The 72,089-nt window shown below is 43.3% G+C and overlaps 1 protein-coding gene and 1 pseudogene across 1 annotated transcript; one reads left to right on the plus strand and one right to left on the minus strand.

Annotated features, from left to right (window-relative positions):
• Window positions 1–1,812, plus strand: part of LOC102952964 — an 18,543-nt pseudogene extending 16,731 nt beyond the window's left edge.
• A 29,142-nt stretch (window positions 1,813–30,954) lies between these two features.
• OPRK1 (opioid receptor kappa 1) lies at window positions 30,955–58,058 on the minus strand. The gene is made up of 3 exons (XM_042973543.1): window positions 57,802–58,058; window positions 42,385–42,737; window positions 30,955–31,975 (listed from the first exon to the last, which is right to left on the minus strand). Exons 1-3 carry the CDS (start codon window positions 58,056–58,058, stop codon window positions 31,443–31,445), a joined length of 1,143 nt encoding a protein of 380 aa, XP_042829477.1. The 3' UTR covers window positions 30,955–31,442.
• Between the last annotated feature and the right edge of the window lie 14,031 nt (window positions 58,059–72,089).

A 72,089-nucleotide genomic window follows, 5' to 3' on the forward strand; every position in this document is an offset into this window, starting at 1 on the left:
AATGGAAGTTAGCGAAGTCACAGACTTTATTTGTATTTGTTGAGTTAATTAGTAATTAATGAGAAAAAGCAATACCTATATTTGTATTTATATCCAAGAAATTAAAAGCTTTGGATTGCCTAATTCTACTTAGGAATACCAAAAAGATATAGTATATTTATAGTATAGTTATAAATCTTGTGTGTGTGTACTCAAACAGTGGCCATTCAGATCTTTTGCTTTTATTTATTTTTTAAGTTTATTTATTTATTTTGAGAGAGGAGAGAGAGAGAGAGCGAGGGAGGGGCAGAGAGAGAGTGAGGGAGGGCCAGAGAGAGGGAGAAAGAGAATCTCAAGCAGGTTCCATGTTGCCGACACAGAGCTCGACATGGGGCATGAATCATGAACTGTGAGATCATGACCTGAGCCGAGATCATGACCTGAACCAAGATCAAGTGTCGGGCGCTCAACCAATTGAGTCACACAGATGCCCTATCAGGTATCTATTGAGTAGCCAAATGGAGATATTGAGTAGGCAGTTACCTGTGTATTCTCTTAGGAGAGAGGTGTGGTTGAGGATATCGTTGGGGATGATCAGTGTATATGATGCTAATGTAGTGTGCAGTACTTGGTGTGATCAGTAGGAGAACAAGTATAGATAGAAAAGGGAGGAAGTCCAATGACCAAACCCAGGACACTCCACCATTAGACGGGGGGTGTGACCCTGGGAACATGGTGTCAGGAGAAGGCACCAAGTGGAGAGAAAGTGAGCAGCCTGCAGTGGGTGAGGGTCCAGGCTGGGGTCCTGCCAACAGGGCTCCAATGTTGTTCATGATGAGAGGTTGAGGGACTCTTCTCTCTTTTCTGTGTAGTTGATGGTGTTGGTGTGAAAAGATGGCCAACAGCATCAAAACCTTTCTCCAGGACCTTGCCAAGGGAACTGAAGTGTCCGTCTGGGCTATTTGTGCCATCTCGAAGCTAGATGCTCAAATCCAGGACAAAAGAGAGGAGCAGTATTGAAGAAAGGCAAGTAGTACCTTGGCGCAGTAGAGGGAGCAGGTATAGCGCACGAGCAGGAGAGGGAACCAGGTATTGTTACTGGAATTTTCCAGTGCTCTGTTTGGAATGGCAGAGTATTCTCGTGTGTTCTCCACTTGTTTCATCAAGTGTTTATTCCTGGGCTTCAGCCAGTGACAGCACGGGTTATCGGTGATCCACGGCTACGTGGAGATGCTTGGTCGTGGCTGGAGTTCTTTCTTGCATCAATTTCCAGTGTTCTTTGGGTTCTCCCCATCCGTGCTTAGCAGAGTTTCCAGTGTCATCTGGCTTCAGGATAGAATTGATCTGGCTTTTGAGGTATCAGGGAGAAAGTGTTCCCCATTCCCTGGTTTCAGCAAAACAGGCGCTCACGTGTTCCTCAACAGTTTTCTGTTGACTCTCTTCTTCATGCAAGGGATGTTGTGAGTCTCTTTCCCAACCATATTTTTGGTCCCCTGGTTAGTCTTCTGCATATGTCTGTCTCTACTCACTAAACTGCTTTGGGTATCCTAGTTCAATAAAGGAATCAAAATCCACCAGTGGCTATCGGTCAGAAAGTCATTGCCTTACTAGCTTGGATGTGGCTTGCCCTTGGCTTTCCTCCTAGGAACACAGTCCCTGTACATTACCTCTCTATCCTCCTTCATTTACTCTTGTCAACTTAATGCATGGCAAAGAGCCAGCCATACATCTTGTTGGTGGTCTCCTTGGAAAGTCCACAGGACCTTCTACCTTCAGTCTGCCCGAGCCCTGCTCCTCCTCCGAAGGGTCCCTTTCATTAAGTGGATCTGCTGACTCCTGAGCCCCCTGCATCCAGAGGGGAGGGGTTGTATTGGAAGGACCCTGTGGCAGCTCGTCTCCCTGTTTACCTCACCCCACTCTGCCCAGGGCCCTCTGCATATTCCCTTCTTCCGGAGGAACTGGGATTTTTGTCTCTGGTGACCACAAGGCACAATCTTCCTGACACCCGTATGTGGATTTTTAACACCACCCTGAACCTGAAAAGGTCCCAGGTTTCCCCCAGCACTTTTCTAACATTTGCTGGCCTCTGTGTCTAGACCGATATGACACCTTGTTTCTCTCCCTATGCCATTTGCTGCCCCACCTCCCCTTCCTACCCCCCACCACCCTTGGATGAATGGACTTTGTAGTTCAAGCCATTTCATTCCACACATTTTTTATTTCTGTTGGTTTTCTGTTATAAGGGCTGAGGGCAGACTGCCCCAAGACAGGCCACTTTGGGATGAAGATGATTTTAAGTTAAAAAGCAAGACAGCGTGGTACTGGCACAAAAACAGACACTCAGATCAATGGAACAAAATAGAGAACCCAGAAATGGACCCACAAACGTATGGCCAACTCATCTTTGACAAAGGAGGAAAGAATATCCAGTGGAATGAAGTCAGTCTCTTCAGCAAGTGGTGCTGAGATAACTGGACAGTGGCTTGTAGAAGAATGAACCTGGGCCACTTTCTTACACCATACCCAAAAACAAACTCAAAATGGATGAAAGACCTCAATGTAAGACAGGAAGCCATCAGAATCCTCAAGGAGAAAGCAGGCAAAAACCTCTTTGATCTTGGTCGCAGCAACTTCTTACTCAACACGTCTCCAGAGGCAAAGGAAACAAAAGCAAAAATGAACTATTGGAACCTCATCAAAATAAAAAGCTTCTGCACAGCGAAGGAAACAATTGGCAAAACTAAAAGGCAACCGACGGGAGAAGATATTTGCAAATGGCATATCAGATAAACGGTTAGTGTCCAAAATCTATAAAGAACTTGTCAAACTCAACACCCAAAAAAACAAATAATCCAGCGAAGAAATGGCCAAAAGACACGAATAGACACTTCTCCAAAGAAGACATCCAGATGGCCAACTGACACATGATAAAATGTTCCACGCCACTCATCATCAGGGAAATACAAATCAAAACCACAAGGAGACACCACCTGATACTGATCAGAATGGCTAACATTAACAACTCAGACAACAACAGATGTTGGCGAGGATGTGGAGAAAGAGGATCTCTTTTGCATTGTTGGTGGGAATGCAAACTGGTGCAGCCACTCTGGAAACAGTATGAAGGTTCCTCAAAAGATTAAAACTAGAACTACACTACGACCCAGCAATTGCACTACTCGGTATTTACTGAGGGATACAGGTGTGCTGTTTCAAAGGGACACATGCACCCCAAAGTTTATAGCAGCACCATCAACAATAGCCAAAGTATGGAAAGAGCCCCAATGTCCATCGATGGATGAATGGAGAAAGAAGATATGGTATATATATACAATGGAGTATTACTCCGCAATCAAAAAGAATGAAATCTTGCCATTTGCAGCTACGTGGATGGAACTAGAGGGTATTATGCTAAGTGAAATTAGTCAGTCAGACTTCACTCATAGGAGGACTTCACTCATAGGAGGACAAATATCACACGACTTCACTCACAGGAGAACTTTAAGATACAAAATAGGTGAACATAAGGGAAGGGAAGTGAAAATAATATAAAGACAGGGAGGGGGACAAAACAGAAAAGACTCTTAAATATGGGGAACAAACAGAGGGTTACTGGAGGGGTTGTGGGAGGGGGGAGGGGCTAAATGGGGAAGGGGCACTAAGGCATCTACTCCTGAAATCATTGTTGCACTATATGCTAGCTATGTGTAAATTAAAAAATAAATAAATTAAAAAAAAAAAACAATCAAAATGCAGCAGATTCATGAAAAGATTTTTATTTCCTTCTCAACTGCCTCCAGAGAATTTAGGCCAAGGGTTTGCTCCAGGAAGAGAGCGAGGGATACAAGCAGACAAATGTTCACCTTTAGCCCAGAAGGCTGACCTACAGCCTGAATAGCTTCCAAAAGGATCATATACGTGCTGGTTGCTACCTTCTTAAAGGGCCTCACAACTGCCTGTACATCTCACTGATCATTAACAACAAACTCAATGAGAAATCTTGCAAAAGTATTTTTATGAGTCGAAATTTGCAGGAGACATTTATGGTTTAATACTCCTTGCACATCCCCTCTCCCACCCACCTTGAGCACTAGGCATATAACCACCAGCCTCGCACAGCAAAAGTGCAGTTGTTTCTGCTCGTGCTACTAAAGTAAACTTACGAAGCGGCACCGTGAAACATCTCAAGAACTCTTTCTTAGCGTTGCAGGCCACAATCCCGCAACTCTGTCACCATAGATAACTGCATTTCGGTCTGAACCAGGTAGGCAGCCTGGAGGAACCCAGCAAGGCCTGTTTGGTCAACGCCCTCTGTGTCGTATTGTTGCCAACCGGCCCAGCAAACTTTTGTTTACCACACATTTCCTCTCTCGCACGTTCCACTGAAGCGCTCTCCTTTCCTTTCCTTGAAGTTCCAGACCCCTGCCCCCTTTGTCTTCAGCTCAGAATGACACATATACTTCATTCTGCCTATCTTTCCACCCAAAATTTCATATGTACTAGGAATCCACACACACATGAAATTCTGGGTGGATTCCTGGTACCTATGAAATTAAGTTCGGTCTTCTGTGCATCTGTCTCATGTCAATTTGATGCTTAGTTCACCTAGAAGGACCTTCAGGGGCAGAGGAAATTCTTCTTCTCTGACACTGTGAAGTCCATACACTGGATGTGGGGAGCGAGGAGTATCTCAGTTGTTGCTAGACGCGTGTAACTCGGGTTAGCGTCTGGTCTCCCTTGGTCCACTGGGGCAGGGGTGGGGAGCAGCCCGAGGAGGTGGAACACCAAGAAAAGCCTCCTCACAGAGAGATCTGCTAGATTTTGAGGAATGGTTTTCTTGCTTCTCCTGGAAGGAGAAAAGGTGTTCTCACTCATGCATTTAGAATTCTCCAATGTCCATCAACTGATGAATGGATAAAGAATGGAATACTACTCGGCCGTGAAAAACAATGAACTCTTGCCATTTGCAGCAACGTGGATGGAACTGGAAGGTATTATGCTAAGTGAAATAAGTCAGTCAGAGAAAGACAGATATCATATGTTTCCACTCATATGCGGAAGTTGAGAAACTTAACAGAAGACCATGGGGGAAGGGAAAGAAACAAATATATATAGTTACAAACAAAGAGGGAGGCAAACCATAAGAGATTTTTAAATACAGAGAACAGGGGCACCTGGGTGGCTCAGTGAGTTAAGCGTCTGACTTCAGCTCAGGTCATGATCTCGGGGTTCAGTCCATGGGTTCGAGCCCCGTGTCGGGCTCTGGGCTGACAGCTCAGAGCCTGGAGCCTGTTTCAGATTCTGTGCCTCCTTCTCTCTCTGCCCCTCCTTGGCTCATCCTCTGTCTCTCTCCCAAAAATAAATAAACATTAAGACATTTTTTTTTACTAATAAAAAATAAAAATGAATACAGAGAACAAACAGGGTGGAAGGGGGTGGGACGGTGGGTGGGTAAATTGGGTGACGGCCATTGAGGAGGGCACTTGTTGGGATGAGCACTGGGTGTTGTATGAAAGGGATGAATCATGGGAATCTACCCCCGAAACCAAGAACGCACCATATACACTGTATGTCAGCTAACTTGACAATAAATTATATTTAAAAAATTAAAATAAATTAAAATAAATTAAAATCCCCCAGCTTGGGGAAGCACCAATTCTGTACCAGCGTCACTGCACACAGAATGCTCAGAAAACCTGAACTTTTCCAATGCTGGAAACTGGAAATTAACTGCCAGCCACTGCCGGGTCTATCTGGTATTTCGAAGGAATACTGGGGGCTATAAATAGAAATTCAAGGAGTAAACTTTTCAAATCCCAAACCTCTGATTGCTTGGTGTTTTTCTCGTCACTTTAAGCAATGAAATATAGGGGTGAAGGCGGGCAGATATCCAAACAAGTGCATAATTTTAAAACGTCACAATTAAGAGACGTCCAGGTGGCTCAGTCGGTTAAGCCAACTGTCCAATTTGGGCTCAGGTCGTGATCTCACGGTTCGTCCACTTCTGAGTTCAAGCCCCACGTGAAACTCTCTGATCGGTTTCCCTGTGTCTCTGCCCCTCTTCTGCTCACATGTACTTTCATGCTCTCTGTCAGAAATACACTTAAAAAATAAACTTAAAAACATAAAATGTCACAATTAAACACGAGCGAGTATCCCCTCTACCAAATCCTGCAAAAAGCAAGTCTGTTACTAGGTATTAATGTAACCTTTGGTAGCTCACTTTATCTAGGGATCTCTGTTGCTCTCTGTGTAAAATGAAGCAAGTAAGCTGATAAAATCCAAGATCTCTTTTAGCTTTGAAATTCTCATCTACCTTTTCTACCTCTACAGGCTGTTCCAGACAGAAAACTCAAATCTAAAGAAGTTCTAAGGTCTTCCAATAATGTTCAACAAATGTAATTTAAAGACATTAAACCCTTGTAAAAGCACAGCAAACCAATGGCTCTGAGATTTCAAGGTCTAGTTCACTGCTTACTGGAAGAAAATTAGAGCAAAAAATAAAGAAGCGAGGATTATGGCTAAAAACAGAAAAAGAGTGGGTGGCAGAATATATAATTGTATAGAAGTTTGAGAAATATAAAGGCTGGCAAATGAGTTTAATATTAAAATGTCAAAGAAAGAGTCTGGAAGGGATAATTGAAGGTCAAGAGTAAGCCAGAGAACCTTTGGCTGAAGACACCATAAATATACAGAACAGGAAGAAATACAGGAAATAAAAATCTATTTAAAATGTTTATTTAAACAAATGAAGGCTATAAAGCATGTGCTGACTAAAATAAGGAAGAGGGAAATTAATTCACATTCACCGAATACCTGTTATGTGTCAGGCATTGGGCCAGGTGGTTTACACAGCCTAGTAATTTAAGAGTTCATTGGAGACTTGAAAAAGGAAACCAGGGGAGTCATGAATAATTATTGTTCATTATGCACAAGCCTGGGGGACTCAAAGGAGTCTTGCTTGGTGGTCCTACATTTCGGTAGGACGTCAGCGTAGGCTTGTCATCCGTAGTTTGAGGTTTCTCGGGTGAGCGTGATACATAGCCAGGCTTGAAAATCACATCCTTTACCCTGGCAGGTTCACATTCAGTCGGTGAAAATAATACATCACTGTCACTGTGCACAAGAGAGTGGAAGATTGCGGGGCTGTGAGGAGACCGTCCCGAGAGCTGGAAAATGGAAGGGAGAGGGGAGATCAAAGCAGCCCCAGGGGCTGGACCAGACCTGACCTACTGAGGAAGTCTCGCTAAGATGGTGAGGATTTCAACCAGGATGAGACTAGAGAGGAAGATATTGTCATAATTGACTAATCTTCACTGCTGCTCAGGGTAATATCAGTTCCTGGGAAAGCAGGGTGGAGAGTGACGAGGTCCTTAGGAGAGTCATTGCCAAGTACAAATCACCATAGACCACAGTTCCATCCAGGTTTGTATCCAGGATGCTGTGAGGTGTGCGAACAGGTGCCCCAGGCAGGTGACAGTGTTGAGGTCCCACAGCAACTGGGCAGGGCAAGGGCAATTCTTAGATGTGTCACAGGGAGAGGGGATGGAAGTAACACGAATTAAGCAGCTCAACGGGAAGGACCTAAAGTGAGCAAACAGGAAATGAGAGTTTGAACTACAGGGTTTAAAAAGAAGAGAGGATTGAAGTCACACAACAAAGGACAGGTCAAGAGGTCTTGGTGACAGGCTGTGGAGAAGCAAAGGCCCTGTGGAAGCTTCCACAGAGCATTGAAGCCTTGCTGACTGGGGTGTTATGGTAACTGAGCCAGAAATAGGAAGTATTTCTGGAGAGAGGGTTTGGCAAGAAGAAAAGAGTGAGTCAGAAATACTGGGATTTGAAACTACAGAGACGAGTCAAAGCCCCAGGTGGTGTTTGGGGATCCATCCATAAGAGCCGAGAGAGACGCTCAGGTAGGGGGGCAGGGGGACGGAGACGCAGAGAAGCAGCCTTGAGGGGAAGGCCTGCAGGTGGGGAGAGCACACACGGCAAGGAAGAGCAGAATCGGGACTGAGAGGGGGCAGCTCCATGCGGGGAGGGCAGCCGGAACAAGGAAGGGACAAAAAGCCGTCAGATCAAGCAGCAAGTAGCTAAGTAGGTGAGCCCGGGTGGGTCCTGAGGATGCCCAGGAGCTCATCACCCACATTGACTGCTGGTGGAAGAAACAGCCTCCGTCGGGCCTTAACCTTCCTCTTCAGTGAAAGGGGAGCTACAAAGTGATCTCTTAGGGCCTTTTGTCCTGTGGCATATGCTGTGTGGGACCAGAGTGGTGGGGCAGAAACCAGGCTGTGCAGAATAATAGAGCTCTTTAAATGGAAGGCAGCGGGGGGAACACGGTCTTTTGCAGAATTTTTTTTTATTAAAATTTTTTTTAAGTTTATTTATTTTTGAGACAGAGAGAGACAGAGCATGAACGGGGGAGGGGCAGAGAGAGAGGGAGACACAGAATCGGAAGCAGGCTCCAGGCTCTGAGCCATCAGCCCAGAGCCCGAGGCGGGGCTCGAACTCACGGACCGCGAGATGGTGACCTGAGCCGAAGTCGGACGCTCAACCGACTGAGCCACCCAGGAGCCCCCAGAATTTTTAAGGTGAAAGGAACTTGTACAAGTAGGGTCAAAGGAGGCGGGGGGGGGGGGGGGGGGCAGGGACCACAGGCGCAGAGTACTGACCTGCGTTCCAGGGGGAAAATAGAGCATGTGAAAACGGTGGGCACGCTAGAATAAAATCAGCAAAAGAACCCAGCGAGGGGTAGCCTTTCTCCCGGGTAGTCTCTGCGAAGCCTTCTGGTTCTTGCAAATCGAATCGAACCCACTAGAGCCTGGAGAGGCAGGAGAGCCAGGGCCACGGGGGGTCTTGGAAACCGAGAAAGTCCTTTTTGGAGAGGATAAATATGCATTTAAAGATTTCAAGGTTTTGGTTAACTGCTTATGATTTACCACGGACTAGCAAAAACCTACGTGCTCACATCCACATGCTGCATGGACCTCGTACTTTACATAACACTGTTTGCTCCTCACCTCTAATGAAGTCGGCAGGCAACAGTCTCTCGATATATAAAGTGTGCGTGAGATTTCACGTTCGCAGACCTTAAGGTGAAACGAAGTTTAACTGAGCAATAAAAGCCTAGAATTTCGACGGTGTGCTGGCAGCGACGAAGCTCACAATTTCTTTATTATCGTGCTCTGTTTCACTATAAAATTGTTCCGGGCCAAACGAACCTTAAGTCTATGGGCCCTACAATGCAGCACACATTTAAGGGCAAACAGTGCAGAAAAATCTCAGCAGGTGATCATCCAGATCATTTAATGGGCTGGGGCCTTTAACAACGAACAGAAGATTTCTGCCCCCCCACCCCAAAAAAAGATTTTCTCAGAAAAAGAAGATTGCTTTTTCACAGATGATGATGTCATTAAGAAAATGTTTTGTGTTCAAGAAGGAAAACCTTGGGCTTGACAAAAACTTGTTGAATTGTATAGCCCAGAAAATCTGCCTGGATTTGGGTTTAACATTTACTGAGTGTATCTGACATACAGATCAGGACAGATATTGGTAACAGAGCTCAATGCTGTGAGATTAGAGTTTCTGAATTTACTTCTTCCCTTAGGTCACACAGACTTTAGCTGAAGCACAGTTTCCTTCCAAAAGGCAGTAATTGGCCCTTGGCAGGCTCCTTAATTCACTATAAAACAAAGACAATAGGGAGTCTTAATTTTGGAATTCAGGAAAGTTTCTTGGTTGCTAACCCGTGGACAATTCACAACAACTGGTTTCTGCTTTTTGGATTCTTTTTTTGTTTGTATAGAGCTTGATTGTTTATAAATCATCTCAATATAAAACATCTCATTATCTCTTTATAATCATCCTGAGATGGAGTCACTATCCTCATTTTCCAGCGCATTTTCTCCGTCACACAACCCCTTGGCTTGTTCGTTCATTTCTTTAACAAACATTTGTCTGTTACAAACAAAGTACAAAGAAAGTACAAAGAAAGGAAATACAAAAAGCATGCCTTGGGCACAACCTAATGAGCTCCTGTACAAATAGTTTGAAAAAAAGAAAAAAAAAATGGTTTGAATCTTCTTAGTCATAATCCTCCAAAAATGACTCCTAATATCTCTAGCAAACTAAATGGGAGCTTATTGATATGGCATTATAGTTCTGGCCTGGTTTTACTAAGAAACAGAATGAAAATAAATACAAAGTGTCAGGGCGATATTTTCTGGAATACTGAGGTGATTTGGGTGGGAGATGCGATGGAAAGATTCCTAGGGACGGAGAAATTTGGGGAGGAGACAACACGAAGGGAAGGGCAGGAGGTGGGCCGATAGAGCCGGTCTGAACGTATGAGATTTCACAATGATTATTCCACCAGGATCCATGTCATGTCAGGAAAAGAGCGACCGCCTCCTCTGAATCTACAAGCATAAGATCTAACCTGAAATTTAAGATGGAGACCCTCTTGGAAATATTCAGAACATGTGGTTGACATGGACATGTAATCAACCCTCCAGAGCTGAATTCAATGTTGAACCCATGGACTTTTAGTTGGTTGGATCTTTAAGATTTCTCCCTGGTCTTTAGACTCACAGGAATTAATATAATGAAGCTTGGACCTTTTTTCTGGCTTGTGACTTTAATCTGTTTAAAATTAAAACCATACTAATGTTCTAGAAGAACTGTACATTCTCAAAATTTAAGTGTGCATTCTCTATACTAAAATGATTATAAGAACCACTCCATTTTATTTGTTTATTCATTAGAGAAGTCTTTTGTTTGTTTGTTCGTTTGTTTGTCTGTTTGTTTTTAGCACCTGCTAAGTACAAGGTGTTTTTCCAGGTTCTAGGGAGAAAATAAAGAGTTTAATTGTTGCTTGTTAACCCTGAAAATATAAATATAAAGTACTTGTGCCACATAAGACTCTTCATTGAACTTATTTGGGCACTTCGATTTTCCATACCTAATATTTGATGTATCCTTTAAGGCAGAGTAAGCATATTTAATATTCAAGCCACAATGTTTAACATGTTAGTTCAACAAATACTTGTCACACATATTCCATGGATTCTACACCATGCTAGTCTTTGAGATACACAGATGCGTAAACCTCCTCTCATCATTAAACTCATTGAGACCCAGAGCCCTTAACACCAACCACACCGCAAAATTTCCTGTGGTGCTTTAGAAATACAAGGACCTCTCACTGTATTCCTCCATGTTGATTTTGGAACAGGGCTTGGTATCTATTATTTTTTATGTCTCGTGGAAGATTCCAATACCCAGCCAGTGAAAAGGATCGCTAGCCTCACGGAAATTATTTTGCTTACGATCTATTCTTTATTTTTCAAAGAATCATCTACATGAAGCTTCTCATAAAACTGAACCTACACCAGCCCTATCACTCAGCCCTTTTACTCCTTGGGTTACTCAAAACAAATAAATCCACATGTCCACAAAAGGACATGCACAAGAATGTTTACAACAATTAATAATAGCTCACGTGCCCAAGAAAAGGAAAATGGAAAAAAAAAAAAAACCAACAACCTGATATACTCAAACAATGGAATACCCGCTCACCAATACCACTACGGATACACATAACAACATGAATAAAACTCAAAAAACACTACGCTAAATGAAAGAGGGATTACACAAAAACCTGCTACCGAATCATCCTATTTCTCTGAAGTTCTAGAACACGCAAAAGTAATTTATGGTGGAAAATAAAACAGTGATTGCCTTGAAGGGATTGGAAGTTGAGAAAGGCCAAGAAGGACTCTCTAGCATGATAGCAATATTCTATTTATTAACAGAGGTTTGGTTACACTGGGACATGTATTTACCAAAACTCAAAGCATGCTGCCCTTAAGAAAAGGAAAATAAAAACCTCAAAAGAAAAAAATCGTAAACAGATCTTGAGCTCTTAATGGATGTCATGTATGTTGAAGTACCTAGGGGAGGCATGTACTGAAGCAGCTTATAGTGGTGGACGTAAAAATGAGATAGATTGATGGACGGAGATCAGGATGGATAGATTTAATAAAACAAATAGAATAAATTATTAATGTAGAGCCTACATGATGGATATAAAACTGGTTCAACTTTTTGTACATTTGAAAATTTTTATAATTATCAGGAAAAATTGTACGTGCACGTCCACAGTGTTTAAGGTGTCTAACATAACTTCAGGCACCTTGTACGTGTTAACCCATGCAATTTGCATAAGTCATGTGACAGAGGCCAGTTGCGCACCGAATCCACTTTGTCATCTCCCTGTTGGTGCAGATCGCTTCCAACCAAGCGTGTGCTTGCCTGTGGTTACATGACTGAGCCTGGCCAATGGACTCGGAGTGGAAGCGATGGCTACCATTAGGAGGCCTGGCCCGTAGGCACCTTTCCCACATGAGACTGGATGGAAACCTCAGAACCCTGGTGCCTTCTGTTGCAGGTGATGCCCCGACTCACTGAAGGAGCAATGCTGGCCTAACAGAAATATTTGTCTTGGACTTCTTTGTGAGCTCAAAATATACTTCTTATTATATGATAGAGATTGGGGTATTAGTACTGCCTTAGTTCGTGCCAATCTAACTTGCGTATCGTTCTACCGCGTGGGTACTGATAGTGTCCTTATTTAACACATAAGGACACAGCCCACAGGTAAGACAGCTCAGCGGTCACCCTGGGATTCAAACTCAGGCATTTTGGCTCCAGGGTCTAGACTCCTGAGTATTGCACTAATTCTGCCTCTTCCTTCCTTGGAGTGGAGGTACTGATAAATAAATGTTTCTCCTTCAAGCAAGTGACGTAACTCAGCGACAGAGGATCACCTTTCAAAACACAAATTGGTATTCCCAGAAGCAGACTTGTAATCCTGCTCCTTGTCAGCCGGGCCGGGTGTCCAGCGTCTGGGAGGAAGGTCGAAGAGGGCTCAAACATCAGCAGCGCTGACCTTTGCACATACGCTATTGCCACTGTTGCTCTAAATAATTAGGAAGGGGGAGGGGTCCCCTATCTGTTGTATATAGCTCACAGACATCTTTTTTGACCCGAGCTTCCTCTGGCCCCTAAAAACGCATATCAAAATCGGGAAGATTGAGCTTCCTCCTTGACCTCCACTTGGTCGTAGCTCATCTGTAGCGATAATAACAGAAAAGAGAGTTGTTCCCCCCAGATTGGTACTTGATATATACCATGTGTATTGATTTACTGAACTCCTGGTAAGGAAGCAGGTGCCCACAGGGCCCAAAATGCAAAATGGAGATGCCAGAAGACAGCCTCTGGTATTTTTCTGGACGGAATTTTGATAGGTTCACCATATTGCACAGAAATAACGATGAAAATACAACACGGATCCTCTCCTATGCACAAAGAGGCAGGACGCGGAAAAATTTACATATAAACCTATTACATGACTGTGGTGTCTCTGGAACTTGTACTAACCAGCAGCCTCCTAATTACCAGATGCCATGCAGCTTGGAGTTACATTTAGGAAATTGTTGAGGTTGCCAGATTCACATTAAAAAAAAATAACAAGGTATCCAGTCATATCAAATAGCCTTGGGAACCAACACAGAAGCACATGAAATTCAGCCATGCCCTTCCTGTTTTCCTGTTTGTTATGCTTTATCAGGTCACTGAATATGAAAATAAATCAATGCAGACCTTTACTTTTTTTATGTATAGTCGCAGGCTGCAAGCCAGCAAGCAGTCTGGTGACAGAACTATTGGCGATTGTTTCTGAATATTAGTGGCTAAAAAATCAACAATTTGAAATTTCAAAGTACAATCTTCAAAGATCTCTAGATCTTTCTCAAACTTTACTCCTTCAACTTAACCTTTAAAAAATTTTCACCGCTGGAGCCTGAGTAAGCCAGTGGCATTTTGTGATGGTGTTGACACAGCTCTCAGTGTCTTCCATTTGTGTTAGATGTCGGGGTTTGCTTTGCAAGCTTTGGTCAGCTGAGTCCTCAGAGATGACCATAATCGCTGACCACAGTCATGGCTCTCAAGGTCTGCTCTCTTGGTCACTGTGACAAAATAGAATTGGATCCTAGACTTTTTGCTCTGCTCTACCACAGAATTCCTGAGGGGTAAATATTTATTTAACCCTCCAACTTCCACATAGTGTCCCCCCAAAACTTCATGTCTACCCACAACACCAGAATATGACCTTATTTGAAAATGGGGCTTTTGCGTCTTCTTCAATTTCTTTCATAAGCTTTCGATAGTTTTCAGCGTATAGATTTTTTTCACTTCTTTGGTTAGATTTATTCCTAGTTATTTTATGGGTTTTGGTGTAATTGTAAATGGGATCGATTCCTTGATTTCTCTTTCTGTTGCTTCATTGTTGGTGTATAGGAAGGCAACCGATTTCTGTGCATTGACTTTATATCCTGCACCTTTGCTGAATTCATGAATCAGTTCTAGCGGTTTTGTGGCAGAATCTTTTGGGTTTTCCATATAGAGTGTCATGTCATCTGAGAAGAGTGCAAGTTTGACCCCCTCCTGGCCGATTTGGATGCCTTTTATTTCCTTGTGTTGTCTGATTGCTGAGGCTAAGACTTCCAATACTATGTTGAATAACAGTGGTGAGAGTGGACATCCCTGTCTTGTTCCTGACCTTAGGGGGAAAGCTCTCCATTTTTCCCCATTGAGGATGATATTAGTGTTGGATCTTTCATATATGCAGCAACTTCTTACTCAACACACCTCCAGAGGCAAGGGAAACAAAAGCAAAAATGAACTATTGGGACCTCATCAAAATAAAAAGCTTCTGCACAGCGAAGGAAACAATCAGCAAAACTGAAAGGCAACCGATGGAATGGGAGAAGATGTTTGGAAAAGACATGTCAGATAAAGGGTTAGTATCCAAAATCTATAAAGAACTTATCAAACTCAACACCTAAAAAACCAAATAATCCAATGAAGAAATGGCCAAAAGACACGAATAGACACTTCTCCAAAGAAGACATCCAGATGGCCAACGGACACATGAAAAGATGCTCAACATCACTCATCCTCAGGGAAATACAAATCAAACCCACAATGAGATACCACCTCACACCTGTCAGAATGGCCAACATTAACAACTCAGGCAACAACAGATGTTGGCAAAGATGTGGAGAAAGAGGATCTCTCTTGCACTGCCAGTGAGAATGCAAGCTGGTGCAGCCACTCTGGAAAACAGTATGGAGTTTCCTCAAAAATTAAAAATATAGCTATCCTACAACCCAGCAATTGCACTACTAGGTATTTATTTATGGGTGTGCTGTTTCGAAGGGACACATGCACCCCCATGTTTATAGCAGCACTATCAACAATAGCCAAAGTATGGAAAGAGCCCCAATGTCCATCGATGGATGAATGGAGAAAGAAGATATGGTATATATATATACAATGGAGTATTACTCGGCAATCAAAAAGAATGAAATCTTGCCATTTGCAACTACGTGGATGGAACTGGAGGGTATTATGCAAAGTGAAATTAGTCAGAGAAAGACAAAAATCAGGGCTTCACTCATATGAGGACTTTAAGACACAGAACAGATGAACACAAGGGAAGAGAAGCAAAAATAATTTAAAACAGGGAGGGGGACAAAAGATAAGAGACTCTTAAATATGGAGAACAGAGGGTTACTGGAGGGGTTGTGGGAAGGGGGATGGGCTAAATGGGTAAGGAGCAATAAGGAATCTACTGAAATCGTTGTGGCACTAAATGCTAACTAACTTGGATGTAAATTTAAAAAATAAAATTTAAATTAAAAAAAGAAAGAAAATAGGGCTTTTGCAGATGCAGTCAAGATGAGGTGTAAGTGAATTAGAGTAACCCATGAATCCACTGTGCCTGGTGTTTTTACAAGAGGAGAAAACACAGACAAAATGACACACAGGAGGAAGGCCATGTGATTGTCCTCAATTCAAGGAACACCAAGGATCTCCAGCAGCCACCAAAGGCTAGGAAGAGGCAAGGAGAGGGCCTCCCCTAGTGGCTTCTCCAGAGAGAAGCTTTGGCCATTGGTTCTGCCAGTGCCTTGATTTCAAACTTCTTGTCTCCAAACCTGTGAGACAATAGTCTTTGTTGTTTGAAGCTACTCAGTTTGGGCTTCTTTGTTTGCCAGTCCTAGGGTCTCGTACAGAAAACACCTGGTAAAGAGATAACGTTTTCGAAGATTTATTACTAAATATTCGAAACCAAATCCACACAGGTACACGATGGGTTCCTCTTTTTGCTCCCAAGGTACCCTCTAAATGCAAAAAGGAAACGACCGTTTTTGCCGAGGCAATAGCTAGTCGACTGCAGGACATTTGTCGCCCTCCACTGCTGTGTCTTAAGGCATGAAAGCCTTGCCGTGGTAAAGGGTAGGCAGAGAGCATGACCAGGGCCCTGGGACCTCTTCCTCCATGACCAGCAGTGTCTTCTGAGATGGTGCCTGTGACACTGAACCTGAGATCACCCTTGTGGCTTACAATCTTTTTTTTTTTTTAATTTTTAATGTTTATTTATTTTTTGAGAGAGAGAGAGTGAGTGGGGGAGGGGCAGAGAGAGAGGGAGACACAGAATCTGAAGCAGGCTCCAGGCTCTGAGCTGTCAGCACAGAGCCTGATGCGGGGCTCAAATCCACAAGCCGTGAGATCATGACCTGAGCTGAAGTCGGAAGTCAGATGCTTAACCGACTGAGCCACACAGGCGCCCCAGTTTTGTAGCTTTCTGATAGCAGTGACATAAAGGTCGTTTGTGCACTATAAGAAGACCTTTTCTTTCACCTACTTGCATTATATACACAGAGCACTCTTGACCTTTAACTGAGCTTAGAGCCAATTTTAAAGGACACATTCAGTAGAGCGGGCACCAAATTGTCCTCCTACAACCCGGGGGATTTGGATTTCCTCCGCATCTGAACCAGGCTCTCGTGAGGCTGACGGGACATCGCCAGTGCTCAGAAAACGCAAGTATCTTCACTGGCAATTTGATCTGCTCAGGGGTGACGTCTCCTTGGGTTCGTCTTGACTGTTGACAGTCGCTCCGACTTTTCATGATTCTGGATGATCCTGACAGTTTTGAGGAGGAGTATTCCTTGGGAATTTTCTAGTGTTTCCGGCTCGTCACATCATCAAGAGTGCATACTATCAACATGACATATCATTGATTTTGGCCTCAGTCACCCGGCTGAGGTAGTCAGTGTTTGGCACAAAGTTATGCTTTTTCTCCCTTTCCATTCGGTACTTTCTGGAAGGCAGTCACTGTGCCCAGCCTGTACCTAAGGAGTGGAGGCGGGGTTATGTAGTGCCTCCTTGAGGGAAAAATAGCAACATAAATTATGTAGCGTCGGTCTCTTCTCTCCTGCGTATGGATGTAGCATGCGTCCAGTCATGTATTCCAGTATGGAGTCATGGATGTTTGTTCTACCCCTTGAGGTTATAATCTAATACTTTTTTTTTCTTACTCAAACTCTTCCAGCTTTAGTCACGGGAAGACCACCCAGTTAACCATCAGTGTTCTTTTGAGATCCCCTCGGAATTATGGCTTTATATATTCATTTGGAGCACATCCTCACTTCCCGGCACTTCTCACGTACCAGGCCCTTCTTGTATATTCCCCACCCCGGTCCTAGAATCAGCCTTGGTCACTTGGACTTGAGGATGCTATTAGAAACCGTGGTCTGGGTACGAGGTGTGCTCCTTGCTACCGGGGCTTCCTGTCTTTTGGCCTTTCTCCATTGCCAGAGTGAGGACATCGATGTCACAGGACAATACAAGTATATCCACATAACGACACTTTTCTATGTGTAACTGTCTCTGTATCTGTATGAACGTAAACATGAGGTTAGACCGCGGTCTCCATCTCATTGCCACATAGGGTATTCTAGCGTCCTCCCCTTGCTTGTCTGTAAGCTCCCACTCCAACTAAAAAAACTGGGCTCACACCATCGGCCCTCCATGCACTTAACTGCTCAACCCCAGTATACATGTGTGGCGCTCTGGGCATTGCTAACTCTTATCCTCTTGGGGAAAAAAACGTTATCAACCCGAGCGCAGGGCTTACATGCAGTTCCTTTGTCTCCAGTCGTACAGACTCTAGTCATTTCCGACTGGTCAACACCTTTTCCCCCACCCCTTCGGTGAACTTGTTTTATACGTTTGTCATACAGTTAGAGTCTCTTGTCACGGTTTGCATTCCTTCCCGGGACCCCCCAACCTCCTAAATCATTCTTAAAATTTGTCTGCATTAAGGTTCGCTTGTTGTAACGTAAAGTGCCGAGGGTTTTGACGTATGCGTGTTATCGCACAGCCATCATTACCGTATCAGGGAAATTATTTCACTGCCCTCCAAGTCTCTTGTGCTTTACCCATTTAATCTTCTCTCCTGTCCCTGGAACCCGTAGCAGTTAGCAATCTTCTTATTGCCTCCGTAGTCTTGCCTTTTCCAAAATGTCATATAACTGGAGTCACGTACCGTGCAGCTTTTTAAGAGGGCCTTCTTTAACTTGGAACTATACATTTAAGTTTATCCATATCTTTTTCGTGGCTTAATAACTCTTTTTTTATCACTGAGTATTCCATTATATGTATACACCACAGTTGTTTGTCCATTCACCTGTTGAGGGATACTTTGGTTGCATCTGGTTTTCAAATCACTTGGGTACATATCTAGGACTGCAATTGCTGGCTTGTATGGTAACACCATATTTACCTTCGTAAGAAAGAGGGACTCCTGGCATCAATGTTTTATGATCCTACCAAAAGGTAGCATTAGTTGCATTCTATAGTAACGGTTAATAGTAATAAAATACAAAATATGAATATGGGAATAGTGAACATTAACCAAGGTATACCATATCAGCACCATTCCTCCCCTCCAGAGTATTCCGTGAATTAATACTTTATCTTAACTGGTGTATTTGGGATTAACAACAAATTTACATAGTAAAATACGTGCCGATTGTGACTCCGTCTCAGAGATCGCAAATAAATCAATGTATTTTCATGCTAATAGTCATTAAGAATTCATTTTCTTTTTCAGCGTTTCAAGGAATATTCGTTGGCGCATCTCTGGCATTGAGTGGGATGTGTTTGTGGCAGATATTTCAATGTTGCGCGGCCATGTGACATCAGCCCAGGGGTTTATGCACTGACTTTTAAAACTGATTATAGATAGGGGCACCTGCGTGGTTCAGTCATGATCTCGCTATTCGTGGGTTCAAGCCCCACATCCGGCTGGCTGCTGTCAGCCTGTCCGTACAGAGCCCACCTTGGACCTTCTGTTCCCCTCTCTCTGCCCCTTCCCCACTTGCGCTCTCTCAAAAGCAAACAAATATTTAAGAACTTGATGAAAGATAACAATATCGTACAATATACCTGAAAGTTGTAAAAGAGTGGATCTTAATTGTTCTGACCGCAGAAAAAGTAACGGTAATTATGCAACATGACGGAGGTGTTAGCTAACCTGGTCATAATGGTGGTAATAATAATATCACAATATAAAAGTGTATCAAATCGACATAGTATATACTTTAAAGCTGTACAATGTTATATGTTAAATATATCTCAATAAAATTGAGAAAGAATTGAGACTTTTTGGGAAAGAAAGCTGGTGATATTTGGAATTTTCTGGAAGTTTTTCTCTCAGCTTGTCTAAAAGGTTTCCAAACTACACTTCAAAGCACCGTGCTAGGCTCTGAGGAAATACAAATTATGTGTACGACTCCAGAGCTGGACTCAAAAGCTTGTAATTGTATGCAGGTGGCTAAGGGAAAGGGATCGGAACACGTTCCAAAGTGTTTCTAGAAGATAGTGTAAGGTAAGTATCATATGAATGAAGCAGAAGAATGCCACAGGAAGAGTAAAGATGAAGAAAGTTCTTCTTGTGGGAGTGATCAATAAGGTTAAGAATCCCACAGTTGAACATTATAAACAAGTGGCCTTCTATATCTCAAAAAAAGTCACTAAGTGCCAACAGGAATCTTGATCCCATTTGAAAAAGACGCTTCTTAAACCAAGCCTTTGGTTGGTGTAGAGAGAGAGAGGTAACTCTCGGATACCATATGAGTGGCCTGCTATTAAAATTAATTCTTGACAGTTTTTTAACAACTGGACAATGTTACCACTCAGATGATAGTATTTTATGAAATTGTTCTCTGGCTCTCTCATATATCTGTGTATGAATATGTACATATATGGAGAGTTGTTATCGAGAAGTATTTAATAAAAGTCATGTAAATTAATATGAAAATTTACTATCCAATGCAAGATATTTAAAACTATATTTCTGGGAGTCTGGGTGGCTCAGTCGGTTGAGCCTCCCACTCCAGCTCAGGTCATGAGCTCACAGTTCGCAAGTTCGGGCCCCGTGTTGGGCTCTGTGCTAACAGCTCAGAGCCTGGAGCCTGCTTCGGATTCTGTGTCTCTTTCTCTCTCTCTGCCCCTCCCCCGCTCACTTTCTATTTCTCTCTGTCTCTCAAAAATAAATAAATGTTAAAAAAAATTCAAACTATATTTCTTTTTATTTTCTACATAAACAAAACTGTATGTGTGTATGTAGCGTAAAACTGCTTTCCAAATGATGTAAGTTCATGCCATTTCAATCATTTCCAAATCATTTATTGAGTCTTAGAATTTCTTTTCCATGTAGCCCATTATACTGCTGGCTTATCACTGGGTGTCCAGTGTAGACCGAGCTGTAGTGAAGGAATGGCTGGGAGTGAGGGTCCACTCTTGGGTAGCAGTGACTTTCACAGGCCCTGTGTTCCTGCCCACGGTGCCTCCACCAACGCCACCAACCTGCCTCCCCCTTCAGTTCTCCTTCCGGGTTGGCGGTCACCCTCAATGCTTCCGGTACCCTTTCCCCTCTGTGCCTTCACGCCAGCTCATGGCCTCTGCTGGGAATATGCCATCCTTTTAGGCTCTTTGCCAAATGGTATGGAAGAATTTGCAGTTTGTGCCTCTATACCAGGGCCACCGTTTGAGTGTGTGTGTGTGTGTGTGTGTATGTGTGTGTACAGATAACAGATACCTATGTACGTTAGATAACGAAATAAATGATCTATGCATTTAACTCAGTTACAGTCTTTTGTTTGTGGAGAATAGTGGAAATAGAAGCGTCTGCCCACCCCAACCCCTCTGCCTTATATTTCTGTCTAAACATATATTACAAGTCTTGAATGAAAGTCACTGTAAACTAGAGTCCAAACATTTAGAGTTTTAAAGAGCTGACTATAAGCTCTCCTGGGTTTTCATTCTGTAAAGCTTTAACGAACCTGCTCCTATACCTAGTCATGTAATCTAATACCCCATTTGCCACTAATTCAAATAGAATAAACTACAAATAAAATAAATAAATAATGCTGAGAGCACATAATTATGGGCTCTTTGATGCTTTATTTGGCCTATTAAACTTTATATAATTTGCCAAGGGAAATGTAGTCAACATTGTCCCAACAAAGTGCATACATCTATTTGTTTTTTTTAATTTTTAACTCAATATTAAATTAAAATTATGGGCGCCTGGGTGGCGCAGTCGGTTAAGCGTCCGACTTCAGCCAGGTCACAATCTCGTGGTCCGTGAGTTCGAGCCCCGCGTCAGGCTCTAGGCTGATGGCCCGGAGCCTGGAGCCTGTTTCCGATTCTGTGTCTCCCTCTCTCTCTGCCCCTCCCCCGTTCATGCTCTGTCTCTCTCTGTCCCAAAAATAAATAAAAAAAAAACGTTGAAAAAAAAATTTAAAAAAAATTAAAATTAAAATTAAATTAAATCAAAATTAAATTAAAAATTAAATTTTTCAAACAACCTGATCTGATAACGGATTATCAAAGGAGATCTTCTATCTTTCTTTTTTCAGTGCACAGAAAAACCAAGACAAAGAACTGTTAAGTAATGTTCAAAGTCATAAAGTCAGGAAATAAAAGTGATTCCAAAACCACATTTCTCTGGCTCACAAAAACATGACCTTTTAACGTTCACACCATATTGTCGGTAATAACATTTGTATTATTTGGTACAGCATTTAGAAATATGAAATAATATGCAATGATTAATTTAATTTTTATAAACTGTTATGGTGGGGAAACCATCCATACCTAAAAGAAACTTATTTTCTGTTTTCTTATAAAATGTCTACACTCGTTGCTTGTTTGCATCATTAATGAATCCATTACAGTATTATCTCTCAGTATACAGCTGCCTTTTTACTTATGTCCATTTTCTGCTGTTTATGGTCCAGTGGTAGCTGGAGGGAAGGAAATCTAATATGAGTTTCTTAGAAGCCCTGGCATTTATATATTTCTATTCCGGAGGAATAGAATAGAATTGGTGAGTTAACAAGTTTTGGAAGAAAGACGAACTTCTCAGGATGAATCTTTTCATCGTGAAGAGCGGTAGTTTTTTCCCTTCTGCTGTATGGAGAGGTGGGCAGGGAGGTTTTGAGGGGAGGCAGGTAGTGAAATCTGCTTCTGTCCGTGTGTGTTACGGTGATTTTAGAACTAAAGTCCTGCCGAACACAGTGCTGTACAACAATCACCCCGTTATGCTCACTGATTCTGCGGGTGAGGAATCTGGAGACGGGAGGATGGCTCACTCTGCTTCACAAAGACTGGGTTCTCGCCAGGAGTGACTTTACAGCTAGCGACCGGACTCCCAGGGAGGTGTCTTCATTTGTCTGGCAGTTGAAGCCATCCTTTGGCTGGGGCCTCGGCTGGTCTCTTTCACTTACCCATAGCTTCTCCCCGTGGCCTCTCTACAGGGGCTTGTTGGGCTTCCTTATAACATGGCAGCTGGCCCCACGAGCAAGCATCCTGAGAGAGAGGCAGAATTACCTGGGGTTTTATGATTTAATCTCAGAAATCACATGGCGTCGGGGTGCCTTGGGTGGCTCAGTCGGTTAGGCGTCCGACTTCAGCTCAGATCACGATCTCACAGTTCCTGGGTTCGAGCCCCACATCGGGCTCTGCGATGACAGCTCAGAGCCCGGAGCCCGCTTCGGATTCTGGGTCTCCCTCTCTCTCTGCCCCTCCCCTGCTCGCACTCTGTCTCTGTCTCTTAAAAATGAATAAATGTTAAAAAAAAATTTTTTAAAGAAATTGCATGGCTTCATTTCCACCATATTCTGTGGATTGAGACAGTAACACTGGTTTATTCAGGTTCAAAAGAGGGACACAAACCTCACAGGAGATAAGAAGAATTTCAACATATTCACATTGTATGAAGATTACTTGGAATGAAAGATATACAGCCATGCCATTTTGGAAAATACAGTCTGCCACAATGAGTCAAAGCTTAACATATGCTTTGTTTTATAAGCTGTCTGATTTCCCAACAGTGGAAGTATGACAAGAATCAATGGTCTGGGAGTATTTGCCAGTTAAACTACCCATATCCTGGGCCACTCACTACAGACCAGAAAGTTGATTGTATGCCCATTCTTGATGACTGGATCTTTGCTCCTTCTGTATTCCTATGATCTAGAAAGTGTGGCGTAAGACAGCTAATGCTCATCGACTGCCAATCATTTCCTAACCTGCTCCATGATAGTGGTAAGAAAGGCAGTGACGAAGCCCATTCAAGTGGACGTTGCCTGGAAAACCAGCTGAATCGCAAAAAGGGAAATGCTGAAAATCTTGACCAAAACAATTCAGTAATAAAGACAATGTTGACCTTCAAATTATTTTTTACTATCTGACAAAATATTTGAGGTTGTGTGCACCCACATATGCAGGTGTATTGTTTAAGTCCTTAATTATTGTTGAACTGATAGTTGAATGACATCATCAAGAAAATTTCCACAAGTCAGAAACGAATTTGCCTGCGTATAGATCTCAATGGAAACACCCTCTTTTCCTTAAAAAGCAGGCCTTAGAAACAGACGCTTATGTACTGAGGAACAATTTCAAAATGTAACTTAAAGAAACACAGATTAATTTTTTAATCTGCAAATAAAGTTGGAAGTGCGTCAGTATCCTAGAATAAAGAAAGCATACTGGCAAAGACCCTTGAGAGGGTCATCTTAGTAGTGTGTCCATCTAAGTGGAACTCCAAAATGAAAACAGGCTACGGAAAATATCCAAAAGCTCCGCCCCCCCCCCCGCCCCGCCAAAAAAAATCTATTCAGTGTTCACCGTGTACTACTCTTCAAATTATTTCAAAACATGAACATTCTCAATTTTCACTGGAATGGAAGTATGCTCGAGCTGGCATACATCACGGTCTTGTGTGGGGTTACAAAGAGGAATGGCATAATTCATAGGTACGGAGACTGAAGATACACTATTCATGTCTTTCCCCCTCACTGCTCCCGGATCATAATCTCTTCCCCATGCCAATGAAATGCCTGTCATCCTCCAAATGATATCTAATTTAGCCCTGAGAGTTCCAGGATACATTTTGGGTATAAATAGCCACCATGTGACCAAGTGTCGCCATTACGCAAGACATAAGGAAGTATAAGATATGGAAGATATGGAGGGTGTAGGAAAACGATGGATTCAGTCATCGTGGTAAGCAATTGTACACTGTGGTTGTTATTAGCCGTGTCATTTTTAGTGTTATTTCTAACATCTGCAAGTACTCCTTTTTTTGCTCACAGATGTCACCTTGTATTATTTATAAAATATTCTCAGTGCTAGAACTCTTCAAAAGTATGACTTAGTCTGTGGCTTGTGCGTTAAATTTTAAGCGTAAGACCATGCGTTACATTAAATTGCGTTAAATTGTGCGTAAATTTTAAGCGTAAGACCATGTCATGATTCTTAAGATAAAATTAGTAAATTTGAATATTAATTGCTACCCAGAATCAATACTCAAGAATAGAAATGTCTTTAGTGTGGGTTTTCCTCTTGGCTCTACATCGATCTGGAGGCCCGTTTCCAGAATGGGAGAGAAGTAACACAGCTGTCAGAACTTCATGTCCCCCAACCCTGTGGCAGCCCATGTTCATGACACTGCTGTTCTCACTCTCTGCTCATCCCATACTTCCCCTCATTGTCCACCTCCACCCACGAATACCTTTCACATGCACGTTCCTTTCAGAGCTGCTGTCCCCAGTTTTCTGTTCTCACCAGATTCTTCCCCCTTTCTTCTTAGGGAGCCACTGAGGAAAGAGCGAAGGTTTGACTGGGTTTCTCTTTCCACAGTTGTGTCTTTACTACCTACTGGATCTCACGTGGCCATAATGTGTCACATGGCTGTGGGAAGCAGCCCACAGGGAATCTCATATAGAGTCGTGCAATTTTCAAATTGGAAGAGACCGTGGGAATAATGGAATCCAGTGTTTCTGCAGTGCGGCCAATTGAGGATAATAGTAATTATATTAACTCACACTTGTTGAGTATGGACTTCAGTTACAGGAGCCCAGTAATTCTATGTGACGACAGTCTTTTCGTCAATATTTTACAGAGGATTCCGTCATGCAGAAAAGATCGCCATCTTGCCCAAGACCGCACAAATCTCAACTGGAACTGGGAGTTAATTCATCCATCTAATTCCCAAGTGTCTGCTAGTGTTCGTCCCCCTGATAGCTTCTTTTGCTCACCAACCTCCCAGAACACCGATCCTAAGAAATTCCATCATTCTGCATGTAATAATCACATTTTCCCTCAACTTCTTGCCATGTCGTGAGTGGCACTGGCAAACTTGACTTTTCCATCTCATGCAATTAACTTAGAGGCTCATTGAGAGTATGATCTCAGGACATAAAAACACTCAGTATAACAATAAACATGAGGTTTTATAATGATTTGTACTAGCCATAGCAGCACTGTTGTTTTTACATCAAAAGTTAGCTGATACTTTTCTTCAGTAAATAACCCTTAGCCTCGAAAGGCATATTTTGGGTGTGAATTTCCCGTTGAGGTCCATTATGACATTAGAAATACCAAGTTGTATTTGTAACTTCAAGGACACAGAAAATCTACGGCTTCGATGAACTAGAGAGTCATCTGAGACCTCACAGGTGGTCACTAGTCCTTCTTTCCCACATCTGACGTGGAGTTTCTTCCCCTAAATAACAGTTGAGGAAACGTTTCTGATGAAGTTGTAGGCCACCTCCAACAGCAAGGAAAGTATTTCAGTTCTGAAACGTATCCATTTTATGCCCTCCCAAAGCACAGATCTGTATAGATTACAGGTTTATTACACATAATCTAGCCTAGTAGTCTAGTAGTCTGTCCTGCTAAGGTCTCTTCCACCAACCAAAAATTATTTATCAGAGGTCCAGTGGAGGCTATTACGTAGTCACCTGTCTTTGCTCCTGTCCCACCTGTAAAGAGCACGAGGCGAATGAATTGGTTGCAAACCAGCTGTTCTAACTCCTCCCTCGTTCCAATGTCCAGTAGACATTGTTGAAAGTAACTACACTAGACCCTGTAGTTTGGTCTGTGTTTTACATACACCTTTCTGGCACAGCTCATAATTCTCAGTGTCGCATCCTCTGGTATAATTCCAAGACTATATTGTTCCCAAATTATGTGGCTTTCAAAATATAGCCTTCCCTGACTATTTGAAACTCACAAAGTCACTTACAGTATTTACTAGTTGCCATTTTAATGATCTTCAAATACTAGAATACTGCTATTCTAACTATTGTAGTAATTTCAAGTATAACATAGAGACATAGAGAAAATACCTTTAAAAGTATGTCTACGTAAATGGATAGATAAACCTTTTAGAAAAGGTTGCATTCATTGATTTGTGCCCTTGTTGCAATACATTGCAATTATTTCCTTAATGACGTGTTTTCCTTAGACTGTAAGTTATCAAAGGTGTATCTGTTTTGCATACCTATGCAGAATCTGGCATAGTTCCTGACGTAAATACAAACATCCTCTCAAGCAACAGCTTTCGCAAAATTTTTTAATATTTGTTTCGTGTTATCACTAGTTCCCACAAACCTAGCGACTATCCATAGGAATGTATCATGCAGCAAATTAATTACAGAGAGAAGGTATCGTAATGCCTGAAACTTACTGCATACTGAGCTCCAATCCCCAAGGAAATTGAGTTATCAAATCAAAGATAAATACTAGAAAGAAATTGGCTATTTTAAATGAAAGTAGGACTTGCTAGTGTGTTCTCCTCAATTAGCTAGAGGCATCCTTTTTTTTTTTTTTACCTCCCTTTCCCTAAGTGTGTTTCCACTCACACACACACACACACAAACCTTTGTTTATGCGTGCAAATGCCATGAGGTTTAGAAACAGGTAATTCACGATAGTAGTGCAGCCATACTGTTTTGGAAGCAAGGAAGGAGAGTTTGACTTCTTTTTTTTTATTGATGGGACAGTTTCATTCTGAACATTTTCCATAATGAAAAAGTGGTTTTCCATGAGGAAGGCCATGTGTGACACTGATTCTGGAATCTTTTTTTTTTTTTATTTTTTTTTAACGTTTATTTATTTTTGAGACAGAGAGAGACAGAGCATGAACAGGGAAGAGGCAGAGAGAGAGAGAGAGACACAGAATCCGAAACAGGCTCCAGGCTCTGAGCTGTCAGCACAGAGCCCGACGCGGGGCTCGAACTCACAGACCGTGAGATCATGACCTGAGCCGAAGTCAGATGCTTAACCGACCAAGCCACCCAGGCGCCCCTGATTCTGGAATCTTGACAGCATTACTGTGGAAAGCCATGAATTCTGAGGGATTGGTAGGTTTTGGAATTTAGGATCACGGTTTAGATTCTTACATTCTGTTCCTTTCCATTAAATATCCACGACATTGTCATGGATGGAAAATCAAGGCGATTGTTCTTAGTTTTGAGAAACAGTTAACATTGTTCTGAAGTACTGCATCATCAAAGCCATTAAAGAATAAATGATATATCACAGTAATTGACCACTGTGTTTTGAGCAGGTGCAATTTTTATTTTACCACAAGGCACACAATCTTATATACAATGCATACTTATCACCTTCCAAAATTGCAAGATATAAATAATATACACTGAAGAATATAGGAGTATACTTTTGTTTCAGAGAAGAAAACAGCCTTAAGACAAACAGGTTTATGTCCTTTAGGGGTGGGATTTTCATATTTATGCTGAATCTGCCAAACAGCTCTTGTTGAGAGAATAAATCTCATTGGATGGACATACAGCCTTCTCATAGTTTTTCCTTAAAAACATCTCATTTAAAGCCAGTGTATTCCTTTTTTTAAAAGTGTATTTATTTTGAGAGAGACAGAGAAAGCACAAGCAGGGGAAGGGCAGAAGGAGAGAGAGAGAATCCTAAGCAGGCTCCTTGCTGTCAGAGCAGAGCCCAACACAGGGCTCAAACCCACAAACCGTGAGATCATGACCTGAGCCAAAATCAAGAATCAGACGCTTCAATGACTGAGCCACCCAGGCGCCCTCCAATGTATTTTTGTTCCAGCCCATTTATCTTATTATGTCCCAATACTAGATGAAACATCTATAAATTTTCTCATAATAGGTCTGCAGACTTAAGAACTTGTATTTCTCGGTAATTCATCACAGAATGGAACAACTTTCTTAGGATTTACGTGAATATTTCCTCATGTTTTTCAAAACTAGCTTTCCAAACTGCTTCTTTTTTAGTATTATGCTTTGAGTTTTGACTTATGTTCTTTGCAAAGGGGAGCCCTTAGATTCTGGAGTATTTCTGAGACATTAATGGTGGTTCCAGTCTCCTTCCAGTTAGAATTCTACGTTTTCACCCTCCTTGCTGCATCCTGCATGGATGTTTCATTTCTCTCTATTTTTTTTATGACCCCTCACTAGATTTGACCTTCCAGAAGTCACCAGGGTGGGAAGATTGGAGTTTATGTAGAGCTGATACACACAATTCTGGTCTCAAAGAGACACAGCAGACAGCGTGCCCTCCTTGCTGTGATGGGACAGCAGGACACAAACATACATTATCACACACACACGCATGTGCACACGCATGCACACATGATCACACACACATATACTCGCATGCACACACACACACATACACACAAACACACATACACACATGCATACACAAGCACATATACTCACACACACTCACATACACAAACATATATACACATTCACATACATGCACACACACTGGCAGGCATGCAGAGATATACTCACACTTTCACATATGCATGCACACACCATCAAGCACATGCACACACTTATGCACACAAAGACACACACGCCCATGTAATTCCTCACACACGCATGCACACGTGTACACACATACACACTTCTGACAAGTAAATACTTTTGTGTAAGTGGTATTTTTCCTAATATATATGACTCACTTTTTCATCCTTTAAAGTAGTGCCCTAAAATGACAAGCCGCTCTCTCCCCTCTTCTAGTTTGCGGAAATTGGTGTCCACAATAATAGAGAAATTTGTACAGCCCTCATGGGCACTTAGAGCTACTTCTTGGGCTGCAAACTTAGACATAAAAACGAGCAGGATAATCTGGCTAAAATTCAGAATCCAATAATGGCCATAGATGCCATAAGGGCACACGGGGTGCTAATTGAAAGAAAACCCATTACTGTAATTTCATTCCATGATTGTGTCTCTATTTTATTTTTGTACCTCTTAAGAATCCTTCAAGAAACCCTCCCGGGTCTTAGTGTTCCATAAAGAGATTTTTATATTTCTTACACCAGTAGGGTTTGTTTCTGGAACTACTCTCTGTATAAATACCCCTCCCATATGATAGCCACGATTTTTAACCATACGGCGAATGCCAATCAATATTTAAGCCCTTCCTACCTACATTTTGTTACAGGAATACAAAGCCACCCGAGAAAATCAATGAAATTTAAGAAACGCTCAAAGGAGTACTTCGTGTTCATTAGGAACCTTGCCTTTCTGCCTTATGTCATCTATTAGATGCCATGGAAATCTGGAATATACACAAATATCATTGTAGTAAAATTCTGAAGCCATAATATAAAACCCTCAGGGCAAGAATTGTTTCCAAAAGGAGAGAGTATATACACAAGACAGAAAGTACACCATGAACGGAAATGACAGCCGTGATGGTGCCTATGAGCATGTAGGCCGATACATTTGATTTCCCACTAAATTCCAGGGGATGCTGCCCTAGGAACACAGAAGAGATTGGGTGTTATTTCTAACTTATCCATTTCTTCTGCCCAGGCAAATCACAGAAAAAGCCATTACCTCTGAAATCGTAAGTTTCAGGGGGAAAGAAAGGAGACTATGTCATCTGGAAGTTTTGGCCAAATTATCCTAAGTGTGCTGCCCACGGCATTATCCTCAGCTGGTACACTCTTCACGGAACACAGTGCAAGGTTGTGTCCAAGCACCACGGGGGACATCACGTCCTCGTTCGGCCCACACTTCGGAACGTTTCTACTTCCTGCTGAAGGCCACACGATCCTAGCCCAAGATTAACACGGGCAAAACCCCCTCCCTCCCCGGAGAGAGAGAATTTGGTAGCAGCTATATATTCACGAAGAGACGCTGCATGTAGATTAGATTCTGCCAAGTCAACAACCGGGGAATGAGTACCATATTTCATAATCGATTAATACGTGCGTTGTGAGTACCGTTGAAGGACTAAATGGCACTCACGGGTCTGAAAAAGACGGCACCTGACCAACTCCCAGAAAGAAGCTTATGTTGTCCCCAAATGTCTCAGCATCAGCTCTCACTAACTCAGGGGATTCGTGTTAGTATGCCCTCGGGAGAGTGTCTGGCTGGAAGGCAAGCCCATTTCGTACTCGCATGTATCTACTATTATTTACAGGTATAGCTATATACACTCTCGGTGGTATTTGAAGACACGCATTGTCATGAAATTATTTAGCTGAATGGCATGCTGAAAAACCGAATGTGGCTTCTAAGAAACTAAACTCGGTTGGAAACCACCTTTGGTCTGTTGAAAGTAACTTCATACGTATCAAGGTAACTTCCTGTTATACGTAAGCAGACACCTCAGGTGTGGGTCTGAGCCCTGCCTCCGCTGGAACCCTCACGTGAAGGGCATCCACAAAGCATCAAGCGAGCGGGGCACGTGCCCTAGGAACGGTCCTTGTTTGTATTCAGGTGGTCGTCGTCAACGTCAAGCATCTGGATTGGAGGCCCACTGAGCTCTGAAACCGAGGTGTTGTCTTGTCCTGTCTTTTTTCTTCAACAGAGCTTTTGGAACCGCATTGCACGGGAAGGCCGCAGCAGGTGGGGCCCGGACTAAATTTAGGTAACCAGAAGAGAAAAGGCTTATTTCTTTGTTCATCAAAGGAACCCAGAATCAGCCGTGCTTCCCTGCCCTAGAAAGGGGCTGGATTCGCTTACTCAAGTCTTCTCCACCCCATCCCTACAGCCTCGATGCTTCCGCTGACCTGGGTCGCTAACCCAGCCAGCATCGTAGGACTTCAGACCACGAGACTTCTAAAAGTTTGTTAAAGATTCTACCTTTCCATCTCAGACTTCGGTGCTGATCTGAGTTAACCCTAGATCATTAAACTCTTCTCTTCCCGAAGAACTGTAGGAAGACATCTCCACGACTAGTCATACTGGTTTATTTGTCCCATCAACATCCCTCATGTAAGCAGGATCCTGAACGGCGTTTCGGACTCTACTGGTGCTCTGTCGCTCCGTCCTCATGTTAACTGGAAAGCAGAAGTCCCTAAAACACCGCTTGAAGTTTTCATCCAGAAACGCATAGAGAATGGGGTTCAGGCTGCTGTTGGTATAACCCAAGGCGATGCAGAAGTAATAGCTAGAGAGGGCAGCGGTGCTGTGAGAGGCATTCCCCAGGGCCTCCACAAGGATGAAGATGTGAATGGGGGTCCAACAGATGATAAAGACCGCCACCACCACCAGGACCAGCCTGGTGATCCGACGGAGGTTACGATCTTTCTCTCGGGAGCCAGAGAGGAGACGGACGCTCTTCAAGCGCAGGATCATCAGGGTGTAGCAGATGATGATAATGAGGACAGGGATCACGAAGGCGAAGACGAAGACACAGATCTTCATGAAGAGGTCCCACCAGGAGTACTCGTCATCCGGGAACTGCAAGGAGCACTCGATGACATCCACGTCTGGACAAGGTGAACAAAACAAACATAAGCACCAGAAGAACGTCTTTTCTTATGACCGTGGCTGCAGAGTATTCTAAAAGTGAGTGTCAGGGGCGGCTGGGTGGCTCAGTCGGTTGGGCGTCCGACTTCGCTCAGGTCACGATCTCACAGACTGTGAGTTCGAGCCCCACAGGCTCTGCTGACAGCTCAGAGCCTGGAGCCTGCTTCCGATTCTGTCTCCCTCTCTCCTTGCCCCTCCCCTGCTCGTGCTCTGTCTCCCCCACCTCTCTCTCTCTCCTTCAAAACTAAATAAACACTAAAAAAATTTCAAAGTGAGTTTCAATACATTTGGGTGCAAAGGTACAATTATGGTGAGATGATATTACCTGAAGCAGATCACCAAATTGGGAATGAATGCTATATATGTAAACTACCTTATCTTTGTGCTTATTACAATGAAGCCATTTATTGGTGACATCACAATACTATGGAATAAATGAGACAAGCTCGCAATAGGAATTATGCAGTTGTGGAGCCCACTTTATCGTGGACAACTGTCAGAAGAGCTAAATTGATCATTTATAGCATAAGCCCTTACTTGTATTTCCATTTATTAATAATTCTCCCAGACCCACGGCTCTGGCAATAAAAGCTAGTATCTATTTGTAATAAGTGATGAAATATTTCGAGTCTAGCCATTCAATTTAGCAAAAGTCAACTTGTCTGAAAGCATCGAGTGATTTATAAGAAATCATTATGTGTGTCAGTAAAAATTTATAAAAAAAAAAAAAATGTGTCCAAAGACGAACCAGGAATTGTGACTTAACGGAATCAATTGATTCAGGGCATTGTTGAAACATGAGTAAACTTTTGGAAAAGAAAGAGAAGGAGGAAGAAAAGAAAAAGAAAACAGAAGACGGAAGGGGAGAAGAAGGAGGAAGAAAAACCTCATGAACACTGTCATCAAGAAAACGTGTGAGCAAGAAACATTTTTCGTTTTACTAACATTGACTATGTAACAGGTAAAACAAATATTTCAGATGGCCACTTGGAAAATGGAGTTATTTGCTCTGCTTCTCGTGGCTGCACAGCATTCTCTTTGGAATGGCCTTACGATCGGAAAGAGCGGAGACCAGAAAGAACGGAGACCCAGGATAAGCCTTTTGATGATGCTTCCGCGGGGGGCCTGCTCACCCCTCGGGGGCTCCCTTTCTCCCCAAGCGTCAGTGAGTCCACATTTTGTCCTCTTCCGTCTGAGCAGTCATTGAGCACAGAGCAGGCCTTGATCCTTCCTTACCGATGAGTAATCATTAGCAATAAGAGTGTAATTTTCATAATGATAATATTTTCTTCCCACATTGGGCATCTCTACGTCAAAAATGGCAAAAGAATATTTTTAGAGAGGTGAAACAGTTCTATTTATGTTTTCTAAAACGTTTGGATGTGATCTTAATCAAATATCCCTTAGGAAAAACAAAAGGTATCGTCTTAGAATTTCAATTGGACCTATTTTAAAATACAAAGAATATAGTTATTTTGGCCAATTATAAAGATGACTTTCTTAGAAATATGTCTTTCATCAACTAGATGCCAGATCAAACCTTTCATTGGTAAATGCAAACTTCCAGAATAACTTGGGATTTTTTGATTCTCTAAAAAAAGTCATCGTTGGGGCGCCTGGGTGGCTCAGTCGGTTAAGCGGCCGACTTCGGCTCAGGTCGTGATCTCGTGGTCCGTGAGTTCAAGCCCCGCGTCGGGCTCTGTGCTGACAGCTCAGAGCCTGGAGCCTGTTTCGGATTCTGTGTCTCCCTCTCTCTGACCCTCCCCCGTTCATGCTCTGTCTCCCTCTGTCTCAAAAATAAATAAACGTTAAAAAAAAAAATTTTTTTTAAAGTCATTGTTTAAACCACTATTACTATGAAGACTATTAGAAAAAAATAAGCATCTCTTTTAATTTTTGCTTTTAGTGTTTATAGGAATACTAACAGTTAAAATCATTTTTTAAAATCATCCCTATTATCATTGAAAAAAGTATTTGTTAAACAACTTTTGACAGGTGACACATTGCAGGCGATTTGTCTATTGAGTCTAGCCTCCTCAAAGGTAGGGAACGTGTCTAATTTTTTGTTTTATTTTTTCCATGCTTAGTTTTTGTGTATTCCAAGATTGTCTCTTTCTTGAGGTTGGCCTCAGCTTAAATGGCACATCAAAGACATTTATGCAGAGGCCACAGTCCTCTCCCTTGCAATCTATATTCTGTTTACATATTATACTCACCCTATTTTTAATCATCATATAATGACAGAAGCCAGACAGAAGCCCTCCTGTAATAAATAATATGTTACCTTTCCTGATGTTTTTCTCTCCATCCAGAATGCAAACTACTTTAGGGTAGATACCCAGCGTGTTTTATTCAATATTTAATCCCTGCTAGATAGGGTGGTGAGAACCACAAGATGCTTAAGGAATACAAATTGTTAAATAAGAACATAAAGTGCGGGGTGCCGCAGTGGTTCAGCCGGTTAAGTGACCCACTTGGGCTCGGGTCATGATCTCGCAGTTTGGGAGTTCGATCCCTGCGTCGGGCTCTGTGCTGACCGCTCAGAGCCTGGAGCTGCTTCGGATTCTGCGTCTCCCTCTCTCTCTGCCCCTCCCCTGCTCATGTTCTGTCTCTCTCTGTCTCTCAATAACAAATAAACGTTAAAAAAAAATTTTTAAAAGAACATAAGGGGCTGAAGCAGTAAAAATTGTTAAATAAGTGAATAAATGAATATCACGTGGAAACCCTCGAAAATAGGGACTGATTACAGTAGTTATTATGGAAAAGCAATCTGCTAAGACAAGTCAGGCAACATAAGAGCTGATGTTTAATTTGGATACATCTTCTAACTGTGAGTATCAGCTTCCTCTTGAACAAATGATCTTGCACGTAGTAGGAGTTCAATAAATATTTGCCGAATGGGTGAAATAATCAACTACAGCTGCTTTTACAAGACTTTGGGAAACATCCAGTGATAGAGTTAGAAACATCCTCCGGAAATGTCAATGAATTTAAGGTTATCCCAACAAAGAGAAAAGAGAATACGGAGGCAATCAACAAGGAAATTCAAGTCCAAGGGCACCATTTTTACAAAATGTTCTCTTTTGGGGAAAAGAATGCATCTTTAGCCTTCATGATGCACATAGGCCAAAAGTGAAGGATACAAAAGTATATTCCATGCAAATGGAAACCAAAAGAGAGCAGAAGTAGCTGTATTTACATCAGACAAAACTGACTTCAACTTAGAAACTGTCTTGAGAGGCAAAGGAAGTCACTATACAATGATACAAGGGCCAAGTCACCAAAGCGGATGCAATAATTACAAGTATATACGCACCCGACATTGGAGGACCTAAATATATCTACCATCTATTAAGAGAACTGAAGGGAGACATAGATAGTAATAATAGGGGACTTCTATATCCCGCTTTCAACAATAGATAGATCCTCCAGATATAAAATCAAGAAGGAAACAGCAGACCTGAACAGCACTATAAATAAAATGGACTTAACAGACACATACAAAACATTCAAGAGCAACAGAATACACATTAAAATATTAAATATTTAATTAATATTAATATGTAATTATAATATTAATATTATAATACACAATACATTAATATTTAATTAATATTAATTAATTGATATTAATATTTAATTTATTAAAATATTAAATATTTAAATATTAAATATTAATGCACATGAAATATTCTCCAGTATCGATCACACGTTATGCCACAAAGCAAGTCTTCACAAATTTAAGAGGACTGAAATCATATTAAGTGTCTTTGCTGACCATGTCAAAATAGAAATCAAATGGGAGGAAAGCTGGAAAATTAACAAATATGTAGAAACTAAATAACACTCCTGAACCACCAGTGGGTCAAAGAAAAAGTCAAAGTAAAATACAAAACGCTCGAGATGAATGGCAATGCAAATACAACATACCCAAACTAGGGGATGGTGGCAGAGGCAGTTCTTAGAGGAAAGTGCACAGTGATAACCACCCCGTGTGAAGAAAAAAGAAAGATCTCAAATAAATAACCTACCTTTATGTATTAAGGAACTAGAAAAAGAAGAACAGACAAAGCCCAAAATTGGTGGAAGGAAGGAAATAATGAAGAAAAAAGCAGAAACAAATGCAACAGAGACCAGGAAAACAAAAGACAATACACAGAAACAGACAACAAACAGAAAACGACGAACAAAATCTTTTCGAAAAGGTAAACAAAATCAAAGCCTTAGTTAGACTCAGAAAGAGACAGAACTAGGCGAAAGGAAAGACATTATAACTGGTAGCACAGAAATACAAGGGATCGTAAGAGACTACTATGAACGATTACGTGTCAACAAATTGGAGAATCTAGAAAAAATGGATACATTTCTAGAAACATACAACCTACCAGGCTGAATCATAAAGAAATAGAAAGTCTGACAGATCAATAACAAGTAGATTGAGACTACATCAAAAACCTCCTAACAAAGAAAAGCCAAGCGCCAGATGGTTTCACTGGTTACGTTCTACCAAGCATTTAAAAAGGGTACCAATCCAGGGGCTCCTGGGTGGCTCAGTCGGTTAGGCATCTGACCTCAGCTCAGGTCATGATCTCACGGTTCATGAGTTCCAGCCCTGCGTCGGGCACTATGCTGACAGCTCAGGGCCTGGAGCCTGTCTTCGGATTCTGTGTCTCCCTCTCTCTGCCCCTCCTCCACTCACACTCTGTCTCTCTCTCTCTCTCTCTCTCCCTCAAAAATAAGTAAAGTTTAAAAAAATTTTTTTAAAAGGATCCCAATCCATTTCAAACTCTTTCAAAAGTTGTAGAGGAGGGCCCACTTCCCAAACTCATTTTACAAGGCCACCATGAACCTGATACCAAAGCCAGACAAGGACACCACAGACAAAGACACCACAATATCTCTGATGAACAGAAATGCAAACATCCTATAAAACACTAGCAAACCAAATTCAACAGCACATGAAAAAAATCATATGCCAATATCAGGATTTATGCCTGCGATGGAAGCAGGATTTATCCCTGTGAGGATTCCCCAAATCATTCAATAGAATGATAGATACAAATCACGATCATGTCGATAGATGCAGAAAAATATGACAGAAATTCAACATCCATTCATGATTAAAACTCTCAACATATTAAGTATGGAAGGAACGTAGCTCAACATAATAAAGACCGTGTATGGCGAGCCCATAGCTAACATCAAATACAATGGTGAAGGATTTGAACGCTTTTCCTGTAAGATCAGGAACAAGGCAAAGACGCTCACTCTCACCACTTTTATTCAACATAGTATTGACAGTCCTAGCCAGGGCATTTAGGCAAGAAAGGAAATAAAAGGCATCCAAATCAGAAAGAAAGAAGTAAAATTGTTTGGGAAGGACACAATCTTATGTGGAGAAAACCCTAAAGACTCGATTAGACCACTTTCGGTAAAGTTGCAGAATTCAAAAATCAACATACGACAAAAATCAGTTGCATTTCGATACACTAACAATAAGCTATCTGAAAAGTAAACACAACAATCCCATTTACGTTACCATCAAAAAAGAATAAAGTACTCACAAATAAATTTGTAAATAAGCCTAAAAGATCTGTTTACTGATTACTATAAAACACTGATGAAAGAAATTGAAGACACAAATAAATGCAAAGGTATCTTATGTGCGTGAATCGGAAGAACTAACATTGTTAAAATGTCTACACTACAGAAAACAATCTCTGAATTCAGTGCAACCTTTATCAAAACCCAATGGCATTTTTCACAGCCTTAGCCAAAATAATCCTCAAATGCCTACGGAACTACAAAGGACCCTGAATAGTCAAAGCAATCTTGAGCAAGAACAAAGCTGGAGGTATCACGCTGCCTGATGATGAATTATATTACAAAGCCATAGTAATCTAAATAGTCTGGTACTGGCATAAAAAAACAGACACATATTCCAATGGAATGGATTAGAGAGCCCCAAAATAAACCCACGCCTATACAGTCAAGTAATCTCCCAATAAGGGTGCCAAAAATAGAAAATGGGGAAAGAATGGGCTCTTCAATAAATGGTGCTGGGAAAATGGGGTATCCACGCGCAAAAGAATGCACTTGGGGCCTTATACCATACACAAAAATCAACTCAAAGTGGATTAAAGACTTAACTGTAAATAAAACCATAAAACTTTTACAAAAAACGTAGGGGAAAAGCTTCTTGATAGTGGTCTTGGCAATGATTTTTTTTTGGATGAGACACCAAAGCACAAGCAACAGAACCAAAAATCAACAAGCAAGATTGCATCAAACTAATCCAACCTAGAAAAAAAGAAGAAAAAAAAAAACCCCTCTTCTGCACAGCCAAGGACACAATCAACAAATTGAAAAGGCAGCCTGCGGAATGGAAGAAAATATCTGCAAATCATGTATCTGATAAGGGGCTAATATCTAAAATATATAGGAGATCATACAACTCAATAGTGGAAAAGCAAATAATCTGATTTAAAAATGGGCAAAGAACCTGAATAGACGTCTCCCCCAAAAAAGACATACAAATTGCCCACAGGTATATAAAAAGGTGCTCAACACCACTAATCAACAGGGAAATGCAAATCAAAATCACCTCAAACCTGTTAGGGTGGCTATTATTTAAAAAAAAAAAAAAGATGTGTCAGCAAAGATGTGCAGAAAAGGGATCCTGTTGGTGGGAATGCAAACTGGTGATACACACACACACACACACACACACACACACACACAGCAGAATATTATTCAGTCTTTTAAAAGAAAGAAATCTTGCCAATCGTGGCGACATGGATAGACCCGGTAAACACTGTGCTAAGTGAAATAAGCCAGACAAAGAAATACAAATCCTATATGCTCTCCCTTATATATGGAATCTAAAATAATCAAATTCACAGAAGCAGAGACAAGAATTGTGCTTTCCAAGAGCTTAGGGCAGGAGGAACAGGGGAGACAGTAAGTCAAAGGAAGGGTACAAAGTTTCAGTCATGCAAGTAAGTAAGTTCTGGGAATCTACTATGTAGCACAGGTTCTGTAACTGACAATGTTGAACTACATACCTGACATTTGCTAGGAGGGAGGACACCTTCGGTTAAATTTTCTTATCACACAAGAAACATAATAAACAAGGCAAGAAGAAACTTCGGGAGGTGACAAAGGTCTGCGGTCTTGAGGGGATAACGGTTTCACAGGTATACAGCTATCTCCAAATGCGCTGGGTTGTTTACATTAAATACGTACAGCTCTTTGCACGTCAACCGTAATAAAGTGATTTTTCTACAAAATAGTCTTTCTTTTGCTTTTAGATTTATATTAGAGGGCCGCGGCTTTCTTTTTTGGTATGGGTTCCAACGTCTCCAGGCTGTCGTAATTATAGAGTTAGTTCTAGTATCTAAACTAAAGCTTTTGTGGTGTTTGTTACGAATATTTTTGTTTCTGCTTGTAGCCATTACAACAACTTCGTTATTTAGTCGTTATATTAGGCAGACTATGATTCCCAAAAGACATGGTGTGCACATGTATGCTATGTAAAATGTTATATTTAACATCTTATGCCCAGCGAGTGAAAATTTTGCTGTACACAAGAGCCTTCGATATTGAATGAATACCCTGTCGGATGTTGGTAAACATAGCAGGGAGGCAGGACCTGTTAAAATCATTACGTCAGGTCAGATGCTAGCTACCATTGATCAAGCGCTTCCCAGACGCAGGCACTGCTTTCCAGCTTTCCATGCACGGACTCGATGGATCTGGAAAACACTCTAATAGGGAGACACTGTTATCTACCCCTATTTTGCAAATGAGGACATTGAGGTACAGGAGTCTGAGTAATGTCTCCAAAGTGATACCGTCCATAAATGGGGAAATCAGGATCCGATTCCGGGCAATTTGCTTTCAGAATCTGTGCTCTTAACCAAAAAAGAGGCCAGGAAGAAACCCAGAACATTAGCTGAGATTTCTTGTCCAGATGAGCCTGGTCTCGTGAAATTGACGCCTGATTTCCTTCAGTGAGCATTGTCCGCAAACACAACACTATAAACTACCAATGCCATTCAGCTCTAATTCACGGCATAGAGACTGTGTAAAGCAGTCCTCTTCGTGATCCAAGAGTCCTGACATGGAGTGTCATCCAGCACTCCAAAATGAGTCCAGAGACAATCTTTCATCACATAAAAATCTGCTTTAGAAAAGAGAAGAAACGAAGAAAGAACGGAGCCCTCCGACGAGACTACGTTAATTTTCTCCCATTTTCTCCTCGGTTTCCCGCACAAGTTAATCTTCTCCCGACACTGGTTGGTCCCTTCTTCCACCACATCTGCACACACTCATCCACAGCAGCTCCTTCCTGGAAAACCTACATCTACCTTCATTTTTCTCTTTCAAAAGCCAAACTGAAATCCATTGCTTCTAGGACGTCATTTTCTGACAGTGATTAGAGGAGTGTAGTGGTTAAGTCTGCAAGCATGTCATGAAATACCAAAATCAGCTCTTTATTTGCCATGGGGAAAATCAGCATCTTCTTTGACTGTCTAGCCCATTCTTCTAGTCCTGGTGGTGTCTACATGGCCTCTCTTCTTGAATCCAATTATTATGTATCAACACCCTATGCTCAGAACGGTTTCCTGCAGCTTTATTTCCATTTGGTGTATGCAGGAAGAAACAAAACCCTGTGTGTAATTAATCATATTTTATAATGCTTCTCTGATGAAGTTTGACAGGTCTTAAAATTTACCCAAGTATTATAGCTTAACATCCACCATGGCGAAGTTGGAAATTCATTTTATTGTTTAAGAGGGAAAAGATTGTATTTCATCAAAAATGTGGACTGTGCCAGGGGCGTCTGGGGGGCTCGGTCAGTTGAATGTCTGACTTTGGCTCAGGTCATGATCTCACGGTTCGTGAGTTCAAGCCCCACGACAGGCTCTGTGCTGACAGCTCAGAGCCTGGAACCTGCTTTGGTGTCTCCCTCTCTCTCTCTCTCTCTGCCCCTCCCCCACTCATGCTCTTTCTCTCTCTGTCTCTCAAAAAATAAACATTCAAAAAAAATTTTTTTTAATGTGGACTATGCCACGTAAGCTAGGATTTTAGCACCTGCCCTCTCTTTGATCTGGCAAGCCCCCCACTACACGTATTCAACTATCTGTATTCCCAGGTATCATGAGCCCCTCTAATAAACTAGAACATTTAGAGAACTGCTACAGCAGTAAATAGCATTTATAAAGTCCAAAGTGATGGTTCTGCTCCCTTCTTCCCAAGGAATCTCTAAGCAAAACTTCCCCAGCAGCAATTCTCACCCAGGCTACAGGTCAGAGTCATCTGGGGCCGTCAAAAAAATCTTGACCCCCCAGACGGTACCTCAGGTCAATTAACCCAGAGACCCTCCAGAGGTGAGACCCGGGCATGAGTTCAGATGACCCTTGAACAACATGGGTTTGAACTGCACAGGTGCACTTATACACAGATTTTTTTTTTCTAAATACAGGACAGTACTATAATTGTATTTTCTCTACCTTATGATTTTCTTAATAACATTTTCTTTCCTCTAGCTTACTTTATCCTAAGAATATAGCATAGGAACATATACAAAACATGTTAGTTGACTATTTATGTTATCAGTTAGGCTTCTGGGTCAATAGTAGACTATTAGTAGTAGTTAAGTTTTTGGGGAATCAAAAGTCAGATGTAGATTTTTAACTGCATGGGGCTGGTGCCCCCCCCCCCAACATGGCTCAAGGATCAACTGTATTTTCTAAAGTACCCAGGTGTTAGAACCACCATCTCAGAAATACTGGGGAAACATCAAGTATCCTGTTTGCATTGGGTGAGAACTAAAATGTCCAAAATCTAAGTTTTGCTGATGTGTACTATCATCCATCTGTGAACCCGATTTTGAATGGCTTACAGCCAGATGAAGCTATTATGATAGGGATGCGAAGATTAACGCCTAAAGAAAAAGAGTAAAGAGCCAGCATAGACGTCTAATGATTTAGGGTCCTCTTTTGGGGAGAAAGAAGAGGAGTGAGTAGGTGTATCTTAGAATCGCCAGGATGCAATGTAATTGTATTCTAAAAATCCACATGCCTGTGGCTCCCTGTTTCATCCCCACTCCTCCAGATTCTGATAAGCACTTCCAGAAGAGCAGATAGGCTGGGCATCTGTATCTGGGTAATGTCTTTATCCTATCCTATGTGTAGACACGGACAGCACAAATGGTTGTGTTTCTCATCTTCCGTGGATTTAGGCATAGTATTTCCACTGGCTTTTGGTTTTTCCCCTAGCTGTGTGTCCTACTCACTTGCACATCAGGAGTTTACATCATTAGAAGTGAGGTTTTTGCAAATGAGGTGACAATGATGGTCCTTACCTTCCCTGACTTTGGTCCCTCCAAGGACTATCGCGGATATGCCGACAGATGACGATAAGAGCCAAATACAGATGTTGATGATCTTTGCTTTCATGGGTGTGCGAAAGTCTAAAGCCTTGACGGGGTGGCACACAGCAATGTATCGGTCCACACTCATCATGGTCAAGGTGAATATGCTGGTAAACATGTTATAGTAGTCAATGGAAATGACAATCTTGCACAGCACGTCCCCAAATGGCCAGGAATTCATCAGATAGACGGTGCTCTGGAAGGGCATGGTTGTAGTAACTAAAGCATCCGCCAACGCCAGGTTAAATATATAAATGTTGGTTGCTGTCTTCATCTTTGTGTATCTAAAAGACAAGAAACAAGGTCATTTCTCTTCATCTCCAGGTCAAATCCATATTAGGCGTCTAATAGGCAAAAGGACTGTTCTAGACATTAGGAGTAGTAGAAGACAATGGGCAAAAGTCTCTGACTCTACCTAGCTTTTATTCTCGTGCTGTGTTCAAAATATAATTAAATTTTAAAAAGGCAAAGGATAGCATACATAAATAGGTGAATACACATATAGATCTTTTGGACAGACTTGTGTATAACACAGGTCTTTATTTTGTGACTGGCAATTCATTTTAACCCTGGAGCTGCTTGGCCTTAAGCATTTTTTACACAATTTATTTCTTCCCTTTCCCTGAATAAAACAAAGATAAAACTTACTCAACTTTTCCTCGGGGTCATTTTGAGAAATCCATCATTGTGATTATGTCTCTTGAAAATCCAAAATGGTCTTCTTTTTTAAATTTAATTTTAGTTTATTTAAATTTTAGTTAACATACAATACAATAGTGGTTTCAGTTGTAGAATTCAGTGATTCATCACTTACATACAACACCCAGTGCTCATCCCAAGTGCCCTCCCCTCACCCATCTAGCCCATCTCCCACCCACCTCCCTCTGTCAACCCATAGTTTGCTGTCTATCATTAAGAGTCTCTTGTGGTTTGTTTCCTTCTCTTCCCTTTTTCCCCCATGTATGTTTTGTCTCTTAAATTCCACATATGAGTGAAATATATGGTGTTTGTCTTCCTCTGATTGACTTATTTCGTCTAGCATAATACATTCTAGCTCCATCCACATCACTGCAAATGGCAAGATTTCATTCTTTTTGATGGCTGAGTAATATTCTATTATGTATATTATATATTCTATTTTATATATATATTCTATTTTATATAAATATAAATAAAAATTTATATATATAGTTATATATATTCTATTTTATGTATATATGTATATATATACATGTATATATATGTATATACATATACATGTATATATATGTACATATACATGTATATATATGTACATATACATGTATATATATGTATACACACACACACACACACACACACACATACACATACCACATCTTCTTTATCCATTCATCAGTCGATGGACACTTGGGCTCTTTCCATAGTTTGGTTGCTGTTGATAATGTTGCTATAAACATTGGGGTGCACGTACTCCTTCAAATCTGTATTTCTGTATCCTTTGGGTAGATACTGAATTATGCAATTGCTGGATCGTAGAGTAGTTCTAGTTTTAGTTTCTTGAGGAACCTCCACACTGTTTTCCAGAGTAGCTGCACCAGTGTGCGTTCCCACCAACAGTACCCTCTTCTCCAGTTTTCACTTTGAAAATAACATTCAATTTTGGGATGAGCACTGAGTTATACGTAAGTGATGAATCACTAAATTCTATTCCTGAAATCATTATGACACTATATATTAACTAACTTGGATTTAAATCATAAATAAATAAATAAATAAATAAATAAATAAATAAATAAAATACTTTCCATCTTAATGGAAAATACAACTAAGTCTGTTGATTTTGTTTGCCAGTGTGCCACTAGTTTTTTTGTCTTAAATGCATTATGTACATAAAGCAGACAGTTCTTTATACACATCATGGCACTCAATGTAATCTAGCACAGTAGGTGAGAAATAACTCAGTTTTTCTTTACTCTCATCTTGAGAGATGTTTAAAGCACATAAATTGCTTCCTCTTCCAACTGAGGGGATGGTAATTTTCAAAGCAGGTCAAGAACGATTGCCTTTAAGCCCAAATGATTCTTTCCATCATAACATGAAGTTTAGAACAATTCCACTGTCAACTGAAACGGAATTAAAAGGATTGTTTTACGTAGAGAACACTCCCTCAGGGATCTACGGGGCAGGAAATGTTCCAAACGCTATCGGCAGGTTTTCAGAGGCCAAATGCTAAGATACGTAGGGGAAATCCATGTTAATTACTTTCCACACACCTCCGATTTGCAGACCTTATCGTAAGTAATTCAGCCATGCCCCATGTCCTTTCTTAATGTTATGGCTTTGGCTTTCATTGAAGGGCATTTGTAAGGACATGTCTTATGGAGAACTACTGCTTTGGCTACAAAATCAAGCTCAGTGGTTATTATTGATCACTGCCAGGGTGTCTCTCAATACATAAATATCCACATAAGAAATGTCTTTTAACGTGTAGTGACAGAACAGCCAGGGCTCTCCTGGGAGGCAGAGTGGTCTTCTGTGAAGTCAGATCATCCTGCGTCTGGGCTCAATGTAAAACTTTCCTGAGTTTCAGTTCCTGTTACACAAAGATAATAAAATCAAATGGCCATAAAGGCAGTAGATGACCTGGCTCAAAATGTGTGACACACAGGATCATACTTCATTCTCATCGTCCCACCCCCCCTCTCCCCCCCCAATCCTCCCCTGGTCTCTCCTCTTCTTGCTAGGAAATGGCCTGTCAGTGCTCGGATGAAGGCACGGTCAAGACGGCCACAGAGTCAGGAGCGGTTGGTTTCCATTTTCATGCTCTGCCATCTAAGCAGTGCTTTAATCTGGAGAACGAGGAGTTTACTTTAAAATATGTCATATTTTCCCTTTGCAGTTTTCGCTCAAATATTACTAAGTGGCCTGTAAGTTCTAGAAAGTGATTAAATGTGTATGACCAATGCTCAGGGCTTAGGCTTTATAAAGGCACAGGTAACTAGGGAAGGTCCACTTGCTGAGACAGAGCAAATGTTTCAAGGGAGCAAGACGGAAATAGTATCTGTTCAAATACTGTCTTCTTTAATGCGGTTTTATGTTTGAAAAGCGCATCTTACAGGCCGACCTCCTATTCTTTCCATTTTCTCCCCCACAAATCCCTGATATTAACAAAGATTTTAGCAAGCAGTGCCTTTAACTTCTGCTCTCGGATTTGGTGACCTTGATATTCTCCTCTTACTTTATGAAGTTAGACGGACGTCCCCTGCCTTACACAGTTGGGTCGACCTGGGTTCTGGTCCTTATGTTTCCCTCCAACTGTTAGATTTTGGACATGTCACTAAAAACTGGGCTTTGGATTCTCAACTCTAAAATGAGAAATATAATGCTTATCTTAAAGAGCTCCTGAGATAACTACGGAATGCCCCTGCTCCGGAGAATATGTCTAATTTACTCCATGGTCTTCATCTCCTCTCCCTCCTTTACGTATGCGGAAGCCATCAGTTACGACCAGAAGAGAGGAACCTAGTTTTTCGTCAGAGCCATGGTTTAGCTTGAATACAAAAGATAATAGTAAAAATGATGCCTGGGAGCTTATATGCTGGAAGAATATGAATGGAATAAAAAAGGAGTTATGATAAAATATAACATGTCCTTATCAGTAACCGCCAAATTATGGAAAGGACCCAAATGTCCACTGACTGATGAGTGGATAAAGGAGTGGAATACACGATGGAATATTACTCAGCCATCAAAAAGAACGAAACCCTGCCATTTGCACTGACATGGATGGAACCAGGATGCATTATGCTAAGTGAGATAAGTCAGAGAAAGACAGACGCCATATGATTCCACTCATATGTGGAATTTAAGAAACAAAACAGATGAATACAGGCGGAGGAAAAAAATGAGAGGGGGGCAAACCATAAGAGACTCGTAACTATAGAGAACAAACTGAGGGCTGCTGGAGGCGAGGTGGGTGGGGGTTGGGCTAGACGGGTGGTGGGTATTAAAGAGGGCACTTGTTGTGATGAGCAATGAGTGATGTACATAAGTGATGAATCACTAAATGCTGCTCCTGAAACTAACATTATACTATATGCTAACTACCTAGAATGTAAATAAAAAGCTGACACATAAAATATAATGTGCCTCTTTAAGCCATCATAAAATGATGAGTGATTTGCTCTTAAGCCTTCCAAAAAGACTTTCAACGAGTAAATGTATGAAATTGCTTAAGCCTTGAGCTTATAAAGAATTCAGATCTGGTCATCAGATCTCAGAAGAAGAGAGATGAGCACCTGTAACAGAAATGCCTACAAATTACACAAAATTTTAACTAGACTCGTCCAAGCAAAAGTCCTTGCTCCCTGAGAAACAAGCTTTTCTCAGACCATTCACGTGGGAGCTACCACTGTCACCCCCGGGGGCCGGAGACACCTACCAGAGACCTAGAGATGATCCTGTGCCCTCCTGCCATGGACAACCCCGTATCTGCCAGCATGCTGATGTGACCGCATCACTCTGGTTTCCAACTGGTCCATGTTAACGATGACAGTCTCGATACCCACTTATCTCAAACACTCCCTGCATCAGACCCTGCTGTACGTCCCACAGATGCACCCCACTCAGTCCTCACCCCAGCTCCACGTGGCAGGCATCAGTATCCCTATTCTACAGCTGAGGCCACTGAGAATCACCAGACTTCCGTGCATTTCTCAAGGTCATATGGTTGTAAAAGGTACTGCAGGGGGCGCCTGCGTGGCTCAGCTGGTTGAGCTGTAGGACTCTTGATGTTGGCTCAGGTCATGATCTCATTTACCACACCGAAAGGGAGAACTGACAGGTATAATTCTGAGTAGTGAATACACTACGAGTTCAATGAGGATTTGCTGATGGTCCTTCAGGCACGTTACCCGACTGGATCCTGTGACAGCACGATAAGACCCTCCTGGTCAAAGGCGGTCTGGTTGAGGACTCGGGGATTGTTTGTATTTCATCAAATGGAGAGAGTAGTTAGTCCTTTCAATCAGATGTCCCTGGGCGGGGCGGGGAGGGGGGTGGAGTAAGCTTTCTTACTATGAGAAGATATGAAATTATGGTCCATTTCCTCCACACTGCTTTACAAAAATTTGCGAGTATTTCAAGTAAAATGGCACCATCTGGGTGGGAAGTTTTTGGCTCGTCTGGAGAAGCTGGAGGGGGGCTGGCAGTGAGTGGTTGCACTTTTTAGCTTACGCCCCACAGGAGCATATGGCACGAAAAGAGCAAAGTCTGTGGGCTGTCCCTGCGACACTTGCCAATGTTACAAACCTGGAGATGACGATAAGGGACACGGGTCGGGCCACGAAGAAAGCCATCGCCTGGCAAAGCGGCACAACGTGTCTCCGGGAGTGAGAAATGCTCCCCAGCACACATTAACTCAAGACCTTCCTACCGTAGTTCCCTACAGAGAATTGAGAGGGGAGGTGCTCTTAGATTGGCAGTCATACACGAACAGGGTTTTGTGCTGAGCCGTCAGGAACCAGCGTCACCAGGCGGGGGTTCTGGGAGAGCGTGGCACCTGCCGTGAGAAAAATGAGGCACGAGCGGGAGGAACACTGACCTTGCAACACAGCAGTCGCAAGACGGTTCCTCGTCCTTCCCATGCGCCTCCTGTGCTCTAACAATATACAGGTAGAAGAGCCCATATTTGGGTTAGCAGCATCCCTTCCTGTGCTCTGACAATATACAGGTAGAAGAGCCCATATTTGGGTTAGCAGCATCCCTTCCTGTTGAGGTACACTGCCCAAGTGCTGTTTGAATTGAAATTTAAATGATGCTTCTTCAATCAGGAGCTCTTTTTTTAGCTTTGCGACAGCATAATACATCCAGGATCTTGATGGGTAATCATCATCCATCTTTAAATACACACACAGGTTTTCCATTTTGTGGATTCCAGGCATTTTTAGCTCTTACCTACAATTGCCCCCACGCTGACAATACACACACCCTCTCTTCTCTCCTGTTAGAGTCAAGCTTCCTCCCCTGTCTTTATCGTTTCATTATTTCAACACATTTTTAAGTGCTCCATACCCAGCAACACACTGGCCATTGAGCGTGACTGAAAGACTCAATATACAGACCGCGCCCCCGGGGAGCTTTTCAACCAGTGGAGTCAAAAATTACCACAGGAACTAGAGGGACAGACGGAAGGGAAGGATCAGTGTGTGGGGAAGAGATCAGGGCACATTTTAAAGAAGAGAAGACCTGGACAGGATCTTGCGCTTCGCTGTTTCTCAGGGGTTCGTGGAGTGCACACCTCACGAGTAAAGGAAGTCGGAGCTGTCATTCCAAAGTTTCTCCAGGAGGCAGAGATTTTATCAGAGAAATCATGTGGTTCTGTGAATTCTGCTTCTTCCAGCAGCTCAAGATTGAAAAACATTCTGGTAAGTGTGGTTAAGTAAGCATCATGAGGGTAAAAAAAATAATAATAAAAAAAAAAAACCTTTGAGATGAGCAAATGGGGCATGATTCAGGCGACATGAATATAGGACATTACCATGCCCCCCTCTGGACAAAGGCTGTCGGGTACTTTATCGTGTTGGGAGTTTTTCCACAAGCAATACCCATTGTTTGGGTGAGGAAACAGTTAAGGAGGATGTAAATGGCTTGCCTCAGACCACAAACGAGTGAGACAGTGGGAAGTAAGAGCTGAGCGTTCTGAGTAGCCATGAAACCACAGCGCCAACAGAATGAAACACACACCCGAGTGGTCATTTTTCTGAATGGATCCCTTTACTACAGCAGACACCTAAGGGCCAACAGAATGCACCTGAAGAATGGCTGTTTGGTCTGGTGAACCAATGGCTCCTGACCCACAGGAAGCTGGCCGCCATATTACAACCCTGGGGCTGTAGGCACTAGGGTCTCAAGACCCCCAACACACCAGGCTCAGGAGAAGGACATTTCTCTGCAGAGTCCTGTGAAACCAACAGCGGAAGACTAGCACAATGAGAGACGTGTTTTGACACTCTCTTCTCTAGTGGCCAACGAGCATGATTTATTCGTTTTCCAGACTTAGAGCATTCCAGATTTTATGTTTTAAATGATCACAAATGATGGCTTTACCAATGTGACTTTTCAGAACAGTTCATTTGAAAACACAAGGAGTTTGCCCCGAGAATTCTCCAGATGACTTTCAGTTCATCCCGATGAAATTAACTGGCTACCCGACATGTTTTTGGATTATTTACTATTGAAATTATGGTTCTTTCCTCAGGGGTAACAGCTTATTGATATTTAAGGGAAGGAAGGGAAATTCAGTCACTTGCTCCGATGATCTGACTCTGCAATTGAATATACTCACTATATTCACATAGTCACTATGTGAATTCGCTATGTGAATTCATAGACTCACACGGATTCATGTAGATGGTCACGCCCCTTCAGTTCCCCAGAATTACTCATCCACGTGCAAAGAGCAAAAGCTATAGGAAGTCAGTGGAGCAGACTATGTCCCTGCGTCCCACGACTGTCACCACCTCAGTGACCACGCTGGCGGTGAGATACAGCTGGAATGGTGGACATGGGTCATGTTGCATGGCCGGCAAGGCTGTCCATGCGGGTGGTGGGAGAATGCAGAGTGGTGATTTCACTACAATAGCTGGTGCCCTGGACCTGCTCATTCTCTGTTGGCATGGCCTTGACTCCCAGAACGAATGGTCTAGTGTATCCAGCTGTGCACTATCATGCCTAACAATGTCCAGTAGAAAACTACAGACCTCAGATGACTGACGTGTACCAATCGTCAGCTCTCTGGATACTTAGAAGTATACAGATATCTCAAATGACTTTTTCCAATTTTATACAGAAAACTGACATAGCTAAAGTAAGCCACAGGATGCTGGTAGAAAGGAGAGAAGACAACCCTCCCGCTCTGTCCTCTACCAGAAGGAAACACCCCCTTCACTAGGTGAAGAGAGTTTAGCACCTGGTGAAGTTAAAGGAGTTAATACTGAGAAAATCGTTCCCATTGTTAAAGAAAATGCTCACTCAGAACCCTAGCCATTGTTAATCTGAAAGCTTCCCTCCCCACCTTTGGATCAGTTCCTTTGGGATCTCTGAATTCATCACATAGTCATCACATGCTTTCTGCTTTTCTCCTCTTTCATCTAAAGTCTGGCCTGCTGGACCAGGGAAGGAGGTAAGCGTTTAAATAAAAATACACACACACGTACACACACACACATAAGCCTTTACGATATTATCCCTACTCCTATAATCTACTCTCTTACGTAAATTTTCTTTATCTCAGACATAAGCTGGCATCCCCTCCAAAGAAAGAAACAGAAATTGGCTGATTTTCTGTGGGGGGATAAATAAATCTTTTAATACAGTTTTGAGCCGGTATTATTTGCACCACTCAAACCACATAAGCCAAACCTTAGAGAAAAGGAGAGAAGACTGCCCTGCAGCCATACAATGTTACGATTTTGCACTGAGGACAGAGCCCCCCACCCGCATCCCCCGGGGGCAAGAGGAATTGAGTGCATCTGGAAGTTAATCTGCAGTGAAGAAGGTGCCAGCTAGCTGCACAGTTCCCACCAAGATACTGCTGCTCGAGAGATACAGCCGAGTGATTAATGGAGAGGAGCAAACACCTCCCAGCCAGAAAGAAGTCCCTCCTAAAACCAACTATAAGACTGTCACCACGGAAAATTGTAAAGATTCATAAAGTCAACAGAAACAGGAAGTGATTTTGAAGAGTACAATTGTGCCTGGAGTCTGCTAAACGTTAGGACCTGGATAGCTGATGACCAGCTTGGTTTTCTTTCTTTTTCTTTTGTATTCAGGGGGAGGGGCAGCTGGTTAGTCTCTGATCTCTGCCGCCGTCCACAAGGATTTGGATTTCGGCTACAATCACGTTCCACAGGGAAGAAACTAATTCCATTTTGCTAATCCATATCACCAATTGCAACGAAACCGATTCTCTCTTTTAAGAGCTTGTCAAGTAAGAATTACTCCGAGAATGCAAGATGGGCACTTTTGAAAATGACTTCTGGACCGATCTTTACTAGGCTTACTTGCCAGGAAACGTTTAATGCTGATTCCAAGAGAGGGCTCAGGATAAACTAGAACATATTTTTCAATCAAAGCCTGAGGTAAGGCTGATGTCAGATAGGGGGCAGCACAAGGTTAATTATACCCACAAGTCTCTGCTTTGTCTTCAACGCCTCTCCAGGTGTAGTCTGGCGATATTATCCAAGGTAGGCTACGGTGACATCTGAGAAAATCTGGAATATGTGTACATATAACTACAGCGATGGATGGAAAAGAGGCAGGCACGGCAGCACTCTGACTGGGTCGCCTCACTTCTCATACTTCCCCACTTTGGTGACAGCCACACCCTTTTCTGGGACTGACCCAAGTTCAACCATGGGGCCCAGATGAACTCAGGGGTGACCGGAGTCAGCATATGCCACATAACCTAAGACGGTCTCGGCACAGTGGGACTCCTGTCAGTGGCTTGGGGAGGAAACACTAACTCCCCAAGTTAGTGGGGGAAACTTGCTCCCCCAAGTTATGAGCAAGAAAACAGATGCCTTTGTAAAAAGAACAACCTGTGTGCCCAGCAAGCTCGGGTGGGTTGGCTGCCTTTGGAGAAGAAATTTGAGTTCAGGAAATAGAACCATATCCAGAATATTTTTGTGGTTCTGGTTGTTGTTGTTGGTTGTTGTTGTTTGGTTGGTTGTTTTGATTTGGTTTCTGTTTTGTTTTGTTTTGTTTTCCCAAGCCCTTACAAATGTCCTTTTAGGACACTTCAACACTGCCCAGGTTGAACTGTAGGGACGCAAAAGTCTTCTACTCTCAGGGCAAAGATAGCAGAGGATTGACACCCTACAGGTCTTTATTGTGGTAGCCATGAAGCAAGGAAAACTGATGAGAAAAGAAAAAGGCAAACCTTAAGACCAAGGAACAAGCAATTTTGATTCCTTCTATTTTTGCCCTAATAATTTTTCCCTTGTTTATCCTTACGTTTTACTCAACAAGATGCAGACCTTCGCAAGAGTAAAACTTTTCTTTAAATTCAACAAAAGAGAACATATATACAAAACTATCATAGAAATCGAAGCTTGAGGAAGGTGTTTTCTTAAGGGGCACAGAGAGGGGACAGGCAGTGTTTAAGGCGGAATCGTGTTCCCTCAAGATACACGCAGTCAAGTCCTAACCCCGGTACCTCAGAATGTGACTGTATTTGAAGACAGGGCCTTTAAAGAGGCAAAGTGAGGTAAAATCAAGGTATAATGGGATGTGAGGGTGGGCACTAATCCAATATGGCTGGTGTCTGTATCAGAGGAGATTAGGACACAGATACACATGACATAAGACCCTGTGAGGACACAGGGAGAAAAGGGCCATCTACACGCCAAGGAGAGAGGTCTCCAAAGAAACCAGCCCGGCCAGCACCTTGACCTCAGACTTTGTCCTCCCTGTGAGAAAACAAGTTCTATTGTTCAAACCACCCAGTCATGGGTGGCACTTCGTCATGAAGGTCCTAGTGCACTAACATAGGGCAGAGCAGCGGCCGCCCTGAGAAGGAAGTTCCACCCGGGGCCAGCAGCCTGCCTCTCCCGACACCTGCCCCACGGGTTCCAGACTTGCTCAGCCAGCCCCACAGTCACGTAGCCCAATTCCTTATCTCTTCACGTGTACATCTCCTACTGGTTCTGCTGTTCTGGTTGATTCCTGACTAATACAGAGAGCATGCAAAGTGAGGACAGAAGCTCCGAGAAGGCTTTGGAAAATACGACCAATCGAGAAACACGAGAGGAAGAGGGGTCCGTGATGCAGACAAGAGAAACCCAGAAGGCGTGGCAGGGAGTCAAGGACAGGGTGCTATCTGAGAACGCGACGGGCATAGGATTGGTCGAGCGTGCCAAATCTCCCCAGAATGGCGTGCCTGGATGGCTCAGTTGGTTACATGCCCGACTCTCAATTTCAGTTCAGGTCATGATCTCACCGTTCATGGGATGGAGCCCTGCAGCTGTCAGCACAGAGCCTGCTTGGGATTCTCTCTCTCCCTTTCTCTCTGCCCCTCCCGGGTGTGCTCGTGCCCTCACTCTCTCTCTCCCTCTCTCTTTCTCCAAATAAACAAACTTAAAAAAAAAAAAAAAACTCCACAGAAGTTAGGGGACAGCCAGCCTAAAATGAGCATCGGAAACATGATGATGCTCTAACTTTGGTAAAAGAGCGTCAGGGAGGGAACCCAAGTGCCCTGGGCTGAGGAATGGATGGCAGACAAAGAAATGAGCAAGAGGGATTATCCCTCCAAGAAGCTTACCTACAACACACAGGAAGATGAGAAGCCATTAGCTAAGGGAACCCAGAAAAGTAGGAGGGTCTTGGACATTGATTACCTGTAAGATGACAGAGGTTTGAGGATGTCCTGATGCTTACGAGACAAAATCAGTGAAGAGATTACAGATAGCGTAGGAAGGAGATCCCTGACACAGCAGAAACTCCAGAAGAGCAGGTGAGGAGATTCAGCTCACAGGGGCAGGGAATTACCCTGGACGGAAAGAAGGAAACGTCTCCACTGAGATGGCAAGGAACGAGGGGAGGGAGGCTGCCGAAACACATACGTAGGAAAAGTGCTCCCAGAAGCTGGATTCCAGAGTCACGGTGCACAACTGGGTCAGACCATTCCCCTGACCATGAAGATTATGGTCGGGGAGAGGGCTTAGGCATTAGTATTGATTAAATTAGGGTTGGGTGTTTGTTTGTTTGTTTGTTTGTTTTTAAGTGAGAAATGGGAAAAGGAATTGGCTCTTTCTGGAAATAGGAGAGAGACACAGAAAAACCAGGCAGACTTGGGGTCAGATACACTTGGAAGGCGGCGACCTGGCCTCGGCAAAGATAACAGTGACTTTATTCGGCAGAATTCAATTAGCTGTGTAGAGGAATCAGGAAGACAAGGTCGTGGCTTGATCCAGGGTGAAGCTCTGGTGGAAGACAGAGGCAGGACAAGAAGGCAAGGCAGTTGAGTGTATTGGCAAGGGAGGTTGGACTGATGCCTCACAAGGTCCGGGTGAGGCCAGAAGAAGAGAGAGTCTGGGAGAAAACGAAGGGCTGCCGGGCAAGAAGGCATCCACAGGTTTCCAGAATGGTACAGCAGGAACTGAGCTGAGCAGCGGACTAAAGCACAGGAAGGACCTGGCTCAGGCTGGCTCCGCAGTTAGCAAGGTGCCACTTCAGTCAGTTTATTTCATCAAGATTAAACGAAGTAACGCACACGAAGTAGATAGCTTTACTGGCCTGGCAGACCCTTAAGTTTTGGTCCTGTCTGCTACGGGGGAGACAGCTGTATGCGTGCAAGTTGTGGGAGGATGGAAGTTTAAGATGTCCCAGGTGAGACCGCCTGGCGACACCCGGGTGTGGGTGGGCATCGGGGCGTGCCCTGCAGGTGAGGGACACGGGAGAGCACACGTAAGCGCCACGCCCGTGGGCACACCCAAAGTGTCGGCAGGAGCCAAAGACGTAGATCCAGGGCCAAGGTAAGAACCTCCCACCCCAGGGCCACAAACCAGAAAGCCTGGCGAGAAGGGAGGCTGGGGTGCTTCGTTTTAAGGTGCTCACGGTGACAAGTTACCGTGCCCTCACGAGGCAGTTAAGGCAGTTGGTACTAAGACATGACGAAAACCTTGAAGCTTTCAATACATTCGGAGGATACTGGGCAACAGTTCAGGTACCCAAGGTGGGAAAGCTATTTGTAAGACGGGTCTAAAAAATAATCCAAGCCTTTTTCCACAACCCTAACTTTCTCCCCAGGTCTGAGCTGGCCATTTCAGACCCGTACCTGTCCTGACATCCAAGCATCTACATCCTGTCTCTAGAATGATGTCCCAGATGACTGAACCATGACCCTTTCCAACGTATAGTATTTTAAAAGCGTCGTTCTCCAAAGCGATCCTCAATCTTTTCAAACAGTGTCGCTCAGTCCTCAGCACGGAAGATGAAAGCCGCGTTTGAACCTGCACTCCGCCTGGGCTCTCAGTTCCCATGCGAACACCACAGCGCCCCCCTTTCAAATCTTCAGCTGCTTCTTCGGAGCGAAATAAACCCGAGGCCACCAACTTCTCTTCTGAAGCTTTATTTTTCAATTCTTTGACCCTCTCCCAGTCTGAACTGATTCTAAACACTCCTTAGTCCTCTTAGCTATAGATGCAAGCAAACCAATGTTTCCGTACGTCGGCATTCCAGGACGATAGCATAACCCCTCACCTTTCATACTTCATCTCCAAGTAGTTGGGGCTGGGGTGAGAAGACGAATGGTGTTACGTGAACCGGCTAACTTTTTGTGTATGTTTAGCTGGATGTATTCCCTTCTAGCAAATTTTATTCCTGGATATCTTTTGGAGATATGTGTATACATACACACACACACACACACACGTACATATAGACAATTACGTATCACGTGTTACATAAATATATGAATAATTAATAAGTATACTATATTACTATTTATAAAGGTGATTATTAATTATATATGATTACATGTAATTGTTAAATGTATTTATGTTTCATTTCTACTTCTATTTCTTGTCTACTGTTCTCCCACGGAGTTGTTTTTGCACACATTTTAAGATTCTTCATTCCTTTTTATCCTACTCTGCAGGGCTATATAATAGTTGTTAAGCAACTAAGAAGCTCTTCTCAAACTCAAAACTTCAGGTGTTCATTCAAATATCAAGAAGATGTTTTTGTTTTACCGGTGCACTTACATATGACATAAGTACGAACAGAGTTGCTTTTGTTCCTAGCATCTTCGTTTTGTGTAACAATGTTTTATCACAAAACCACAGCCTCTGAACCAAAGATCTCCTAAAAATTTTAATTGAAATTGAGAACACAGCTGTCTTTTCTTTGCTTTCAGTTGCCATAATCGTCTTTCTAATGGAGAACAGCCCTGAAATTACTAATGACTTGAAAAAACGATGTGCTTTTCAAATCTCCCCTCCCTCTGTAGCCTTTACTCCTCACTGATAGAATTCCTGTAAAATACAATACACAATTATGGAAACCCAGGGTACCAAGGTACAAACGCTAATTGTAGGTGAAATGAGCTTTATAATATTTGGAGGCTTAAATGATGGGTTTTAGGTCCGGAGCACAGATGAAGATAAAAAACCTGAAACTCTGAAGACTAGATACACAGATAAATACATGGGCATTTTATTATGATGATTATATCTCAAGACTCATGCTACTAGAGATAATGTTCTTAAGGTTCATAATAAATAAGGAGCTAAAGTGAGAATTTTTTTTTAAGTAGTTTTTCTTCATCCTTCAGTATCCCTGAAAAGAGTGACTTTGTCCTTTATCTCAAAGGAATGGAAACCCCTTATCCACTCTCCAAGGTGCATTTCCAAAGCATTACATCTTCCAGAAAGTAAAACACACATATTTCAAAGGGCCTCCAGGCCAAAGTTGAGATTTTTTTTTTCTTTTCTTGTTTTCTTTGTTGTTGAAAGAGACCAAAATAAGAATCATTTCACTTACCAGAAAACTAGCCTATATACGTGGGTATTTGGGTATTCATTACTAGAAACCGACTTCCATGTAATTCTACCAAAGAACAATGTAATAGAACCTTCAGTTTCCCTCGGTGGAAAATAAAAAGCAAAGCAATTTTTGAAAACCTTCACAACCCACACTTCAGAGGATAAATATCAGATGGCTTATTTACAAAAATCACTGATATTCTTAATAAATGAGATGACATTTCAGTACTAAAAGGGCTCATGTGTGGATACCAACAACCCTAAATAGTATATTGGCTTTTGCTTCATAAACCGTAACACCAATCTGATGAGTCACAGGAAATTCTGAAGTATCTCCAGTGCATTCGATGGGCCTGAATCTTACCTTAAGAAATATTCACGGAGGACAAAACCAAGCGCTCCAAACTGGGGCAGGCAACCAGGCAAAAAGGCCAGGCAAACGAACTTAGCTCCCTTTCCAGGAGACGCTGACCTTGCTGCGCACCCTAGTACTTTCCCTGACCACAGTTTTCAGCAAGGGCTTGGGGGGCAAGAAGACTGTCACTCAAATCCTCAAAACACCGCTGGCGGCCCGATCTGCGCAGTGCGAGCCTCGCAGTCCCCCACCAAAAACTCTTCCAGGAAATCCCTTACTTCAAGGAGGCCACGCTCTGAGACTCTCCGGAGCCCGGCAAGGACGGGTTAGAATCCCCGCCACCCGCCTGGCGCCCCACCCGGCGTCCGGGTGACTGGACCACCCCCACCCGCCCCCGGGAGCCTCACTCCCCCCACCCCCACCCCGCCTCCCACTCCAGCCGCGACGGCGCCCAGACCCCGCACTCACCGGATGATCACGAACATGACCAGGGAGTTGCCCACCAAGCCCACGACGAACACCACCGAGTAGACCGCGGTGATGATGACCGGGATGGCAGGAGAGATGTGCGCGGGCTCCAGCGGCGCGCCCTCGGAGCCCCCGCTGCTGTTGCCGTCGCTCTCGGCCCAGCCCGGCGGCCAGCCGCTGCCGTTGGGGGGCAGGCAGGTGCTCGGGGGGCAGGTGGGACCCGGCTCCCCGCGGAAGATCTGGACCGGGGGCTCCATGGTTGGCGGCGAGGAGGGGCGGCACCTGCGGGGCTGCGGGAGCGCGAGAACCGGCTGGACCCGGAGAGGCAAACTTTGCCGCCCGCGGGCCAGCGCGGGGAGCCCGGGCCCCGCCGAAGGCCCCCCACCCCGCCCCCGGCGCTCGTCCCGCGCTCGCTCCCGGTCCCCGGCTCCTGAAACCCGCCCCCAACCCTTCCTGGGCACGCCCCCTCCCCCCACCCCCGTCGCGGCGGCACGGTCCCCACCCGGCCGCTCTGGGCCCCCAGGGACCAGAGAGCCCTGGAGCACACAGCCCGCGCTCGCCGGCCCCGCTCCTCGGAAGTCGGAAGCCCAAAGCTCACCCCCGGGTCCCGGAGGCGCGCGCGGCGGTCCGGGGCAGGTCCTGGCCGGGGCGGCACGGCGCGCTCCCGGGGCCGGCTCGGCGCTCGCGGTCGCCGCGCACCCGCAGCCCCGCGCTCAGCCCAGTGCCGTCCCCGCGGCTCCCGCGACGCGCGGCGGCTCAGCCGAGAGGACGCGGCCCGGACTCGGCCGCCTCGCCGGCCCGGGGGCGCACCGAGCGCGCGGGGGCGCTCCGCCCCGCCCCCGGCCCCGCCCACTCGGCGGGGGCGGGCCCAGCCCCGGGCCCCCCCCCCCCCACCCCCCCAGGCTCGCCCCGGGTCTCAGCCGCGCTTGGATGCCCCTAGGACCGAGCCGCTGTGCCACTGAGCTTTAGTGGTAAGGAAGGGGCTGCCCCCTCAGGGCGAGTACGCATCTGGAGTATTCAGAAGAGTCTCGAACTACTGTCGCCTTCGTTCCCGGGGACAAAAAGTGTACTTCTGAGTATTTGGAGGACCCATCCAAATAGCAAAGTAATCCAGTTAGGCCAGATCGTAAAATACTGATGACTTAAAAATACATCAATAGAGGGGCGCCTGGGTGGGTCAGTGGGTTGAGCGTCGGCTTCAGCTCAGGTCATGATCTCACGGTCCGTGAGTTCGAGCCCGGCGTCGGGCCCTGTGCTGAAAGCTCAGAGCCTGGAGCCTGTTTCAGATTCTGTGTCTCCCTCTCTCTCTGCCCCTCCCCCGTTCATGCTCTGTCTCTCTCTGTCTCAAAAATAAATAAACGTTAAAAAAAATACACCAATAGAATATTTCTGTGCATTCGGTTCCTTCTAGTCTTCTCTGAGATGACACGGACCACACGTGACAGGTGTTACTTACCTGCGGATGAGTAACTCTCCTTACGCAGGCCTCAGTGTTGGTCCAGGAGTTGACAAACTGTCTCTACCTCTTTTATGAATCCCTGCAACCATCACATTCTCCTCACCTTTCCATCACTAGGGTGCCTTCTCTAGGAAACCCCCAAGAACCTGAACCCCCATAGGAAAATTCGGTCCTCATCATTTCCGTGCATCACGCTGCCAGTCCAAGGATGGCGGTCGGATTCTGCTGGGGGAAAGAGGCCCTCGGGCAATGGGACCCTGGGGACTGTGAGGAAGAGGAAGGCAGACTAGGGTGGGCTGCAGCAAGGGAGCCAGGACTCAGCTCCGAAGTGAAGGTCCTGAATCAAGAGTGGGGAAGTTCCCCTTTCCCAATGGGATATGGGAGCCAGGACGCCAGGAGACCAGGGTGCCTGAGTTTCCTAAGTAGATTCGTCCTCCAAGGCTGACTGACTTCTGGAGACAAACATGACCCTCCACCGCTTCCCCCCAGCTCAGAGCACCATAATGGCGCATACAGTCATTCCATTCATCAGCTGACAGCCGAAGAGAGCTGCAACCTGGTTCAAGATACGGTGACCCCTAAAGAGGGATTTGACCACCAGAGTCTCATCACAGCCTCGAAACGCAGAGCTCTTTGAGGAGTGTGCTTCAAAGAAGCACAAGGAAGCTCTCTTTTGCCCAGCATTAAAGATACATACAACTGTCTCTGTACAACATACTTTTGAAAGGGTATTTACAATACTTAACCTTCCTCTTGCACCCACCACTTGGTTAGTTTTTGCTGTTGTATTTAGCACACAGGGGGCTCACACAACTGGTAACTTTTCTGCATTGGGCTCAAACACAGGTATTTCTGGCCCTGTGTAAACAAGCTGATGACACAGGATGACTTCATGTAAGGGAGCAAATGTGGAGCCACTCTTTCCCAAAAGACAAAACAAAACATATAGAGGAGGGGTTATTTGTCAAGGACCAAAAAAAAAAAAAAAAAAAGGAAAAGAAAGGTTATTACTTGAAAAGATTTAGGTGATACAATTAATTCCAATGATTTGAACTTTTGACTTCCCCGTGTGTCTCATAAATATACACAGTTATGTGCGTGGAGAGGTTTGCTGGGCCCTTCTAAAATGAAAGCACAACTCATTCTGGGACTTCTAATAAGATGATGTTCTCATTCTGATCATTAATAAGAAACCTCTGGTAGTTGGGACAGTGTTTTGAAGGCAAAGGATTGCTAATTATGGTAAAAGCAGTTTTGTTTCATTTGAATACTCCTATTTTTTTTTTGCCCTTTTTTTTTTTTTTTTACCGAACTGATGGTCCAAATAAAGTGAACCCAAAATGGGCCGAGCATTAAGAAACCTTCAGGCAGCAGCGGTTGCCGGGGGAACGTGGCCGGTGTCTCTGAATACAGTGGGGAAGGCTGCTTATGCGTGCTCAGGTTGTCAGGCGTATGAGATTTTATCATAATGTCGGAGAAGAGCTTAGAAAATAGTGAGGACAAAATAAACTGCTCAAATGCTGTAAACTATTATGCACTGAGATGCAGCCCAGGCTATTCAACTGACTACCGTTTTCTCCTACCCGCCACTCTGCTCAATGCAAACACTGTGCCTACAACCGCACGGAAAGCCCTTTTAAGGCTGAAAATGGGTTTTCAGGCATTCTTGTGGCTGAATGTCTTGGGTGATGGGTGCTTTGGCACTTCTGTTGTGCAGACTGGGGAGCCCACCGGTACCCTGTGATCAGCTCGCTTTTTCGTGACTCTAACAACGTGCAATGAGTGTGTAGCTGAAGGGTACAGTTACGTTTGCCTAAGACGCCGGGTGTGGCCAGGGCGGCCTATGAAGAGCCAGAATGCTCCGAGTCACTTCGATCTTCATGCATCGGATGTTGTCACGTGTGTCCCCAAGTGGCAGGCGAGAAGGCCGGACTTGAGGGAGTAACAGTAAACAAGACAAAGGCAGTCCTTTCCCGATCGGGTTGCGCAATCTAGTGTGAGAGAATCGAATTTTTTTTTCAAACGTTATGAAAAATTAATAACAAGTACCGTGAAGCCTGGCAGGGGTTTTATAGGAAACATGTTTAAGGAAACAAGGTAGCCAGCAGCCAAGGCAACAAGTTTGTGCACAATAAAAAAGGGCCCCCCTTCTTCGAGACACTTGACTGACACCTATTTGCAAGTTGCCATTATAAAGATTTAAGCCCCCTTCGTGTCTCTGTCGCGAAGGCATCCCGTGAGTTATTGTAAGCGTACAACCTGCACCTGTGTGTGTTTTGAGGGCCCTCAGCCCAGATGTCAGGGAACCTTAGTTACTACAAAAGCATCAGGGAAGCCCCTCAGGACCAAGTGGTATTGAAGCTGACGCTTAAAGACCGTGGTAGTTCTCCAGGTGAAAAGGGAAAAAGGGACCCTTCCAGGCAGGGAACAGCGTATGTAAAGAACATACACGAGCAGGAGTGGGGCACATTTGTGGAACTAAGGGGAGTCCAAGGAACCCGAGCCTGGGGGCCCAGGGAAGTGTGGCCCAAGATAAAATGGCAGTCAGGGTCAAGATTACACTGAGCCCTAAGAGACAGATGGTGAAGGTTTTGCATCTCGGCGTAAGACGCGTGAAGAATCTCAGGCAGAACAGCACGCTCGGACATGGGATTCTCGAAACCTCGCTTATCTTTCATTTGTAGGCCGTACTGGAAGAGACAAGAGCAGATGTGAGAAGCTCCTGACTGAATCCGCATCATGTACGGTTGCCCCTACAAGTCATCTTAGTGTGACGCGTGCCCGCACGGTATATACATGAAGGGTAAACGGAGGACTTTCTCATGGTCCTGGAGCTGAGGCTTAAGCCTGAAACTTCTTACCCTGAACAACTTGATTGACTTGAGTCCACCGCTTTGAAAATTCAGTGCTGGTCCCATGACGGGCGCTAGGATGGGGAGGGACAGAGATTGGGGCAACACAAGGCAATAAAGGGCGCCTTATGGCATGTTTGCGGTGTTCGCAGGAGGTGCAGGGGTGCGGCGGTGAGGGTAGGGTGGAGGATGGAGGGAGACCTAAGTGAAGAATGCACAGTCTGAGGGGTTATGAGTGGATCGCAAGGTCGAGGTGGTGGCTGGTGGGTTTGAGGAGGGAGCGTTTGGAGAGAAAGCAGCCGTAAAACTATTGTGATGGTCGAGGTGAGAGAGGATCCGACCCTACAGCAAGGTAATTGCTGAGCAAATAGGGAACATGATGGTTTTGAGAACCATTTAGGAAATTAAATTGGCAAGACTTGTAGTTTGAATGAATATAGAAGTTAGGGAGGAGGAAGAGCCTAGAACTACTTTAGGCTTATGCTTGGGTGACCAAGTGCAGGACGACACCATTAACTGAAATAGGAAATACAGAAGAAGTCACAGCAAGCTTGGAGGAGAAGGCAATGAGCCCGGAGTTGGCAAAGCTGCGTTTGAGGCCCCAGGGAGGCATCTGCGTATGTGGTGCAGGGGGGAGTCTCTAACGCTGGGGAGAGTCAGTGCTGGAGAGGTGGAGGGCCGTTAGAACCAAGGAGGGAATAAGGGTGCCAAGGGTAACATGGCAAGGAAGTCGAGCTGATGAGACAATGCCGAGAAGCCACACCCTTTCACGGGGATCTCACAAAGAGGACTGATAAAACGGGCATGAATGAAGGAGGAGAAAGAGAAGCAGAGTCAGGGAGATGTAGGGAAGGGAGCACTTCAAGGAGAGGTGATGAGTGTCCGCACGACAGAGGACGTGACATAAGATACCTGCCAAAGAAAAAAAGTCACTGGGGGCCTGGCATGATGTGTCATTAAAATTGCGCTTGCTGTCTGTGCATTAGAACGGAAGGGAACAGACAATAAGACATAACGACGGTCTGAGGAGCCACTCGATGTTAGGGTCCTCTGTTGAAGGAACGCTTAGTCTGGAGAAGAGGACTATGTCACCTGGCTCGTGGAAAATGCACCTGCCTCTGCCCTGCCCACGGCCATTCCTCACTTGGTATCTCACTGTGGACACAGAAAGACCCACCTGCCGGGCCAGCCACCAGGAGGGAGAACTGTGCACACTGCACGGTGAGGGCTGCCCTCTCTGTATTGGACGAGGTCCCAGGCTGCCATCTTGTGTGGTCTTTAGGAGTCGAGGACCCAGCTCTGAGGCACGAGAATACCAGCCTTCCTGTCTCCCAGAACCATGTGGATAACCTCTGTTTGCCCCATACCTCCACTCTCTGTCTTCCTCACCCTGCTCTGTGTCCGGAAAGTACTGGTCAAGTCCGGGTATGGAAGGTACCCCGGTAAGAGATCACAGGGTGGGTGGAAACTGAAGTCCTAGCAAGAAGTCCTCCTTCTTTTTGCCGCTTTAGCCAAAAGGTAGAAGAACCCCCCCCCCCCGCTTCTCCCACTGAAGTACTCAATTCATCTTCCTCTCGGTTCCCTCAGCTCTCTCCACACCTTATAGATACCTTTTCGTTGGGAGGGCACTTGTGGTGGTGAGCACAGGGTGACGTGTGGAAGTGTTAAGTGACTGTATCGTACAGCCGAAATTAATATAACACTGTAGGTTAACCAACTGGAATTCAAACAAAAACAAAAAATAAATAAATAAATTCTCTCGGTTCTTAAGTTTAAGGTAACTCGTAGGACCCACATGCCCCAATTCATGCAGGGCCTTTGCTGGTCACAGGCACCCTGCTGCAAGGAGCTGGGCAGAGGCACCCCGTCACACTTGACCCACCCTCACCCAGAGAGAAGGAGTCGGCTGCCTCTCTTTCGGCTCATTTTGGAAGATGACACTTTTGTGTTTGGTGATCTGTCTTCCCTCAGGCTCTCGTGGAACCGAAAGATACTGTCTGGCCCAGCCTTGACTTTCTTGGGAAGAGCTCACCTTCTGAGTTGTCTTAGAGTGGAAGAGCCAGGGCATTAATGCCACAAAACACCGTCAACACGGAGGCACCCCAAGCGAGAGACTTCCTCTCCCTTTTAACCATCAACATTGGACATGTTTCCATTGAGGTTAAAACATCGTCCGGCTCCACACCCTGTAGGTCCCGACCAAACGGGGGGTTGGCCAAAGGGTGTCCTCAACGGCTGTTGTGGAGAGACGTGGCCAACTGATCCAACGCTGACAGGCCACGGGGCCACACGTGTTGAAGCCACGTTGTGGTTCAGCTGATTAGACGCCATGTGAATTATCTGGAGAAATTAGAACATTTTTATGTGGTTGCCAGTAACATCATATCTCATAATTTTGCCTCAAGCTTCTTACAGAAACATGTTAGAACTTGAGGGATTCTTTCTTTTTTCTTCCTTTGGTCGGTGTGTTTTCTGTCAAACTAATAGGATTGCCGATCTCCAGCACCGCCCAATTAACACCTTACATTAATTGTCACCTGGGGCGCCTGGGTGGCTCAGTCGGTTGAGCGTCCGACTTCGGCTCAGGTCACGATCTCGCGGTCCGTGAGTTCGAGCCCCACGTCGGGCTCTGTGCTGACGGCTCAGAGCCTGGAGCCTGTTTCGGATTCTGTGCCTCCCTCTCTCTCTGACCCTCCCCTGTTCATGCTCTGTCTCTCCCTGTCTCAAAAATAAACAAAACATTAAAAAAAAAATTGTCACCAGGCCTGCTATTCTGGGAATTATGCTCAGTGTTTGCATGCTCCTCATTTGGCTTAGAAGGCACACAGTAAAAAGGGAATCCTCGCAGGGGACCCTTTTCATGGATATCTCCTGAACTGTCTCTTCATCTCTGATGCAATCTACCCCAAATGGGTCTAGAGAAGAGGAGGGTGTCCCTCCACTTCCACCTTTACTGCCCCCTCTCTACTTGAAAACCCTGGTCTGGAGTATAGCCGAAGGCACTTCAGATCTTAAACTTCCGAGAGCTGAATCGGAAGAGCCGTTTTAAAAACATGAGCACATTACTGGTGTGGCTCATGGTTCGTACAATTATCGTATGATTTCACTTTATGCATAAAAACATGAGTTTCAAGGGAGAGCAAGGTCAGGAGATTTTCATTTAGAGATAATCATAACTACTGATGCACAACGTAGCAAGCAAGGACATGTAGAGCAGGCTTACAAAAGCCTGTCGATTGAGGAATTGGCCAACAACTAGTTTGGAAGATAAATGGTTTCCCAAGAACTGAGGAAATCGTTGATCCCAGAATAGCTGCTTTCTGCCTTCCCCTTGAATGGCTCAGGAGAAGCTGAACAGACACCCCAGAGTGTAGCCAGGGCATGCCACGAACACAAACCCTCCTCCTCCCCACTCATCCGGATCACTCAACCCCACCAAACTCACTACCATATGCAAAGAGTGGAAAGTATTTTGATTGAATAAATATTTGTAATAATATTAGTACTCACATTCCCAATAGTGTCTGGCATCTATAAAAACATATACTGACTGCAAGAATTAAGGAGAGTGGCAGGTTTGGGGCGCCTGGGTGGCTCAGTCAGTTAAGCGTCGGACTTCGGCTCAGGTCATGATCTCGCAGTCCACGAGTTTGAGCCCCGCATTGGGCTCTGTGCTGCCGGCTCAGAGCCTGGAACCTGCTTTGGATTCTGTGTCTCCCTCTCTCTCTGCCCCTCCCCTACTCGTGCTCTCTCTCTCTCTCTCTCTCAAAAATAAATAAACATTAAAAAATTTAAAATAAATAATGGCAGGTTACATGTTACATTTCACAGTGAAGACACAAAAGTGGTTGGATAGGCTTGAGACCAGAAAACGGGTTGATATAATCTCAGCATGTGTTTGAACGGTAATGTTAACTCAAGACAACAGTTACAGTTGATTTACCTCCTATAATAGCATTTTCTCTCCCTTTTTCTTACATACTTCTTAAAGGAAAATTATGAGCAAAGTGATAGAACTCAAAGGTTAATCAATTTGGAAAAAACAAGCCGGTAGCTTCCTTTGAATCTTAGGCAGCGTGTGTACATTTATTAAGATCATGGGGCGCCTGGGTGGCTCAGTCGGTTGAGCGTCCGACTTCAGCTCAGGTCACGATCTCACGGTCCATGAGTTGGAGCCCCGCGTCGGCTCTGGGCTGATGGCTCAGAGCCTGGAGCCTGCTTCCGATTCTGTGTCTCCCTCTCTCTCTGCCCCTCCCTCGTTCATGCTCTGTCTCTCTCTGTCTCAAAAATAAATAAACATTAAAAAAAAAAAAAGATCAATAAACTCACTGAGCTTAACAGAATTTAGAAGTTCATGACTCCAAAAGGTTCAGACGCAGCATTAGCTTTGTAATTGAAGGCAGTGCTTGCCAAAAATGTCACATATTTTGCAATGAGTTTTACAATTATTCAGTTAGCGCTCAGAGTCTAGAAACAAAATCCCCTGAGTGGGGAAGCCACAATAACTCATGACATCTAATAATACCATCCCTGACTGAATCCTTTGTCTTTTAAGAAAAAGATCTCCATTTTCTAGCATTTTTTTACAGCACATGCCGTTCAATTTAAAGGCTGCGGACTACACTCACAGAGTGATATTTAACAAGAAGATCAAAGCCTAGTTCTACAAACTACCAAAAAGAAGGTACAGAATATTTGAATACCCTAAGAAAGAAAGGGATAATTGCAATACTATTTCAGGTGACACAGCAGTGAATTTTGTCTTTTATTCCTGATTTCTTCTTCTCCGTTCCCTCGACCCCAGTTTAACAGAAAGTGAAAACAAAAACATTTGAACAGCAGAGGGAGTAGGTGCTATAAAATAGTACTTTGGGTAAAAAGATAAAAGTAAATAAAAATAGAATTCCCATACAAAAATTTTCAACAATACTGCAAGATTGGAACCTAGTTTTTGCTTCAAAGGATCTATTTTTTGCGGATTTCAAAATCTTTGCAGTATATCAAAGCATCTCCTTGTACTGATGGCAATAACCGTGTCATAAATTTGCACGAAGCTTTGATTTGGTCAAAGTACTTCACACGATATTTCATCAGGTTGTGATAACTTCCGTATACTTTATGCAGAATAACCCTGTCCCTGTTTTATAATCAAAACACAAGCTCTGAGCGTTTAAGCCACATAACTGTGATCATTTAGTAAGCAGAGGAACCAGAAATAGAATCGTTCTTTTGAATCCCACCCAGTGATCTTTTCACCTTCTCAGGATGCACAGAAATTTTGGTTGGAATGAAAGCAGAGATGAGTCGTAGGAGTAAAATTAAAATGTGAGAGGAATGGCAAGTCTTTGCCTTGACATCGAAGCGTGAACTGTGGCCTCGTTGTCTATTGTGCAAGAGGTAGTTAGTTATGTATTGTGAAACAGGCAAATGGTTACGACTGAAATTACTTTGAAAAATTTCATCAATGTTAGTATGTAAACTCCCCTAAAGAAGAAGTATATTTAGACAACTAAAGGAAGTGGAAGGAAAGACTGGTCAATTCCACAGTAAAGTCAATGAAAGACACTGACTACGTGAATACTGCAAATACGTTTATTTGAAGAAAAGTAATTGATACAACAGGATTACATCACACACGTGGAAGTAATATAGTTAAAAATATAGTGCGATGTATCAAGTTTATGGTAAGTAAGAAAATGTCATTTATCGGGGTGCCTGGGTGGCTCAGTCTGTTAAGTGACTGGCCCTTGATTTTGGCTCAGGTCATGATCTCAAGGCACATGAGTTCAAGCCTTGTGTCAGGCTCCGTGCTGCCAGTGAGGAGCCTGCCTGAGATTCTCTCTCTCTCTCTCTCTCTCTCTCTCTCTCTCTCCCCCTCCTGCGCCCCTTCTCTCTCTCAAAATAAATAAGTAAATGTTTAAAAAGCAGAAAATATCATTTATAGTTTAAGATAGACAAAGATCTCTTTTTATTGGCTTACAAAGATTGTTACTTGCTTTGGTAATATGAACCAAATGTCCAAACTACTCACAAAGGTATTGAGAAGTTTTGCTCCTGCCCATGTTATCTCTTTCTCCCCTCTTCTATACCCATGCATACAGGTAAGCTACTTTTTGAGTTTTCTTTGTGTTCTTTTTTTTCTTGTATTCCTTTATGCAAATGCAATTAAATGGCCTTCTCTCCATTTTTACACCAAAAATATTCATCGTCCTGCACCAAGTGATTTTCATGTAGCATACACACGGAAGACATTTCTCTATCAAGACATTCTTATTCTTATTCTTATTCTTCTCAAGATCGCTTACCTTCTTCGGAGCATTCCAGTTTGGGTACAGCAACAAGGTCTTCACACATATAAACTTGGATTCGTTTCATCTCCCGCTTCCAGAAACAATACCGCGAGTGTGTTTGTATGCCTGTGCATGTATGCAGGTAGGTTATGTTCCCAGAGGTTGCACGATTTGATCAGAAGGTAGACAGAGTTATACTGCAAACAGCTGTTGACATTTTCGGAATATTTGATCAGCTGTTAAAAACTGACACTTCTAAAAGGTACATTACTTCAACTGACAGTCAAATACATTATAAATGAGGGTGGTACATACTTCAAAATGAAGCATTTCCTATTACGTAATTATGTTGCACTATGACATATGCTTTGGAGGTTATGGCTGTTGCATCAGTGGGGGGGGGACTGTATAATGGGTCACCACTGCCTAGCTATTCCCAACTTCATGTTCAGTTGCATCACATTTTTATTTTTATTTATTTTTTATTTTTTTTAATTTTTCTAGTAGCATCACATTTTTAGCTGAAATCAACAATGATAGGAATAGTTACACCTCAGAACCTGGCAAATGTTACAAATGAGGGTTTTGGTAGTGTTTACCAGAGAGCTGGCTGTTAAACGTTAACTTGCATCCCTCTTATTGATGACTTTAATCTGATCTCAATCCGTAACAGTTTTGTAGACCTTACTTTAGTAAACTGAGATGAAATAATTTAACTTATATCTGATTCTCACCTGCCACTGAATTCATTTATTTTTGAGACTCCCTACATTTCATGGCCATATAATTATTTGAATAAGCTCAATAAGGATCTTGTGGCTTCACTTTATGTATAAAAACATGAGTTTCGGGGTGCCTGGGTGGCTCAGTCGGTTGAGCGTCCGACTTCGGCTCAGGTCACGATCTCGCGGTCTGTGAGTTCAAGCCCCGCATCGGGCTCTGTGCTGACGGCTCAGAGCCTGGAGCCTGCTTCCGATTCTGTGTCTCCCTCTCTCTCTGCCCCTCCCCCGTTCATGCTCTGTCTCTCTCTGTCCCAAAAATAAATAAATGTTAAAAAAAAAATTTAAAAACAAAACAAAACAAAACATGAGTTTCAAGGGACAGCAAGAAGGCCAGGAGCTTTTAATTCAGGATAACCGTAACTAATTACGCACAACTTAGCAAGCAAGGATATGAGGGCAAATTTACCAAGACACTGTCCATTGAGGAATTGACCAGCTGTTACTTTGGAAGATAACTGGTTTCCCAGGAACTGAGGGGCTCTTTGATCTCTGAACAGGTGCTTTCTGCCTTACCATTGGATGCCCCAAGAAAGGCTTGCGGACACCCCAGAGTGTGAACAAGGCATGAACAAAGTGAGAATTTCAACAAAGAGATAAAAAATATTAAAACATACCAAACAAAAACTACAAAGCTAAAGAATACAGCAATTAAACTGAAAACTGCAATATAGAGGTTAAATATCAGACTAGATCTAATGAAGAAAGGGTCAGCCAACATGAAGACAAGGCAGTGGAAGTCATCCAATTAAAAGGGCAAAAATGAAAAAAGAATAAAGATAAAGGGATACTATGAAGTGGTAAAATACACATTATAAGGGTGCTAGAAGGCAAAAAGAGAGAAAAAGGACAGAAAGCTTATTCAAAGAAAAAATGACAGAAAATTTTTCTAACCTGGGGATGGGAACAAGCATCCAGCTAAAGAAATTCCAGAAAGTTTTAAACAAGATGACTCTGGAGACACTCACGCCAAAACACATTATAATTAAATTGTCAAAAACTAAAGGCAAGGAGAGAATCTTAAAAGCAGCAAGAGAAAACACAACTTTTACAAACAAGGGAAGGCCCCTAAGACTAGAAGATTTTTTAGCAGAGACTTTGCAGACCAGCAGAAGTGGGATAATGTATTCAAAGCGTTGAAAGGAAAAAACAAAAACCAAAACCCAAAAACCAAAAAACCTGCCATCCAAGAATGCTCTACCTGGCAAAGTTGTCCTTCAATTGTTGAAGGGATTGTCTTTTAAATTAAGACAAATTAAAATTAAAATTAAAATTAAATTAAGCTAAAAGGAATAGTCTTTTAGCTTCAAAGAAAGCTAAAAGAATTCATTAGCATCACAAAAAACTGTTAAAGGTAGTTCTTCGTGCTGAAATGCAAGGATGTATTATGAAAACATATTATGAAAGTATAAATCTCACTTATGATAAAGGTAAATATATAGTTAAATTCAGAGCCCTCTAATATTGTACTGGAGGTAGGTAAATGGTTTATAACTCTAGTGTGAAGGTTAAAGGACAAAACTTAAAAATATCTACAACGAGAGTAATTTGTTTCTGGTAAACTCTGTGGTAAACAGTATGGAGGTTCTTCAAGAAATTAAAAATAGAACTTTGGTATGATCCAGAAATCCCAGTTCTGGGTATATATCCAAAGAAACAAAACCATCATCTTGAAGAGATACAGTACATCTGATAAGTTCAAGGCAGCATTACTTGCAATAGGCAAAGAGTAGAAATAACTTTTAGTGTCCATTAGTGGGTAAAGGAATACAGAAAATGTGAAATATTATTCAGCCTTAAGAAAGAAGGAAGCCCTGCCATTTATGACAGTGTGGCAGCATGGTGCTAAGTGAAATAAGCCAGACATAAAAGCCAAACACTCTATAGTGACACTAAAGCGTAAAGTTTAGAAGAAAAAAAAAGTTGACTTCATGGAAACAGAGAGTAGAAAAGCAGTTGCCAAATGCTGGGAGATGGGGAAGTAGGGAGTTTTGGCAACAGGTACACATTTTCAGTTATGAGATGAATGAGATCTGAGAATGGAACGTGAAGACTATACGGTTAACTGAAATTTAGAACTGCAACTTGCAAAGAGAGAACTTAAATGTTTTCATACACAAAGAGGTAATGGATGTGTTAAATCGATGTGGTGGGGTCCTTGCACAATGTATGCGTATACCCAATTTTTTTTTTATTTTTTTAAAGTTGATTTATTTTTGAAAGAGAGAGAGGCAGAGTGTGAGTGGGGGAGGGGCAGAGAGAGAGGAAGACACAGAATCGGAAGCAGGCTCCAGGCTCCGAGCTGTCAGCACAGAGCCCGACTCAGGGCTTGAACCCACGAGCCACGAAATCATGACCTGAGCCAAATTTGAACACTCAACCGACTGATCCACCCGGGCACCCCAATACCCAATTTTTTTAATGCTTATTTTTGAGAGAGAGAGAGAGAGAGAGTGAGTGTGGGTGAGGGAGAGCAGAGAGAGAGGGAGACAGAATCCAAAGCCAGATCCAGGCTCTGAGCTACCGGCACAGAGCCCGATGCAAGGCACAAACTCAGGAACTGTGAGATCATGACCTGAACCAAAGTCAGACACTTAACCCCCACTGAGCCACCGGGCACCCTGTCTATGTATATCAAATTATCCAACTGTATTTTAAATATCTTAAAATTTTACTTGTCGATTCTACCTTAATAGAAAATAATTAAATTTAAAACTATAGTCTCCTTGCATCCAAAGGATTGCCAAAAGAATCCCAGAAAACATGCAATGTAGGATTCACTTTTGTCTCCTCCTCTTTGCCCAACTTAAATGGATCTGCCTAGTTATATTATGAATAAAATTTAAGGAATGTACAAGTATTATGTAAAATGACTTTGCTCCAGAAACTTATTTTATTTTTTAGTGAC

The sequence above is a fragment of the Panthera tigris genome, chromosome F2 (genome assembly GCF_018350195.1).
Source record: "Panthera tigris isolate Pti1 chromosome F2, P.tigris_Pti1_mat1.1, whole genome shotgun sequence".
In the NCBI taxonomy this organism is placed as follows: Eukaryota; Metazoa; Chordata; class Mammalia; order Carnivora; family Felidae; genus Panthera; species Panthera tigris.

Excerpts from the sequence above, each read along its gene's own strand:
- OPRK1 (XM_042973543.1), bottom strand. The coding sequence starts at position 58,058 with ATGGAGCCCCCGGTCCAGATCTTCCGCGGGGAGCCGGGTCCCACCTGC. Across the intron at positions 42,738-57,801 it reads GTCATGTTCGTGATCATCCG|ATACACAAAGATGAAGACAG; the intron begins GTGAGTGCGGGG and ends CTTGTCTTTTAG. Across the intron at positions 31,976-42,384 it reads AGGGACCAAAGTCAGGGAAG|ACGTGGATGTCATCGAGTGC; the intron begins GTAAGGACCATC and ends CACCTTGTCCAG.